Here is a 72,089-nt window from a genome sequence, read left to right as displayed (position 1 = left end):
TAATAACTCATCAACAAGGTGGTTGACCTGTACCACCGAAGATGAGTTATGAGTTATGACTTGCTATATTTTATATTTATATATATATATATATATATGCCGTCTATTCTACAATCGATGATAGAATAATATTCTGCAATAATCTCGTACTACTCGGAATAAAGATCTGGTACTGCTTCTGCATAACACTACCGTACTTCTTTTTCGTAAAGTCAGTACTGCTCTTATGTACTTGCGTAGTAATTCACTAATAGATTCTAAACCGTTAATTGGAATTGCGCAAATGATATACCGCTGGAAAGCTACAGAAAATTCTCAACTTTTTTATATTGTAACTTGCTTCACTTTTTTATTTTTTCATTATGAATTTTCAAAAACAAAAATTATCACAAGCTGGATGAAAAGTGTCTTGAACAAAATTCTTTAACCACTTATCGGAATATAGCAAATGATATACCGTTGAAAAGCTACTGAAATTTACAAACATTTTCATGTTTTAAGTTTTTTCAAATTTTGCACAGTTTTGGAACAGTTTTGAAAATACGAAAAAAACTGTTTTATTAAAAGATGATCATGGATCATTTTTGGATATCGAACTGATGCAAATGATATGGCGTTGGAAATGTACTGAAATCCCATATTTTTCGTGTATTAATGTTTTTCAAATTTTACATAATTTTTGAGCAGTTTTGCAAATACCGAGATTCATTCAAAATAGACGAACAGTAATTATATATTAATTTTTTAACCACTTCTCAGAATAGCGCAAATGATATACCGTTGGAAAGCTACTGAAATTTAAAAACGTTTTTTGTAAGATTTTCAAATTGTGCATAGTTTTGAAACAGTTTTGAAAATACTAAATTTTAGATCTATTAAAATATGATCACTGATGTTCTTTGGACATCGGAATGATGCAAATGATATGGCATTGGAAAGGTATTGAAATTTAGCAATTTTTTGTGTTTTAACATTTTTCTAATTCTTCACGGTTTTTGAACAATATTCAAAATACCAAGATTTTTCCTGTTACAAGGAAATATAGTATTGTACTTCTGTGGAATATGAGTTTCGTACTGCCCGACAATAAAGAAGTTTTTGTACTGCTCAAAATGATTAAATTGTACTGCCCATAATTTTTTCCGGAGAACTCAAATTCCCTCGACATGTACGTTGTACTTCTGTGTATATGAGTTTCGTACTGCCCGTTAATAATAATAATAATTGTACTGCTCGAAATAAATAAATTGTACTGCTTGGATTTTTTAAAAAAGAAAACAACTTTGCCTTGTACTTCTGTGGAATACGAGTTTCGTACTGCTCTGCAATAATTTTTTTTATTACTCAAAATGATTAAATTGTATTGCTCGTAAATTATTTTACATAACTCAGCTTCCTTCGACATGTATCTTGTAATTCTTGGGGATATCAGTTTCGTACTTCTTGATCTTATAGGGTTTGTACTTCTCAAGTACACAATTTTTATTAAGGCTAGTTTTGCATTTTTCGCACTGCTCGGCAAAATAAGGTATTGCACTGCTTGGATGTAGTGATTTTCTGTGTTGCTCTGCACTGCTGCTTTAAGATATTTTATACTGCTACTTTTCACTACAGAGAACCTTTTTGCACTTCCCTAAGCTTGCTAATTCCACAGCTCCAAGTAGCAGCTACAAAAGATGAGTACCAGATTAGCATAAAGGACACCCTGTACTGCTACTTCAAACTACTCGGTACTTCTCTCAGTGTAACTATGGTACTGCCTCCCTAGCAGGAATAATTCTCAGCAGGTACTTCCTCGCTCGCATGATGTACTGCTCTGTACTTCTACCTAAATATTGTATGTACTTACCATTACTGCTACCTTTGTACTTCCCGTAATTCTCCACTCAGCAGGTCAAAATTTCATTCAATCTCCTCGCCGCCCGCCGGAGTAAAAAGAATGCCACAGAATGCCATGATGAAGAGAAGTACATTTTTACCTGGCACCTCTCGCTGGAGAAGGAGCTCGTGCTTGTGCTCGACGTTGGAACCCGTAATAACCCCGCACCCGTAGAAGGTGGTTAACTGGGGCGTCGCCGCCGGTCGAGATCTCGTCGATCTCGCGCCGCTTGCTGCTCTGTCCTCGCCGGAGGAGGGGAACCAGGGGCAGCCTCACCGGGGCAAGAAGGTGGTTAACCGGGGAGGGAGGTGCGCGCGGCGGGGTGGGCTGGCTCGCCGAGGGAGGGAGAGGTGCGCGGCGAGGGTGGGATGGCTCGCCAGGGAGGGAGAGGTGCGCGGCGGGGGTGGGATGGCTCACTGGGGAGGGAGGTGCACGCGGCAAGGGTGGGATGGTTCGCCTGGGAGGGAGAGGTGCGCGCGGCGGGGGTGGGATGGTTCGCCGGGAGGGAGAGGACGGGATCGGGGGTGGGAAGGTGTAACATCCCGGATGTTATTTACCTAATATGTAATCCAACTCTTGCCGTTTCCGGCGCTAAGTTATTTTATTTCCTAGGGTTCGGGTTTTTGTCTCCGTGTGTTATTGTCATTGTCATGCATCTCATATCATGTCATTATGTGCATTGCATTTGCATACGTGTTCGTCTCATGCATCCGAGCATTTTCCCCGTTGTCTGTTTTGCATTCCGGCGCTCCTATCTCCTCCGGTGGTCCTTTCTACCTTCCTTTCGTGTGTGGGGATTAAACATTTCCGGATTGTACCGAGACTTGCCAAGTGGCATTGGTTTACTACCGGTAGACCGCCTGTCATGTTTCGTACCATTTGTACTTCGTTTGATACTCCAACGGTTAACCGAGGGACCGAGAAGGCCTCGTGTGTGTTGCAGCCCAACACCCCTCCAATTTGGCCCAAAACCCACCAAAACCCTCTCCATCATCTAGAGCGTTCGATCACGATCGCGTGGCTGAAAAATCGCACATCATTTGGACACTCCTAGCTCCCTCTATGCCTATTTAAAGGTCCCCTCTGAAATTCACGGGTCTCCCCTCCCCCCTAAACCCTAGATCCACTCCTCCGCGTGGCCGGACACGTCCGCCGGCCGCCGAACACGTCTGTCGCTCGCCCGGACCAACCACACGCCGCCACGCGTCCCAGCCGGCGCCCCACTTCGCCACGAACCGCGCCGGCCCTCCCCGACGCCGACCGGGCCCGAGGCTCCTCGCGCCGCGCCGCCCTTCTTCCCCAGCCCCGGCGCCCGAGCCACCGCACCACAGCCGACCTTCGCCCGCTCCGGCCGCCGCAGTCATCACCGCCCTACAGTCCGGCCACCGCCGTCCCTCGACGCCGGCCACCTGGGAGACGCCAAGTCCACCGGGAGCAACGCCCTGCCGCCGCACCCCCCTTCTTCCCCAGATCCGGCGCCCCCTCCTCTCCTTCGGTCGCCGGCGAGCTATCTCCGGCCGCTACAGGGATCCCGACGAACCTCGGGTCGCGTGCACCCCGGATCTGGATCTGAGATTTAAATCTCGAGGTTGACTTCTTAGTCCCTAACCCTAATTATTTTACCACCTTCATCATGTCGTATCTTTGCATCCGTAGATCCGTTTTGGTCGTGTAGCATATCAAAATGTTCGTCTCAGAGAGCACATCATTTCATCTCATTGCATCATTTTCATTTGATCTCATCTTGATGCCCGAAATGCTGTTGGAAGAGTGCTATTTGAGTTAATTGTCAGATATGCTGCATCAAATAGCTATTTGTCATTTTCGCCATGATTATTGTGTGCATGATATGCTCCTGAGTATTTTTGTGATGTGTGTGGTGACTAGCACAAGCTTGCAAAGTAGTGCATCCGTTAATGCTGATTTCAGGGACTTAGAGATTTCACTAAGTCCTTGATTTGTTTTTATCAAAATGCCATATGTTCATATTGTTTCCTAGTGATCCGTGCCTCCTTGGAGGATGATCAGTAAGGATGATTTGTTAATATTGTGGTGCTCTATCCATCCATGTAGTTGTTTGCAATTATGGAGCATCCTAGCTTGAGTTAATCGAGCTCTACTTTTGCTATTTCGTGAATCCTGGCAGATTCTCTACTTGTTAGCGATTTTGCCGAGGATGTTATTGTTGATCCGTGCATGCTATATTATTGTTCTTGCCATGTCTAGCTTATATAATATGTATTCTTGATGGGTGTATGCTTAGATTGTCATGCCTTGCTCTGTAGTGAGTGCATCGAGCTCGTAAACATGCCTACTTGTTAACAGATTTGCATGCTCCAGTTTTTCTCTAAGTCTGAGATCTGATTATGTTTTTGCCATGTCCACATGCTTGCAATTGTATTTTCTGATCCCTTTTGGCTCAAGGTCACTGAGGGACTTTTGTTAATCTATTTGAGTAGCTCCATGCCATGCTTTACTTTGCCATGTTAAGTTCATGTAGCATCTAGTTTTCATGCTCCAAAGTGTGCTACCTACTCTGAAATTCTAGGCTTGTGTTAATTTCACTAAGTCTGAAATCTGTTTACCGTTTGCATTTTTGCCATGCTTGTTTGAACCTGTTAATGGATGAATTGGCCGTAGCTCAGTGTTCCTCTTTTGCCAAGCATTATGAATGGATCCCTGCCATGTATTTTGTTGCCATGTTTGCATGCTGTAGCATAATTATCTTGATGCATTTATATGGCTACTTGTTGTTTATCGCAGACCGGTGCCATATTTGTTTTGCTTGCCATTTCCAAACCGTGTCTCCGATTCCGGTGTTCTTTATATCGATTTCAAGCGAAATCACCTCAGCTTTCCAGTGGCACACTTGGATTTCTAAGTTGAGGCCAGGTTCAATCATTCCTTGTCAAATCTTGCATATGCATCACATACCGCATCCCGCATAGCATACCATGTTTGCATCATGTTGTTCGAGCTTTTGCACGTGGTTGATTGTGTTCCTTTTGCTTGTTTGTCTTGTTTGGGTAGAGCCGGGAGACGAGTTTTCTAATGAGGAGCCCGTTGAGTTTGCTTTCGAGGATCCAGTCAACTCTGACAACTTTGCAGGCAAGATGATCATACCCTCGAAATCACTTCTATCTTTGCTTTGCTAGATGCTCGCTCTTTTGCTATGCCCATGCTACGATGCCTACCACTTGCTTATCATGCCTCCCAAATTTCCATGTCAAACCTCTAACCCACCATGTCCTAGCAAACTGTTGATTGGCTATGTTACCGCTTTGCTCAGCCCCTCTTATAGCGTTGCTAGTTGCAGATGAAGATTGGAGATCGTTCCTTGTTGGAACATTATTTTTCTTGTTGGGATATCATTATATTATCTTGTTATCTTAATGCATCTATATACTTGGTAAAGGGTGGAAGGCTCGGCCTTTTGCCTAGTGTTTTGTTCCACTCTTGCCGCCCTAGTTTCCGTCATATCGGTGTTATGTTCCCGGATTTTGCGTTCCTTACGCGGTTGGGTAATAATGGGAACCCCTTGACAAATCGCCTTGAATAAAACTCCTCCAGCAATGCCCAACCTTGGTTTTACCATTTGCCACCTAGCCTCTTTTTCCCTTGGGTTTCCGGAGCCCAAGGGTCATCTTATTTAAACCCCCCCGGGTCAGTGCTCCTCTGAGTGTTGGTCCGAACTGGGCAGCCTGCGGGGCCACCTCAGGGAAACTCGAGGTTTGGTTTTACTCGTAGCTTGACCTATTTGAGTGTGCCCTGAGAATGAGATATGTACAGCTCCTATCGGGATTTGTCGGCACATTCAGGCGGTGTTGCTGGATTTGTTTTAACTTGTCGAAGTTGTCTTGTAGAACCGAGATACCGAGTCTGATCGGAATGTCACGGGAGAAGGTATATCCTTCGTTGACCGTGAGAGCTTGTCATGGGCTAAGTTGGGACTCCCCTGCAGGGATTTGAACTTTCGAAAGCCGTGCCCGCGGTTATGGGCAGATGGGAATTTGTTAATGTCCGGTTGTAGATAACTTGAACCTTAACTTAATTAAAATGAATCAACTGTGTGTGTTACCGTGATGGTCTCTTCTCGGCGGAGTCCGGGAAGTGAACATGGTGTTGGAGTAATGTTTGCCGTAGGTTGTTCCCTAGTTCTTCGTTCGAGCTTTGCCTTCTTTTCTCGCTCTCTTTTGCGAACAGGTTAGCCACCATATATGCTAGTCGCTTCCTGCAGCTCCACATATTACCTTGCCTTACCTATAAGCTTAAATAGTCTTGATCGCGACGGTGCGAGATTGCTGAGTCCCCGTGGCTCACAGATTACTTCCAAACCAGATGCAGGGCCCGATGATTCCGTTCCAGATGATGCGCTTGAGCTCAAGTGGGAGTTCGACGAATACTCACACCGTTACTATGTGTCTTTCCCTGATGATCAGTAGTGGTGCCCAGTTGGGACGATCGGGACCATGTCGCATGTTGGGGTTGATCTTTTATTTTGGTACCGTAGTCAGACCATGAGTGTATTGGATGATGTAATGCTATTTATGTACTTTGTGTGACATGGCGAGTGTAAGCCAACTATGTACCTTTTCCCCTTATTACCTATTTACATGGGTTGTTGTGAAGATTACCTTACTTGCGACATTGCTTTCAATGCGGTTATGGCTCTAAGTCGTGCTTCGACACGTAGGAGATATAGCCGCATCGAGGGCGTTACAAGTTGGTAATCAGAGCCTTCCCCGACCTTAGGAGCCCCATTGCTTGATCGAATTAGCAGCCGTTGTTGAGTCTAGAAAAAATGTTTTGAGTCATTTAGGAATTATATATCGGAGAGTTTAGGAATTCTTTTTACTCCCAGTCGCTTCATCGCTCTGGTGAGGCATCCTGACGTAGAGTTTTGACTCTTCTCTTCTCAAATTTCACTAAAAAAATTTAGGATCACGCGGGTATCTTGGAATCGTTCCGATGGATTTGTGACGGGAACATTGTTCTTGGTGCCTCCTGTCATTTAGGGGTTGTGGCAGTGTCCCGGGGAGTTGAGCTCTGAGGTGTTGTCGTCACAATTTTATCGTTGCAGTTCTGGAATACCTGAGTTTAGTTCGCCGACATCGAAAATCTCTTTTATGTAGTTGTTGGTGAGATAACCTCGACGCCACCCAGTACTAGGGCGGGAGTTCGGGAGTATTGCCATAACTTGTATAACGGATGCTTTTCGAAGGTTGAGGTAGGCAATTTCCGAAGTTTTTCTCTGTTATGTGTTGAAGGATGGATACAGCTGGATGTAGGATTTGCTAGATTTGGGTGAGATATTATGCTTCCCCTGTATCCCCAACACCTGATTGCATAACCGGAAAGGTTCGGGAGTTTCATAGATGGGAATTCTCATAGCTCTAGTTCTTCTTCCATGGATATTTGGTTGAGATTGGGTGATCTTTACCGAGTATTCGTTCTTGCTCCGTACCTTGTTGATTTTATTCCTCTACCTAAATTCTAAGTGGCTTCTCAATTTATGGATATGTGACCATTTCAAGTGGAATGCATTTGTTCTTATGTTCAGATGTGAAGACTATATGTTCCAATTTCAACCCGCTTGATTCAACTTCAATTTTTTTCTGTCAATGTGCTAACGGATGTCACCCTCTTCAGGATGGCTCTCGCTAAGGGCAACAATCAGAATCAGAATCAGGATCCGCCACCACCACCTCCTCCTCCGGAGGCATGGCAAGCTGTGATGGCCGCTACCAATGCAAACACGCAGTTGATCATGCAAATTCTTCAAGAGCGCAACCAAGTGAACCAAGGCAACCAAGGCAACAATCAGAATCATTTTGCTACACTCAACCAGTTCCTTGCTAACCAGCCAAAGACCTTCAGCAATTGTGTTGAGGCAACTGATGCTGACGATTGGCTCGTGGACTTGTGCAAGCATTTCGAGTGCAGTAACGCCAGGACTAAGGACTTTGTCAAGTTCGCTTCCTTCCAACTCAAAGACCAAGCTGCAGAATGGTTTCAGCAGTACAAATATTCCAGAGGAGGCCGTGTGATTACCTGGGATGAATTCCGTCAAGACTTCAAAGCTCATCATATTCCTCAGAGCGTGGTTGAAAGCAAGCGTGAGGAATTCCGCAACCTGAAGCAAGGTTCTATGTCTGTCTATGACTACAACAAGTTGTTTCAGAAGCTCGCCCGCTTTGCTAAGAAGGACGCCCCTGACGAGAAGAGCATGATATACCAGTTCAGGGGTGGTCTCAGAGAAGAAATCCAGCTAGCTCTCGTTCTCTTTGAGCCCAGGAGGTACAATGAGTTTTACAACATGGCATTGAAGCAAGAGGCCGCTCAACTGAAGTGTGATGCGTCCAAGAAGCGAGTCAGAGATTCTACTCCTTCTTCCTCTACTCAAGTGGCCAAGCAGCAGAAGTATTGGCTTCCTCCTCCTCCGTTCCGTCAGCCGTTTCAACAGAAGAGCAAAGGTGGCAGTGGATCTTCCCACCCACCCAACCCTGGCTTTCAGAACAAGACTTCGTCTCAAGCTCCAAGATCGAGTGCTCCATACCACCGTCCGCTGTCAGAGGTCACGTGCAACAAGTGCCAACAGAAGGGTCACTATGCCAACAGATGCTTCAATCAGAGGCGTCTCCCTCCTCCTCCTCCTGTGAGATCGGCAAGTACAGCTGTGGTCAAGCATAACCCCAAGTACACCAAGGTCAACATGATGAATGCAGCTCAGGCAGAGGACTCGTCAGATGTCATCATGGGTAACCTTCCTGTTAACGATGTTCCTGCAAAAGTACTTTTTGATACTGGTGCATCGCATTCTTTCATGTCAAAGCCATTTTTTGCCAAGCATGAATTCGTTTCCTCTCATTTGGGGAAACAAATGGATATCGTTTCTCCTGGCAAACGTTTGAGTGCAAGTCTGGAGGTTCCAGATGTTACTATCACTTTGGGCGACTACAAGTTTCTTTCTTCTCCAATGGTCCTTGGTGACTCGGATATTGATCTTATTCTCGGAATGGATTGGCTTTCTAAGCACAAGGCGCATCTTGATTGTGCTGCCAGGCAGATTCAATTGACTCATTCGTCTGAGGATGTAATTGTCTTTGCCGCTCGTGATGATACCATCCGTCTATTTTCTCTCAATGAGAAGGGTGAACTGGATGCCATCTCTCAAATTCCAGTCGTTTGCGAATATCAAGATGTCTTTCCAGAAGAGCTTCCAGGAATGCCTCCGCACCGGCCAGTTGAATTCGTCATCGATCTTGAGCCTGGCACGGAACCTATTTGCAAACGTCCTTACAAGCTCGGACCTGAAGAGTTGAAGGAGCTGAAGAAGCAACTCGATATTCAAGAGCGAATGGTTCTCATCCGACCTATTTCTTCTCCGTAGGGTTGTGGAGTTCTTTTTGTGAAGAAGGATGGAACGGACCGACTTTGTGTTGACTACCGTCCATTGAACAAGAAGACTAACAAGAACAAGTACCCACTTCCCAACATCAACGAGCTGTTCGAACAACTCAAAGGTGCCCAAGTATTCTCCAAGCTTGATCTCCGTATGGGTTATCACTAGATTCGAATCCGTGAGCAAGATATTCCCAAGACGGCTTTCAGAACAAGCTATGGTTCATATGAATACACTGTCATGTCTTTTGGCCTCGTCAACGCTCCTCTGACTTTCTCTCGCATGATGAACTTCATCTTCAACGCCTACACAAATGACTTCGTTTTGGTCTATCTCGACGACATTCTGGTCTTTTCGAAGAACAAGGAAGATCATGCCAAGCACTTGCATTTGGTGCTCGATAAGCTCAGGGAACATCAGTTCTACGCCAAGTTCTCAAAGTGTGAGTTTTGGCTCGATGAGGTTCTTTATCTTGGGCATATCATCTCTGCCAAGGGCATTGTGGTGAATCCTGAGAAGGTGTCTCCAATTGTGAATTGGGAACCACCTCAGAACGTGAAGCAACTCCGTAGCTTCCTCGGTCTAGCAAGCTACTATCGAAGGTTCATTGAGAACTTTTCAAAGATTACGAAGCCTCTTTCAAACCTTCTCCAGAAGCACGTCAAGTACGTTTGGTCTCCGGAATGTGACATCGCTTTCAACACTTTGAAAGAGAAATTGGTCACTGCTCTAGTTCTGACTCCTCCTGATGAATCCAAACCGTTCGAGGTCTTCTGCGATGCCTCTCTTCAAGGTCTTGGTGCAGTGTTGATGCAAGAGAAGAAATTTGTGGCTTATACCTCTCGCCAGTTGAAGCCCAACGAGAAGAACTACCCCACTTATGACCTCGAGTTGGCGGCAGTTGTGCATGCTCTTTTGACTTGGAGACATCTCTTATTGGGAAGAAAAGTGGACATCTTCACTGACCACAAGAGTCTCAAGTACATCTTCACTCAGCCTAATCTCAACCTCAGGCAGACTCGTTGGGTCGAGATGATTGAAGAGTATAATCCGAGTATCGAGTATACTCCAAGAAAGGCCAATGTGATTGCTGACGCTTTGAGCAGGAAGGCTTACTGCAACAGTCTGATTCTCAAGCCTTATCAACCCGAGCTTTGTGAAGCTTTCCGCAAACTCAATTTGCAAGTTGTTCCTCAAGGTTTCCTCGCCAACCTTCAAGTCTCTCCTACCTTGGAAGATCAGATTCGCGAGGCTCAACTTCTTGATGCTATGGTGAAGAAGGTGAAGATTGGGATTGTCAAGAGCCAACCCAAGTACAAGTGCTACCGCCTTGATGACAAGGATACTCTCTTCTTCGAGGATCGTATTGTTGTGCCCAAAGGTGACCTTCGTAAAGTGATCATGAACGAGGCTCACAATTCACTCCTCTCCATCCACCCTGGGAGTACGAAGATGTATCAGGACCTCAAGCAGGCTTATTGGTGGACTCGAATGAAGCGAGAGATTGCTAAGTTCGTGAATGAATGTGATGTCTGCAGAAGAGTGAAGACAGAACACCAAAGGCCAGCTGGTCTCCTCCAACCTCTTGCCATTCCAGAATGGAAGTTTGACCACATTGAGATGGACTTCGTGACTGGATTTCCAAAGTCCAAGCGTGGCAATGATGCTATATTCGTTGTCATCGACAAACTCACTAAAGTGGCTCACTTTCTGCCTATCAAAGAGTCAATCACTGCAGCTCAATTGGCGGAGCTGTATACCGCTCGGATTGTCTCGCTGCACAGTATTCCACAGGTGATCTCTTCAGACCGTGGCAGCATCTTTACCTCCAAGTTTTGGGAGTCTTTTCAGAAGGCCATGGGCACCAACATCCGCTTCAGCACAGCTTTCCACCCTCAAACCAGCGGTCAAGTCGAGCGTGTCAATCAGATTCTTGAAGATATGCTCAGGGCTTGCGTTATCTCCTTCGGTATGAAGTGGGAGGATTGTCTTCCATATGTCGACTCCTCCTACAACAACAGTTTTCAAGCAAGTTCAGGCAAGGCTTCCATATGCCGAAACCGGTGAGCGTCAACTTCTGGGAAATTACTTGATCACAGAGGCAGAGGAGATGTGCAAAGTCATTCGAGATAACCTCAAAGCAGCGCAATCGTGCCAGAAGAGCTACTATGATAGTAAGCACCGTGATTTGGCCTTCGAGGTTGGAGATCATGTGTACCTCCGTGTCTCTCCAATGAAAGGTACTCGTCGCTTCGGTATCAAAGGGAAGCTTGCCCCTAGATACGTGGGATCTTTCAAGATCGTCAGTAAGAGAGGCAATCTCGCCTATCAACTCGAGCTTCCTTTAAACTTTGCAAATGTGCACGACGTGTTCCATATCTCTCAGCTCCGCAAGTGCTTTAAGACTCCTGACCGCACCGTTAACTTCAAAGACATTGATCTCCAAGAAGATCTCTCTTATCGTGAGCACCCCGTTGCTATTCTTGAAGAGACCGAACGCAAGACTCGCAATAAGTCAATCAAATTCCTCAAAGTCAAGTGGTCACACCATTCCGACCGTGAAGCCACCTGGGAACGCGAGGATCACCTCCGTTCTGAGTACCCGGCGTTTTTCCAGTCCTAGATCTCGGTACGAGATCCTTTCGTAGTGGTGGAGTGTTGTAACACGCCGGATGTTATTTACCTAATATGTAATCCAACTCTTGTCGTTTCCGGTGCTAAGTTATTTTATTTCCTCGGGTTCGGGTTTTTGTCTCCGTGTGTTGTTGTCGTTGTCATGCATCTCATATCATCTCATCATGTGCATTGCATTTGCATACGTGTTCGTCTCATGCATCCGAACATTTTCCCCGTTGTCTGTTTTGCATTCCGGCGCTCCTATCTCCTCCGGTGGTCCTTTCTACCTTCCTTTCGTGTGTGGGGATTAAACATTTCCGGATTGGACCAAGACTTGCCAAGCGGCCTTGGTTTACTACCGGTAGACCGCCTGTCAAGTTCGTACCATTTGGAATTCGTTGGATACTCCAACGGTTAACCGAGGGACCGGGAAGGCCTCGTGTGTGTTGCAGCCCAACACCCCTCCAATTGGGCCCAAAACCCACCAAAACCCTTTCCATCATCTAGAGCGTTCGATCACGATCGCGTGGCCGAAAACCGCACCTCATTTGGACACTCCTAGCTCCCTCTATGCCTATTTAAAGGTCCCCCTCCGAAATTCACGGGTCTCCCCTCCCCCCTAAACCCTAGATCCACTCCACGTGGCCGGACACGTCCGCCGGCCGCCGGACACGTCCGCCGGTCGCCCGGACCAACCACACGCCGCCACGCGTCGCAGCCGGCGCCCCACTTCGCCGCGAACCGCGCCGGCCCGCGAAGCCCGCCGCGGGCCCTCCCGACGCCGACCGGGCCCGAGGCTCCTCGTGCCGCGCCACCCTTCTTCCCCAGCCCCGGCGCCCGAGCCACCGCACCGCCGCCGACCTCCGCCCGCTCCGGCCGCCGCGGTCATCACTGCCCTGCAGTCCGGCCACCGCCGTCCCTCGACGTTGGCCACCTGGAAGACGCCAAGTCCACCGGGAGCAACGCCCTGCCGCCGCGCCCCCCTTCTTCCCCAGATCTGGCGCCCCCTCCTCTCCTCCGGTCGCTGACGAGCTATCTCCGGCCGCTACAGGGATCCCGGCGAACCTCGGGTCGCGTGCACCCCGGATCTAGATCTGAGATTTAAATCTCAGGGTTGACTTCTTCATCCCTAACCCTAATTATTTTGCCATCTTCATCATGTCGTATCTTTGCATCCGTAGATCCGTTTTGGTCGTGTAGCATATCAAAATGTCCGTCTCAGAGAGCACATCATTTCATCTCATTGCATCATTTTCATTTGATCTCATCTTGATGCCCGAAATGCTATTGGAAGAGTGCTATTTGAGTTAATTGTCAGATCTGCTGCATCAAATAGCTATTTGTCATTTTTGCCATGATTATTGTGTGCATGATATGCTCCTGAGCTCTACATGTGTTTTGTTATATGATTTTCCATCTTTACACAGGTACTATCCATGTATTTTTGTGATGTGTGTGGTGACTAGCACAAGCTTGCAAAGTAGTGCATCTGTTAATGCTGATTTCAGGGACTTAGAGATTTCACTAAGTCCTTGATCTGTTTTTATCAAAATGCCATATGTTCATGTTGTTTCCTAGTGATCCGTGCCTCCTTGGAGGATGATCAGTAAGGATGATTTGTTAATATTGTGGTGCTCTATCCATCCATGTAGTTGTTTGCAATTATGGAGCATCCTAGCTTGAGTCAATCAAGCTCTACTTTTGCTATTTCGTGAATCCTGGCAGATTCTCTACTTGTTAGCGATTTTGCCGAGGATGTTATTGTTGATCCGTGCATGCTATATTATTGTTCTTGCCATGTCTAGCTTATATAATATGTATTCTTGATGGGTGTATGCTTAGATTTTCATGCCTTGCTCTGTAGTGAGTGCATCGAGCTCGTAAACATGCCTACTTGTTAACAAATTTGCATGCTCCAGTTTTTCTCTAAGTCTGAGATCTGATTATGTTTTTTTGCCATGTCCACATGCTTGCAATTGTATTTTCTGATCCCTTTTGGCTCAAGGTCACTGAGGGACTTCTGTTAATCTCTTTGATAAGCTCCATGACATGCTTTACTTTGCCATGTTAAGTTCCTGTAGCATCTAGTTTTCATGCTCCAAAGTGTGCTACCTGATCTGAAATTACAGGCTTGTGTTAATTTCACTAAGTCTGAAATCTGTTTACCGTTTGCATTTTTGCCATGCTTGTTTGAACCTGTTAATGGATGAATTGGCCGTAGCTCAGTGTTCCTCTTTTGCCAAGCATTATGAATGGATCCCTGCCATGTATTTTTTTGCCATGTTTGCATGCTGTAGCATAATTATCTTGATGCATTTATATGGCTACTTGTTTTTTATCGCAGACCGGTGTCATATTTGTTTTGCTTGCCATTTCCAAACCGTGTCTCCGATTCCGGTGTTCTTTATATCGATTCCAAGCGAAATCACCTCACATTTCCAGTGGCACACTTGGATTTCCATGTTGAGGCCGGGTTCAATCATTCCTTGTCAAATCTTGCATATGCATCACATACCGCATCCCGCATAGCATACCATGTTTGCATCATGTTGTTCGAGCTTTTGCACGTGGTTGATTGTGTTCCTTTTGCTTGTTTGTCTTGTTTGGGTAGAGCCGGGAGACGAGTTTTCTAACAAGGAGCCCGTTGAGTTTGCTTTCGAGGATCCAGTCAACTCTGACAACTTTGCAGGCAAGATGATCATACCCTCGAAATCACTTCTATGTTTGTTTTGCTAGATGCTCGCTCTTTTGCTATGCCCATGCTACGATGCCTACCACTTGCTTATCATGCCTCCCAAATTGCCATGTCAAACCTCTAACCCACCATGTCCTAGCAAACTGTTGATTGGCTATGTTACCGCTTTGCTCAGCCCCTCTTATAGCGTTGCTAGTTGCAGGTGAAGATTGGAGATCATTCCTTGTTGGAACATTATTTTTCTTGTTGGGATATCATTATATTATCTTGTTATCTTAATGCATCTATATACTTAGTAAAGGGTGGAAGGCTCGGTCTTTTGCCTAGTGTTTTGTTTCACTCTTGCCGCCCTAGTTTCCGTCATATCGGTGTTATGTTCCCGGATTTTGCGTTCCTTACGCGGTTGGGTAATAATGGGAACCCCTTGACAAATCGCCTTGAATAAAATTCCTCCAGCAATGCCCAACCTTGGTTTTACCATTTGCCACCTAGCCTCTTTTTCCCTTGGGTTTCCGGAGCCCAATGGTCATCTTATTTAAACCCCCCCCCCTCCGGGCCAGTGCTCCTCTGAGTGTTGGTCCGAACTGGGCAGCCTGCGGGGCCACCTCGGGGAAACTCGAGGTTTGGTTTTACTCGTAGCTTGACCTATCTGAGTGTGCCCTGAGAACGAGATATGTACAGCTCCTATCGGGATTTGTCGACACATTCGGGCGGTGTTGCTGGATTTGTTTTAACTTGTCGAAGTTGTCTTGTAGAACCGGGATACCGTGTCTGATCGGAATGTCTCGGGAGAAGGTATATCCTTCGTTGATCGTGAGAGCTTGTCATGGGCTAAGTTGGGACTCCCCTGCAGGGATTTGAACTTTCGAAAGCCGTGCCCGCGGTTCTGGGAAGATGGGAATTTGTTAATGCCCAGTTGTAGATAACTTGAACCTTAACTTAATTAAAATGAATCAACTGTGTGTGTTACCGTGATGGTCTCTTCTCGGCGGAGTCCGGAAAGTGAACACGGTGTTGGAGTAATGTTTGTCGTAGGTTGTTCTCTAGTTCTTCGTTCGAACTTTGCCTTCTATTCTCGCTCTCTTTTGCGAACAGGTTAGCCACCATATATGCTAGTCGCTTCCTGCAGCTCCACATATTACCTTGCCTTACCTATAAGCTTAAATAGTCTTGATCGCGAGGGTGCGAGATTGCTGAGTCCCCGTGGCTCACAGATTACTTCCAAACCAGATGCAGGGCCCGATGATTCCGTTCCAGATGATGCGCTTGAGCTTAAGTGGGAGTTCGACGAAGACTCATGCCGTTACTATGTGTCTTTCCCTGATGATCAGTAGTGGTGCCCAGTTGGGACGATCGGGACCATGTCGCATGTTGGGGTTGATCTTTTATTTTGGTACCGTAGTCGGACCATGAGTGTATTGGATGATGTAATGCTATTTATGTACTTTGTGTGACGTGGCGAGTGTAAGCCAACTATGTACTTTTTCCCCTTATTACCTATTTACATGGGTTGTTGTGAAGATTACCTTACTTGCGACATTGTTTTCAATGCGATTATGCCTCTAAGTCATGCTTCGACACGTAGAAGATATAGCCGCATCGAGAACGTTACAGGAGGTGGCGGCGGGATCGGGGGATCTGTTTTCGGGATCCGGGCAGGTGTTGCCTGGTCGGGTCGGTCTCCGATTCAAAACTACCTTATATAGGGGCTTGCCTATTGTAGAATATTATTCTACAATCAGTTGTAGAACAGACCCACCGTTATATAACATTCACTCCACCGACTAAGTGAGCTTGTTATACTTGGGTGGAAATTAACGTAGATGATAAAACCCAACGGTGCGGCGCCTGTTTCGCACAACTCCGCGGGGCTTTTCCACATTGCCGGTTGATTTCACTCATGCACTAGGTTCAAGCACACGCACAACTGCAAACATAAAACCCAACGGCGATTACTTTGCCAGAGCGTTAGTCCCTAGAATTGTCATAAAAGTATACATGAAACTGATTCGATTTTGCCAAAGCATGAAGATCTTTCAAAAGTCAATATGTAACTTCACATATACACAATTCAACCCCACCACCAGCTAGCCACATAAACACACTTAAAACTCAGAAGTGTTTTAATTAAAGAGAATTTTTATGAATATTTTTTTATCTTGCTATTATTTATGAGCTATATAGGAAAGAAACGAAATCACTGTCCAAAACCCATTTTTTTTAAATGGCAGGATTCCTGCATTCATTAAAAAGAAAAGAGTTGCTCAGTTAATTAGGGAAAACTAGGCGAAAATAAGATTGGCGGGTTTATTAAAAAAATCGAGCAAAAACCATCACAACCGCTGGGCGGCACACACAAGATACCCCACGCATACCTCTTCAAAGAGAGCCTCGTCGAGACACGCATGTGTCATCATCATCACTCCTCCCCTATTGTGTCATCGACATCCCTAAACCCTAAGCAAATGACTCCAACTTCGCCGTAGACGATCATCGACTCAACCCATGATGTTCAGGCCGAGTGAAGATGAAGGACAATTCGTGCCAAACCCAGCCACCTGCAACCAGACGGCGCAACTCTGACTCTAGCAATGAACTACGAAGGACAAAACTAATCATGGCTAGCACCACGAAAGATCGCGAAACGGGCCACCACCAGCAGCCAGTCATCGTACAACATAGGGCCTCGCCAACGTAGCTTCGACTTCATAGCAGCAAACAAACCAAGGCAATCCCGCGGACATGTCAGAAAAGAGCCGAGTACCATAACCATTGTTGCGTCTCCGACATCGCTCCCACCATCATCATTGCCATAGAAGCCTAGACGCCACAACCGCCGCTGACCTTGGGTCCCGCTTGCCGATGCCGAGCTCCGAGTTGAAGCCTCCAAGAGGGAGAGCAACACCAAGGCACTGCCATCGTCTGGCACAAGATCAAGGGTTTCCCCCGGAGAGGCTGAGATGGCCGCATCCGTGCGTGAGGGGTGCAACAGCAAAGCAGTGATGCCTACAGGAAGGTCTACGATGGCCACAACTGCTACCATTGCTGGTCACGGCACAAGGCCGAGACAGGGTCTTCTTCCAAGCTCCCACACCACCTCGACCGCACATCATCTCACACCGACGATGGCAAGCCCCCCAATAACCACCACCATGGAAGCTGCCATCGATGAAGAGGCGCCGAGATCCACCGCAGGCCCCACACCTCATGGGGTTCATTGGCAGCCATAGTTCAACACGAGGGCCCATCAACCACCACTACGAGCACCATCGAACATGCCACTTCTTAGCCACCCGCACCTCCCAGAGGCCGCCGGTGGCCCACCCGCCACGTAGGCCAGCAGATCCATCGTCACCCGACCAGGATCAACACCACCGGACGCGGCACGGAACACTACACCGAACCGAGCACCATGCCGGCAAGGCACGGAGGAGCACCTCCCAGGCCAAGGACCACCATGGTCCTTGGTCGCAGCCGCGTGCGCCCGCCGAAGAAGGCAGACCAGCCACCACCACGAAGCCACCTCCCTGCGCCGCCCCGGGCCTCCAAGCCGCGCCCAAGCTCCAGATCTGCGCTGCACGGAGATCACTTGCGCCCATGAGTAGGTTGAATAAAAAGACATTGCACGGCAGTCACACTCTTTTGAACAGAACCACATGAATAGGTTGAAATGGAAGGGCATGAAACAGAAGTTGACGGCTAATAACGGTCCAAAGGATGGACAAATTATGTTCAGACACATTGTTGACAATCTATTACTCATACTTATAATTGACAAAGAGGATGAACCAAATTTATTAATATATAGTTTGCCCTTCTAAGGGGATTTTGGCGGACTAAACTTTTTCCTGGTTGTATATTACCGGTAGAAACTGGCCTAACCAAAAAAAAGGTAACTTTGCAGACCATAACAGCATTTGACTCAATACACTAGTTAGACAACGTAATTCGACAGGGAACAAATTAAGTGAATCAGGTTTTCAGAGAGAGCACACCAGTTAGTGATTAAAAGGCAGAATGTCCACAAGCTTAACAAGAACTGTAAGGGTACTGAACAAGTAGAAATTTGAAAATTCGATCAGCAATCCAGCATTCAAACCCTCTGACAGGGCAAACATGGCACCCATGGTTTTCACATCCAAATATTACATGATGTCCTACCTGAGAAAGTGGCAGCAGCCTAACGCTCCCTGAGATGGAAAGCGGCCTAATTTTCTTGTCGTTACCGCAAGATCTGATGATGGGCTTGGTGAGGTGGAAAGCAGTCTCGTTGACAAGTGAATCAGATTTTCGAGAGCACCGGAGTTAGTGATTACCAAGAAAAACCGGAAGTGTACTGAACAAGTAGCTGTTTGAAAATAAAATACCAGTTCCGGCCTTAATACAGTCTACAGAGGAGAGGTTTCGAACAATCTGATAAAAATGAACAACTTGTGTAGGACTTTTTTTAATTTGTCACCGGCCGAGATTCCCCACAAAATGGCTGAGATTTACAACAGGGACAAACAAGCAGATAGAAAGGGGATCAAGACAGCCAGCGTAGGGAGAGCGTGGCAACCTAGCTAAAGGTCAACGGAAGAAAGCTAGGCAGCAGCGCTATCCTGATGCTGGGGGCAAGGCGAACGCGTCTGGCACGAACATCCTCGCTACACATCTGGACGAGTAACCCTGTTCATGTGCTTCCAAACGTTCCAGTAGCAGAGAAGGTCAAATGTTTTGTGCTTCCCCGTCACAGCAGTAAACAAAAGTCTACATCAATCTAGTCAGGACCGCAGCATCTCGAGACATGGGAACTTTGGCGCGCTTGATTCTAGACTACAATCTCTTGTCTGCATCTCACTGAGTACTGTGGCACCAAATGAAGCTACATGATTATACATTCCTAATGCCTCCCATATCTAATACTTTTGTGATCATGTGTGACTTTAAACAGAATAAATCAGGCAAATTGTCTTGACTCTTGAGGAATACTACTAACTTATCTTTCTTTGGTCCGCCTCTGGATAAGCCGACCACAAACCATGGTGGACGAGACATATTCTGCCTAGTTAGTTGATTACTATGAACCACTATGGATGAGCGCCATATATATGCACACATGCTGAATGACAGCTAGGAAGAAATAAAGACGATAATAACTCAATGACAAGGTGGTTGATTTGTACCACCAAAGATGGATTATGACTTGCAATATACTCCCTCCGTTTTTATTTACTCCGCATATTAGTTTTGGTCAAAGTCAAACTTTATAAATTTTGACAAAGTTTGTAGACAAAAATATTAACATATACAATAAGAAATCAACACTATTAGATTCATTATCAAATGTACTTCCACATAGTATACATTTGTTATGGTAAATATTTATATTTTCTTCTATAAACATGGTCAAACTTTAGGAAGCTTGACTTCAGTCAACTCTAATATGCGAAGTAAATAAAAACGGAGGGAGTATATTTTTCTTTCAATTGCATCCACTCCTCTAACTAAGTGAGCTTGCTATACTTGGCCGGATACCAGTATAAAAGAATTCTCTAGAGTTACATCCACTCCTCCGACTAAGTGAGCTTGCTATACTTGACTGGATGAAAAGTATTACACGAACCGGTTCCATTTTGCCAAAGCAGGTTGTCTCAAGATTTTTCAAAAGACAATATATGAATTTACATATACACAGTTCAACGCCACCACCTGCCCCACAAATACACTTTGAAAAAAACTGAAAAAAAGTTATTATAGAGAATTTAACAAAAATATTCCATCTTGCTATCAGTTATGAGTTATAGAGTAAAGAAATGAAATCACTGTCAAATACCCATTTTTTTCAATAATAGATCACCTACAATTTGGCTTTCACGTGGCAATTAACTTTCTAAGGGAGACCTCCATGATTATGGTGAATAAAAAAAGTATACTACAAGGCAGTCATACTCTTTTGAACTGAGCCACATGAATAGGTTGAAACGGCAGATAATGAAACAGGAGTTGACGGCTAATAAGGATCCAAAGTTTGGGTACATTGTTGGCCATCTATTAGTCATGCCTATGATTAAATGGCAGAATCGTCAAGAGTACCAAAATGATAGATCCACTCTGGCTGTAACACAATCTACATAGGAGAGATTTCGATCAGCAATCCCAGCACGCAAAGTCTCGAAAAGAGCAACATGGTACCAAACGATTATGTTCTCTTTCATATTATAGGAACTCGTAGCTGAACCCTTTTTGAATTAATGAAGTTTTTTCGAAATTTGGGAATAATTTTTGAAATTCACCGACATTTCTTGTTTTTTGTGACATTTTTACAAAATTCATGAACATTATATGAATTCAAGAAATTTGGATCAAAATGATGAAAAAATTTTGAATACATGAACATTGTTCAAAATCATGAACATTTTTGGAATGTGCTAACATTTTATGATTTCTTAAACATTGTTTTAAAAAACAATTTTCTAAATTTCAGAACTTTTTTTACATCCCAAACTATTAAGGCAGAAAAAATTAAAATGGAAAAGAAAAGAAAAAATGGAATAAAAAACAGGGTGCTCGCACATGGGCCAGCCCAAAAGGGCGCGCTTGCTGCCGGGGGAGAGCGAGGGGTGCGCGTTGCGTCTCGTCCCAGCCGAACAACGCAAGTGCTATGTCTCGCATTTAGCGAGATGATAGCAGCTCTCCCTGAATTCGCTCACCTCGCGTCGTATCGGGCCGCCCAATCATGCTCACATAGTACGTAAAAAGAGCAGAGGAAATGGGAGAAGCAGGGACCAATCCCTGGTCTCCAGGGAGAACGCTAGCGCACTCCGCCCAAATTCCATTCGTGGTAAGAACTAGGGGCGCGTCCTACATGAGGCTATTCGGGCCGTTTTTGTTGGGTTTATTTTACCTTTTTTGCTTTATTTTGTTTCTTTTTTTTCTCCGTTTTTCTTTCATTCTTTTGCATTTTGTTTCTTAGTTTTTTTTCTTTTGTTTAATTTTTTTCTATTATTGGTTTTCTTTGTTCTTATGGTTATTATACTAATTTTTTTGTATATGTCAACAACATTTTTCTAACACACGTCTAACATTTTCTCAATACAAATTATATATTTTTGTAATACATGGTCAACATTTTTCCTATACATGGTTTTAACATTTTTCAAATACAAGATTAATACTTTTTTAATCATGGTCAACATTTTTTCTCTCATTTTTATCATTTTTTTAATGCTTAATTAACAGTTTTCAAATAAAATATTAATTTTCTGAATACATTGTCAACATTATTTCTATATACATGATCAAAAAATACATAATTTTTTTATACATGGTCAACAATTTTTCTATACACATTTAAAAAAATGCTTGATTACATTTTTTAAATACTTGTTCATCATTTTTAATGCTTGATTAACATTTTTATATAGAGATCAAAATAATTTATCATTTTTCTAATACATGGTCATCATTTTTCCTATACACATTTAGCATTTCCCAAATGCTGGATTAACATTTTTCAAATATGATTTCAACATTTTTTTCGAAATGATTGATGAACAGTTTTTATATTCGTGATGAAATCAATTCATCATTTGTTTAATATGCGGTCAATATTTTTTCTATACACATTTAACATTTTCCAAATGCTTGATTAACAGTTTCTAACACTTGTTCGATATTTTTTTTCTAATACTTGATTAACATGGATGGAAAGTCTTTTTGTAAGGTTTTCCACAAAGGTTGCGTGTTATAAAAAGTATGGACAGTGTGTTGTTTGCTAGGGTGGTGCTACTATGCTCCCAATTCACAAGGTAACTTTGATTAATTGAAGAATCGGATGTTTCGATAAAAAGTCGGGAAAGAGAACTATTCAAAACTTCTCACTAGGCTCATGCTATAAAAAATAGAGATCAAATTTTAAGAATTGAATGATATAAGTCGCATAACACCTGAGGTGAATAGAGATCATAATTGTAGTTTTGAAGACTCAGACTTGACAAAATAAACTTATATATGTAGCAACTATTTTTTAAATGGTCGTCGGGGAGAGATTCCCCATATGAATTAACAAGTTGCTGAGCTTTACAACAGTGACAGACAAAGCAGACAGAGAGACGGATCACGGCAGCAGAAAGCATGGGGGGGGGGGGGGGGGGGGGGACACATCTCAAGGAACAACCGCAGGTTAGGGCGTTGCTCGCGGAATGCTACCGGTGCTTCCAAATGATCCGGTGGCAGAGAAGGGAAAATAGTATGTGCTCCCCCTTGCGTCAGTAAGCCAAAAATGCTGCATCAGTCTAGTCAGGCCCGTAGCATCTCTCGGACAATGGGACTTTGACACCCTTGATTCTAGAATCTCTTCCCCACACCATTTTCGCTGAGCATTGCAGCCCATTACGTAACCACAAGCTTAAATATTCCTAATGCTTCCCATGTCTAATATATTCTGTAATGGTGTGCAACTTGAATGGAGTAAAATGAGGCAAATTGACTTGACTACACCCATAGGGGCTTGCTCAATTGAGATAAACAGCCCATACATATAACTTCCTTCATTCTGCCTCTTGACAACTACAATAAACCATGGTGGATGAGAGATATTCTGGTTAGCTAGTTGATAACTGTAAACCACTGTGGCTGAGAGCTAGTAGTCTATATATGCATGCACACCAGACGAGGGATAGGAAGAAATAAAGACGATAATAACTCATCAACATGGTGGTTGATGTGTGCCATCAAATTGGGGTGAACCCTGACCAACCGGCAACCGGTTCCAAAACAATTTTGTAATGTTAGTGGGTGGATGAGGGGACGGGGTAAATTAAAATTATGTGTATTGTACACCAAATAAAAGTAGTATACCGACATGGAAGGAAAGACAATGGATCGTTTCCTCATGTCTTAAAAATAAAATTTAGTTTGTATCCCAGCTATTTTGTGCTTTGCCAAATTATCCTTTGTCAAGATCACCCCACGGTTAAGATCTTTTTTTTAAGGATGAATACCCCCGGCCTCTGCATCAATCGATGCATGCAGCCATATTATTAAATAAAAACATAACAACATCATAAGATCCAAAAAAGCTCATAAACTGAGCGGTAGTCAAAAACCAATAAATCTGACAAGCGCCACACGGCCCACACCTGGTGATATAGAACTAAAAAAGTGCCACATCCGGCGATAGGATAATAAGCTGTGATGCCTACACACTTAGCCTATTAGCTCGCCACCCAAATCGGCTGAAGATATCCCGTGCTACCGTCTCCCAACGGCAATAACCAAAGGCTCCCTGATGTCCGCAGTAAGGACCACATATGGATCCAAACTGTAGCTCTATAGATAACCTGCAAAAAATTGGTGAATTGTGCTCCATTAAAAATCATATCATTTCTAGTGTTCCATATAGCCCAAAATAATGCACATACTCCTATCCGAATATGTTTAGCTAAATGTACGTCCACTCCATTAAGCCACGTCTCAAATAACGTGTGTATGCTCCTTGGAGGTTGAATGTTAAAGGCTATATGAATTGATCGCCATAATAATTGTGCAAGATGACATTCGGGAAAGAGGTATTTAATCGTTTCATTTTGATCACAAGAACAGCACCTAGAATTACCAACCCAATTCATTTTTGCCAAGTTTTTTTTTTGGTTAGAATAACCTCTTTATGGACAAACCACATAAATATTTTAATACGAAGCGGAACTTTAATCTTTCAAATGTGCAACGACCTCCACAATGGCCCGATATCAATTACGTCCGAATACATGGATTTCACTAAGAAGATTCCATCCCCCACACTTAAGATAGCGTATGAAAAATAATCTTCCAAGTATACTTCATGAGGAAAGCAACCCCAGAGTTTGATAAAATTGGGATGCATGGATTTTATGGAGAACACCACAATAGTGCAACTCCCAGAGGAATACATCAGATTCCTGCAAAATCAGTTGATCGGCATCGAACAACGTATTAAATGTAGCCAAGCAGTCCACTTCTCCACAATCAGAGCCCAACAAAACTAAATATTCAGCGAACTTGTCCCTATATTAAAGTAACTGACCTTGCATGATTTTTATTTTTCACATAGAAGGCGGGATCACTGTGATTCACTAAGAGAGGGAAAAATAAAAGTTTTACAGAATACGTACAAGAAAAGGTAAAACCCAAAACAATGAAAAGGACTATGTGGGAGCGGCCATGGCCAACCTCATTTGATCAAGATTATCCTTAACCAAGTAAGCAACCTCGATCATGGACAAAGATGCTTGTTGAAAAATACAATGGTTCCACTCCTTCCAAACATTCCAAATAACATAGATGAGGACCTTGCTAAAAACCTTTCTCTTGGTCACCTCCATGTGAGCAATATGCATGTACCCATCTTCAAGGGGCGAGAATTCAGGAGCCAGGTTGGTGACAAGCGAGCACCATCCCGCAACAATGCCCCAAACACCACGAAGAAAAAAACAACCGCATGCTAGATGCTCGTAGTCTCATGTTCCATAAGAGCATCTTCAATAGAAATTGTAGATGGAAAAATAATTATATTTGCATCTTCAAGGCCCCAAAACGCTGCTCCAACAATAGATCCGCAGAGAAGAATATTTGTCCATCTGTAATGGAGATGTAGATGCAAAAAAAAAAAAATCTCCACCTCTCGAAGATGTAAACTATAAAACCTCGCGGTGCAAATTTGCATCTCCACCTTCAGGAGATGTAAAAATGTTGGTCGCGCGCCAACCGCCAACCGCCGTTTCTTTCCCTTCCGCGCGACCAGGCGCCAGCCGCCCGACTCCGCCGCCGCCCGACCCCGTGCCGCCGCCCCCCGCCCGACGGCCGACGAGCATACAAGCAATCGGGAGCACTTTATCAGGAGCACTTTATTAGAAATCTTCAAGGTTTGGTCAAATGCAGTGACATCGTCAGACGAGTTCAGCAATGTACTGGACTGCTTGAGACTAACAGAGGCAACTAAAATTAGGCATCCTTCGCTTAGCACCACGAGACAAAATTGAAACCCCAATGACTTTTGCATACAAGTTCTTCGAAGGAAAAAAAAAGGGTCTAACAAACATGAAAAGAAGCTGACAGCTCGTGCCACCGGTTGAATCGATACTTTGCTAAACTGATTCAACAGAGAAGCAGCAAGTTAAGAAGTTTTTCAAAAGATTCCACACAACTAGTGATTAACACTGAAGCCATGGAATGCTCACAAATTTAACGAAGGAAACCGGAAGGTAGGGAACAAGAACCAGTTCGGAGATGCTATGCTAGACCTTGGCCATAATATAATCCACAAAGGGTGCTCATAATAAAAGGATGGATAATGTGGTGTGTTTTAGGGTGGTGCGACTATGCGCTCAGTTCACAACGTAACTTGGATCGGTTGCAGAACTGGATGTTTTGATAAAAGTTAGGCAAGAGAACTATTTGAAACTGCTTGCTAGGCTCATGCTATGGAAAATCAGATATCGTCTATTGGATGTCATAAGCTGCCTAACTGCTAAGGTGAATAGAGATCGTAATTGTAGCATATGTGCTTGGTTTGCAGGTAAAAATTACTAGGCAATGCATTGGAGATCAAAACTTGACTAACAAGTTGTGGCAAACATAATTTAGTGGTCACCAGGATGAGATTCCCCACCTGAATTTATATTTAAAATGGCCAGAAATGGAGTAGTTTTACAACAGCGACATACAAGCAGAAAAAAAGCGATCTGCTAATATGCCGCTGTTGTAAAACTGCCATTTTTGCGACATACAAGCAGATAGGTAGAGAGGGGTCAAGACAGCAGTCTAGCTGAGAGCGTGGCAACCTAAGCTAAACGCCAATGGAAGAAAGCCACGAATCAGCGCAATCTTGCTCAGAAGAAGTAGAACGCACTAGGCACACGCACCCTCCTGGCATATCTGATTAGGGCGTCGCTCGTGCAACACAGGCCATGTGCTTCCCCTCACATCAGTAAGCCAAGATTCTTCATCAATCTAGTCAGGCCCGTATCATCTCTTAGACAAGGACAAAAGCCCACGCTTGATTCTACAACGTGTTGTTCACACTATTCTCGCTGAGCATTGCAGCACCAATGCACCATATGTAGCCACAAGCTTATATATTCCTAATGCTTCCCATATCTAATATATTTTGTGATGGTGTACCACTTTCAATAGAATACATGTAGGCAATTTGTCTTGACTACTGAGGAATGCTATATCCATACCGGCTAACTCTGTTGAGATATAAATAGCCCATACATATAACTACCTTTGGTCCGCCTCCTGTCCACTACAATAAACCATGGTGGATGAGATATTCTGCTCAGGTAGTTGAACTATAAACCACACTGGATGAGAGCTATATATATGCATGCACAGCAGATGACAGCTAGGAAGAAATAAAGACGATAATAACTCATCGGCAAGGTGGTTGACTTGCTATATACTCCCACCGTTTCACAATACATGCCTTTCATTTGTCAAAATATAGATGTATCTAGACATGTTTTAGTATATAGGTACATTCATTTTTGAATAAATGGAAGTCAAAGTATTTTAAAACAGAGGAAGTATTTTTTTTTCCTTTCAAATAGTAAGCATTCAGGGATTTTTAGCTGGAGGTATACACACATTCCTCTAACTAAGGGCCAGTTCTTTTCACCTCTGGTTTATGAAGAAGCCACTGTGGAAATAAGCCCCAGACAAGCCGTTGTGGAAATAAGCCCAGTGAGAATAAGCCATCCAGTTCTTTTTAGCCTCTGTGCGTTTAGCTTATTTTCTATATACCCAATAAAAAGTCTGTAATACCCCCTAAATTTTTTTTGTTGAAATAATAATTGGGTTATTTTGTATTGTTTAGCTGCACATACGAACATAAAATTTATTTTGAAACATCGCTAAATTGTAACAAGTCCACATAAGGAAGATCATTGTCGCACATACGGAAAAAACTCGTCTGTAGTACTTGAGAAGAAAGAAAGATATTCTAAATATTACATGGTTCTCCCAACAAAAGTATACACAATAAAGCTATTCATCAAGGAAAGACACTCGCAGCAATAGCATCTCGTACACTTCCCATATTGCCTTCATCATAGGGTGCAAAGTGATGAGAAGCGCTCTCCTCGTGAACATAGGATCCATTCTCAACCATATCAAAATGCTCATCAGGTAGTTTGCTCTCACGGATGTAGTTATGAAGACAAGTACATGTAGTAATTATCATTGTTTGTGTTTCAACTTTGTAACGCCTAATGCCAAGAAGGATTCGCCATTTCATCTTGAGAACACCAAAAGTTCTTTCGATGACGTTTCGTAGTGAGGAATGTAGATGATTAAAGGTCTCATTTCTCCCTCGTGGAGGTACTTGTTGGAAATCAGGTACATGGTACCGTTGTCCTTTGTATGGTGCTAGATAGCCATCTCTGTTTGGATAGCCTGAGTCAACAAGATAGTATTTTCCTATACAGGGAACAAAAATACAATGAAGAGCGGTAATTTAAAGCAAAAGGCTAGTGTAAAAAAATGCATGTACGAGTAATTACCATTCGGAGGGTGTGGGAAACTGGGATATTCAGCTCGTGCATCAGCCCATACACGGGTGTCATGAACAGATCCAGGCCATCCAGCAACAACAAAAATGAACCTCATATCAAAATCACATATTGCCATGACATTCTGAGTGGTGACACCTTTTCTGTTCCGATATTTGGGCTGCTCTTTTTCCGGCACAATACAAGGTATGTGTGTTCCATCTATGGCCCCAATGGCATCCTTGAAGTGAGGCCAAAATCTTGGTTTTTTAAGAGAGTCGTGAACTTGGGTGAAAGTTTCATCTTTGGGTCGTAGGTAATCACCAGCCATACGATATACACACCTTAAAACCTCTTTAAACTTTTTGTTAATTGTAGACCGACTGTGTTCAAATCAATCCGCAATATTGTCGGTGGTCTGGCATGTCCCCAAAGTCCATAAAAATAGTGTTAACGCTTCTTTACTTGACATGTTGCAAGTTGACTTTAAACCGTATTTCTCAACTAGCATGTCATGCGATGGGTAAAACACTGACCTCCGCATCCTAAACATTGAGTAGAATGCTTTTGGATTCATCTCTTTCTCTTGCACCCATTGCAACCCCGTCATCATTGGTGCTCTTCTAGGTGCATAGGGCACCCTCTCTTTGTTTTGAAGATAATGTGCCATTGCAAGAATGCAGAAATCTAATTCTTCATCTTCATCCTCAACAGAGATATCCATCTGTCATATAAAGAACACAATATAGATGCATTATAATTTGGTACACAATAAAACAAAATAATTTGAGCCGTCAAACATGATACATGGCTTTAAAAATGAGTAGAAAAAAGATCCATGATGCATACGAATTGATGACAAACAATCCACTTTCCCTATATTACAATCTGAGTGCAAACAAGAGGTTCCAAACAAAACATAGGTTCACGACAGTACAAGTCGATAGCAAGTAATTTTGTTCAAAGAAAATAACATCACAGAAGTTCTAATCTTTTTTCATAAAGAGATCCCATGTCCTCTTGATCCATTCAAGCCTCACACTAGCAGTCTCATCCTTGAGGGCACTGAACACATCACGATGTTCCTTCTTTGTAAACAGTTGTAGAGCATAGAAATACACATCACTTCCAGGACGACCTCCATCGTTCACCACCATGGTCGTCATCTCTTTTATCTCATCTCTCACATGATCCACATTTGTTTGAGATGTCGCCGAATTGCGGCTAATCTCCCTCCTCTCCCAAAGGTCAACCATACGGTTAAATACCATTTGATCATCACTATCTTTTGCCGCCTTTTGGACCATCTTGGGACTCGGTGAATAAGGACATGATCTCTTCTTTCGACCTTTAGATGAAACATTGGTGGGTGTAACTTGGTTAACATCTAACTCACATCCCGAGCCGTCCTCATTACCCTCCTCAATGTTGATTTGAGAAGCATCAACTTGAGACGAGGGAGTTGCGACCCTTGCATATGCATTCGTCACACTATGGTCATCAAATATAAAACTCATTCTTTGCTCATCAACTAATGGAGCATATCGGAACTTGGCGGCAATCTCATTCCTCTGCAGAAAAATCACACAAATAAATTAATTAAGAAATTGGATGGCAAAGTAACAAGTAAAAGTAATATGAATGCTTCAATACCTGTATCTCATTCGCCCACCATTCATCGGTAGCCGCAATGCTCCTAGTAACAGGATCTATTCCAATGCCAGATGCCTTTTGGTTCAACGTCTTCCAACAATTGTACTCTTTTTTAAGTAAATCCCACCTATTCTTGAATTGCTTGCGAACAAAATTTCTGTTTGTCCGCTCATTGAACTTCCTTATCATATTTTCATACCCAATTGGGCTCAAATGTCCATCAGAACGGTTATTTGCATTCACTTCTTCAACACAAATGTCAAGGAAAATTTTATGGGCAACAGGATCCCAATTTGCTTTCCCAGATCTACCTTTATCCATCTATCATAAAATGAATGTTACAATTTTTATCAAATAGCGCATACCCCATACCCCCATACCACATAACACGTAGCAGAAATAAAATCCCACTATGTATTTAATAAAAAAATTAGCTCACTGCCACAACACCAAATTCATACATGACAAAGTATTTTTGGTCATACAAATACACGTGCATAGCAATCAGTGTATAATTAGAAGTGCTACTCGTACTACGAGCAATCGATTAGCAACACCAAGATAATACTCGCACATCGCTGGACGATCTTCGCTTTGATCTTTATAGTGCTAGTACTAACGTACACATAGATCACTCGGCCGATTGCCACAGGAGCGTATCTATAGGAGCAATCCTACCCGGTGATAATTGTTCAAACCTACACAGACACATACACATGTATTGCACCGGACCCAGATACGCTCATAACATCATGCATCACATGCAGATCAGGAAAGAAGTCCGGAGCAGAAAGATAAGAGGACAGACGGTGCTTACCTTGGTAAGAGCTTGGACGGGGACGATCGGACTGCAGCTTGCCGTGAAGATGGGAGTAGCTAGTGTGCAGGACGGAAGTGCAGCAGGACGGGAAGCAGCAGAGGGACGGGCGGAGGCCAGCGATTGCGACGTTGGGAGCAACGTTGGTTAACCTCCCTGCATGGCGTCAGGAAGGACGACGGCGGCGGCGGCTAGCTGGACAAGAGGCGGTGGCAAGAAACCTAGCAGACGCCCGAAGCGGATGATGCGTCGGGAGAGATGGCTTCGATGCCTGGAGTTATATCTTTCGTGGGTGGCATTTCTCTCGTAAATACTGCCAACGCGGAGGGCATAGCGATGTACCGCTTCAATTTTTAAAGGGCTGCGCTCGGGAAGCTGCTCTCTCTCGGCTTCTCCCAAACATGAAGGGACCGGCTGTGGCCGGAAATTAAGCCGAATACAAAAAAACGAGTTCTTTTCAGCTTGTGCTTATTTTCCACCATAAGTCGTCCATAAGCCAGAAAAGAACTGAGCCTAAGTGAGCTTGCTACACTTGGCTGCATATCAACATAGAAGATTTCTCTGGAGTTGCATCCACTCCGGCTAAGTGATCAGCTTGATATACTTAGCTGGATATTAATATTAATATACTTTCTCCGTTTCTAAATATTTGTCTTTTTAAATATTTCAAATGAACTACCATGTACGGATGTATATAAACATATTTTAAAGTGTAAATTCATTTATTTTTCTCCGTATGTAGTCACTTATTGAAATCTCTAGAAAGACAAATATTTAGGAACGGAGGGAGTATAAGATAACGGCTACGCTAAATATCAGTGAAGTCTCAGTCAATAACAATCGTGTGTACGTGTACGTTGGCTCGAACCAGCTCTTTTCTTTGTCGCTGCACGGGCCGGTGGAGATGAGAGAGCCTTTCTTTTTTTTTTCTGGGCCTTGTTCCCTTTGCTGTGCAGCCCAAGTTTCCCAAGTGTGTTTTTTTAGTTATTTTTGTCAGCCTACAAGAAAAGTACTTTATTTTGTTTCTTTTTCTCGCCCTACACAAGTGAGTTTTGCCTGTCGGAGAGGAAGTCACAGTGGCTTCTCTTTTTCCCAAAATAATTTTTCATTCTCATTTTTCTTTTTTTCTTTACCTTTTTCTTTTTTTATTGTTTACTTTTCATTTACTTTTTATAAGTCTTTAACTTTTCTTTTATTTATTTTTCCTTATTAGGCTTATCCCGTTTCATTTTTTTGTTTTGTTTATTTAATTTAATTTTCCCTTTTGTCCTTGCTTATTAATGTTGTGTTTTATTCTATTTGATTTTAGCATATTTTCCAAATTTCGAGCAGCCCTATTTTAGCAACGAAATTTCCTACCAACTTTTTGTTAATCATTTTTAGTTGCACATCCATCAGATGCTTTGTAAGTAAATGTTGGTTGCGATAGTTGAAATTTTATTACCTGGATTGCTAAAATTTAGTCGATTGAGTTTAACCGAAGTCCCAGTACACATATATGGCCGTTAGATCACTGTTTCCGTAAGATTCATGCAACACTGCTTGTCTAGTGTTACCCCGACTTGTTTAGCGCCCGCTTCTTCTTTCTTTACTTTTCTTGTGTTCGGAATTGATGCGCGATGTGCTGGTTGTGAGAGGCGTTTTTCATTGTTTTTGTTGGACTTTTCAATTGCCATGTACACACCATATCTACCGCGGAGTACTTGTCTAAGGGGAGGGGGTCTTCGTCCCTCGGGGTTCTTCAGTTGCATTTTTTTCTTTTGTTTTCCCCTCTTTTATGCCAGGTTTCTATTTGTGAATTTATTTATGTATGCATTTAGATTTTTTATGCTTCCATAAGGTAGGAAATGCTTTTTCTTCGATGACTGGGGATTTTTGAACCATGTAGACATAAATGTTAGTGGGTATGTTGGTTGTTAGCGGGTTTTTAAACCATGACTTCTGTTTTGTATAGGACCGGCATTTTCATATTATTTTTCTTGTTTATGTGTAAAAGAATATTAGCATATATTTTTTTTTGCACCCGGCCGCAAGTGCATGTCTTCTAACCCGACCACAACTGGACTTTTTTGTTATGTTAAAGGGGGCGCCGGGAGAGGGGGCGGGCCAGTTGCAAGCCCGACAACAGCCCCGCAACTGCATGTCCCCAACATGGTTGCAACTCTTCTTTTGTTTTGTTAGAGGGGGCGGGCCAGTTGCAATCCCGACAACAGCCCCGCAACTGCATGTCCCCCAATATGGTTGCAACTCGACTTTTGTTTTGTCGGAGGGGGTGTCGGGAGAGGGGGCGAGCCAGTTGCAAGCCCGACAACAGCACCGCAACTGCAAGTGTCGCGCCCGACTGCAACTGCATGTCCCCCAACATGGTTGCAACTCTACTTTTGTTTTGTAAGAGGGGGCGCCGGGAGAGGAGGCGGACCAGTTGCAAGCTCGACAACAGCCCCACAACTGCATGCCCCCTAACATGGTTGCAACTTGATTTTTGTTTTGTTGAAGGGGACGCCGGGAGAGGGGCCGGCCACTTGCAATCCCAACAACAGCCCCGCAACTGTAAGTGCCGCACCCGACTGCAACTGCATGTCCCCCAATATGGTTGCAACTCGACTTTTGTTTTGTCGGAGGGGGCGCCGAGAAAGGGGGTGGGCCAGTTGCAAGCCCGACAATAGCCCCGCAACTGTAAGTGCCGCATTCGACCGCAACTGCATGTCTTTTAACTCGACCACAACTGGACTTTTTTGTTCTATCAGAGGGGATGTCGGGAGAGGGGGCATGTCAGTTGCAAGCTCGACAACAACCCCGCAACTGCAAGCGCCGCACCCGACCGCAACTGCATGTCCCCCAATATGATTGCAACTGGACCTTTGTTTTGTTGGAGGGGGCGGCGGGAGAGGGAATGGGCCAGTTGCATGTCCGACACTAGGAATGCAACTGCAAGTGTCGCACCTAGGTCTACAATTGCAAATGTCATCTCGGCCTGCATGTTGCCCTGATGCCTACTGATTAAGACTTATTTAAATCTCAATCGACTGGACCGTATCCACACCTCATTATTTACTTTCTTTTTCTTATTTAATATCTTTTCTTTTTATTTTTCTATTTCTCTAAAAAGAGGTGTTTTGATTTTTTTTAACGTGACACACCTATCCAGTTGCACCTCTGCATCGCATGTGTAACTGTAACTGAATATGATTGGCTCTCTTATTTTGTTAGTAGTACCATTTTCAATTTGTGGATGATAACAAAACTACAAATAGATGAGACCCAATCTAAGAAAAAATGCAAGGAAAAACCATCATTAAATAATGCTAAACATTTTTCTAATTTCATGATGAATATTTTTAAACAATATTGTACATTTTCTAATGGCACTCTAATTTTTTTAAATACATGATTAATATTTGTGAAAATGCATGAACGTATTTCTTAAAAAAATCACGACTAATGCTTACATTTTCTAGAAACAAAAATAGTATAAATAAGAATGGAAGGAGAAAAAAGAAAAGTAAAACCTGACAAAATTGATAGTAACCGCATGTTAATTTTTTTTGCACGAACAACAAACTAATACATCCGCCCGGTGCACCACACGTAGTCAATGGAGCAGCAGCACCGAACAAAAATACTGCCCAATCTCTGGCCCAACTCAGCTCAAAAACACACAAAGCAAAGACAAACAGGGCGGCCCAAAAAGCAACCAAAGGTGACATGGTATAGGCTGAACAATAAAGCAAAAAAGCAACAAAAAAACAGGTGACGTCAGCCGACTGAGACTTCGTGAAGTCTCAGTCGACTGAGACCTAGACAAACCCATAAGATAAAAGTAGGACTCCAGTAGTGCGCGGCGTCTGTTTCACGCGTCTCCGCTGGGCCTTTCCATGTTACCGGCTGATTTCACGTATGCACTAGGTTCAAGCACACGCACAACCACAAACGTAACATCCAACGGCAATTATTTTGTCAGAATGTTCATACACTAGCTAGAATTGTTTTGAAAGTATACAGGAAACTGATTCCATTTTGCCAAAACATGGTGTCTCAAGGTCTTACAGAAGTCAATATCGTCACATATACACAATTTAACCCCACCATCAGCCAAATAAACACACTTTAAAAAATCAGAATTTTTTATATTAAAGAGAATTTTTACTATTATTTTTTATCTTGATATTAGTTATGAGTTGTATACAGGAAAGAAATGGAACCAGTGACGAAAACCAATTATTTTCATCAATAACAAGGGAGACCACCATGAGTATGGTGAATAAAAAAGACACTGCATGACAGTCATACTCTTTTGAACAGAGCCACATGAACATAGGTTGAAACAGCAGATCACGAAATAGAAGTTGACAGCTATGTTCAGACAGATTGTTGACAATCTACGATTGACTAAAAGAGGATCAACCAAATTTATTAATACATGGTTTGCCCTTGTGAGGCAATCTTTTAGCTGACTTAACTTTTTTTTCTGGTGATATATATAGCGCCAATAGAAACACGCCTAACAGAAAAAGGTAAGTTTACAGACTGTAACAGCATTTGACTTGATACACTAGTGAGGCAACGCAATTCAGCAGGGAAAAGGCAAGTGAATCAGGTTTTCAGAGAGCACAGTAGTTAGTGATTAAAAGACAGAATGGCCACAAGTTTAACAACCGTAAGGGTACTGAACAAGTAGCAGTTTGAAAATTCGATCAGCAATCCAACATTCAATGTCTGACAGAGCAACATGGTACCTACGGTCTTGAGTTCTCTTTCATACCCAAATATTACAGGAACTCCTAGCTGAGGAAATGGCAGCGACCTAAAGCTCCCCGAGATAAATCTGCTTGTCGCTGCCGCAAGATCCAATGATGGGCTCGGTAGGGTGGAAAGCGGTCTCATTGACGGAACCGTTGTGCCCAGGAAGCTTGTACAGGATCCGCCTCGATGTCGTGTCCCAGATGTAGACCATGCGATCAGCGCTCCCAGCAGTGACCTTGCGATTGTCAGGTGACCAGCTGCACTTCAACAGCGTCTTCTCAAAGTTGTGCTGATGCCCTGTAAAGGTCTTGATGTTGCGGTTCTCTGGTGCGTAAGGGCGCAGATCCCAGATCTTGAGCTCATTGTCCATCGCATTGGTGAGGAGGTACGACCCATCAGGACTAAGCTGCATCCCAGTTATCATGTCCTGATGTCCTTTGAGAGATTCTGTGACTTCATTCTTGCGAAGATCCCACCACTTGACGTCGTTGTCCAGACCACCCGTGAAAACCTTATCTGCGGCCTCTGAAAAGCTCACGGCGGTAATCTGGAACTTGTCTGGAAGTGTTTGGATAGCCCCTCTCTGACGCAGGTCCCAGAGCTTTGCTGTACCGTCGTCCGATCCACTCACAACAAGAGGTGGCCACTTACGTGACGGGCAACATGAGTTGACAAAGGATGAGTGCTCAGCCATCTTCTTAACCTGCTTACCAGTTTCAACATCCCAGACCCTCAAAGTCTTGTCAGGGCTTGCAGAGATTATCTGGCTCCCATCAGTGGTCCAGTGAAGATCAAGGATAGCATTCTTGTGCCCTCTCAGTACCATGTAGTTCTTACACTCACCATGGACATACCACAGGAAGATATCCTTGTCATGGGAGCCCGATGCTATCACAGTTCCAGCAGGGTTGAACTTCATGCAGTAGACAGCGCTCTGGTGGCCTGTGAGTAGCATTATCGGCGCCTCCAGACTGGATGAGCGTTGCTTCCCACCAGGCCCAAGGCCAAAAGCCTGGTTAGGATGTTGCTGCACGTTGCCCAGCTCCATTCCTGGCCGTGGGGCTGCAAGAGCCAAAGAATTGTTGCCTGGAGCGGAGTACATCTTCAAGTCTGTAGTGAAATTTACGTTCCTGTCACAAAGAAAAATATAAGATGACTGCAAGAAAATGAACAGAACAGAACAGACCTAGTCCACAGTAGAGTCTAGAGTCCAAACATATGCACACAAACATCTCTTCAGAAACAAAAATCATACATTATCCAGGTTTTCAATTTACAGACACATACAAGCACAAGTAGTACCACAGATGATATTTGCTAGATATAATTTTGGCAATGAGATTTAAGTAGAGCTGTGGTGATGTAACCCAGGTCAATATACACAAAATAAGGTTTACTGGTGGTACCCAGTGCCAGTAATCGAGCAGTAATTTAAAATGCTAGTAAGTTAGTTCACTGGGAGAACCGTGCAAAATTAAGCAGCAGTAGCAGAATATGTTTGGAGTAGCATCAACAGTTTTACAAATCAAATAGGCCACACAAGGGGCTGATCTAGGAACCTTGACAGGGATACCCGGAACAGGAGACTCAATCATGTGTGGCATACAGCCTACACACATGGAATTGCAGAGTAGAAGCACTGTTGGAGGCCACCAGGTTGGATTTGTTTTCCTAGAGATGCTCATGCATGGGTCCATCAGATGTGTGCAATGGTGGTCACCGGACTAGTAGTTGAACAATTTCTGGAGCGTTGGCTAGCAAGCTCCAGCCAAGTGATGCGTTCAGTTTATGAGGTCGGGGGTGTTCTTGCGTTAGAACTGTGGAAACAGAACCGCACCAAGGCTGACGCATGTGCACCATGGGGTGTTCCTTTTTCTCAATTCCCCAAGCAGCCTGGCGCTGCTCCATGACCTTGACCTTTTATACCATGATGAACAAAAGCATCTACCTCAGAAATCTCCAGTACATAGACCACGGGGAGAACAAGTCCATGCATGACAAAATCGCAAAAATCAGAGTGTTAGCACCAACAATTTCGAGTTCCCTGTGCTACAAAGCTGCCCCGGAATTGCTCAGACGGGCAATCCCGCGGACTGGTGATAGGGCCCATCCAAACCGAAAGCTATATGCTACCACAACCTATCATGAACACGGTCCAAACGAAGTCAATTCTACACTGCATCTGAAGAACTGCTCTGTGTTCTCTCAGATTTCCTCCACAGCCTCTCCTGTCTCGCGCGCACGCGGAAACCCAGAAAAACACGAGAAAAGCAGTAGAATCTCTGCCCTACCGGGAGGCAAGGAAGTAGCGAAGGTCGTAGGGGGCGATACCTGAGCGGAAGCCCTAGGCTGGGGCTAGCCAGGCGGGAGGAAGCGGAGCGCTGCTGCTGCTGCTGCTGCTGTTGCTCGGGGACGGCGAGGTCGGAGCGGGCGCCGCGGGCAGGCGGCGGGAGGCGGGGGAGGGGGTTTCGCCGATCCGGCCGGAGGGGCGAGAGGTGGGAGGAGACGAGGCCGGCGGCGCGGTAGGGTGGGGTGGGTGCGTGGAGGATTCTGGCGGCGTCGTGTGGCCTTTGGGGTAGGCTCGGGCCGCGGTATTGGGCTTCGCGGTTGATGGGCTCGATATAGGCTGTGCCGTTACATGCTCTGGCCCGTATACTAACAAGAAGGCCTGTCCTTCTCAAAAAAAAAACACAGCTTGTTTGGCATCCAGCATTTGAGTCGGAATCGTGCAAATCATTTGCGAATTCCTACACCAACATGTTTGGCTGTCCTGGATTTGGGTGTCGGAAATCATTTCACAATTACAGATGATTGAAACCGTGTGTAAATCAAATCTTGTCCAAAAACCTGTCATTTCTCAAATCCGCTTGTGCCTGACGCCCTTTCATATTGCCCCTGACTCCCCCTCATCTCACTCCAGCCGCCCAGGGAACCCATCGCCTCTCGCTCTGCCGCCCGGTGAACCCACCGCCCCGTAACACCCTCCTCAAACCGTATTCCATCCGCCATCAGGACCTCCACGACTGCACGCCAAGGGCATCGCCGCTAGTGAGGGTGACCACGCGAAGAAGCCGACGCTTATTAGCTACAGGGAGGTGGGTGTCATGCTTACACAGCTGTGTTTGGTGCATCGGCATCATATCGACACCATCTTCTACCACAGTTCTCTCCACTTGTCTCGGCAGCAGATCCGGGTTGAGAAGAGGCCGATTCCTTCCATGAACTAGGTGTTGGTGGAGAAGCTTGTGTAGCCCAGCAAGACCGCCACCCATCATGAGACCATCAAGCGGTTATGGAGAAACCTCCATATTATATTTACTTTGGACTAAACCTAAGCTAGCTGCATAGTTTGTGTCGGGCTCATGATCTTTCGAATCTTTGCATGTGCATTAAGATTACAATCAGCTTTTCTGAGTTATGCTTCTAGTTGAGGTGCCTGTCCAGGGGCTACTTACATGTTATGAGTGTAGAGCACACGTACGTCACAAAAAAGCAAATTTTAAGAATTTTTGTTGGACATGAAGTTGTGAAAAATGATTAATCAATACTCAAAAGCCATGGCATTGTCAAAAGTTAATTATATACTCCTACTACAAGCCCTAGGGATGAGATTGAGTAAAGAGAGTAGTTTTTGAGCTCCCGGGTGCCCCTACACCCTCTATGAACTGTAAATTAAAAATAGAAAAAAATCAAAAAAATCTGAAACTTTACAACACCAACTATGATTAAACTTTGTAGGTGCTTGCAAGTTTTTATGCCAAAAAATATTCGAGGAGCTCTATACGAGAAAAAGATTTCAATGCTTGAAGTTTTGAGCACTTTTAGCACTAAAATATGAAACTCGTTGTATTCGAAGAGCTGTACATGATATTTTGTTATGAGAACTTGCAATGACCTACAAAGTTTGATCATATTTGATGTCTCAAAGTTTCAATTTTTTGGATTTTTTCTATTTTGTGAATTTACTGTTCATAGAGAGTGTAAGGGCACCCGGGAACTATCACGCCTTTCTTGTTGAGTAAATTAGAGTTACTAGTCGTCAACCCGTGCAATTGCACGGGCTAGGGTGCTAATTGTTATGTTTTTTTATCAGTCTTTACTAACAATTGCAATAACATAATATTTTGAGAACATGTCCTACTGGAATGATGGAAATGATGATGTCACCAAACCTACACACTTGAAGCCGAATCAGTCCGCTTCAAGAATAATATTACATGAACCATGTTGCCACATGGAATTTTTCATAAGCAAATGGGTTTCCTTATTAAACAATGTCTTGATGAGAAACAGCAATATAACTTCTTAATAGTAGGACAACGGTAGTGCTTGTATCCGTCCCCGTAATTTCTCGAGACACGCCATTTGTTCACTTGGCATTGCATGATGCGTCAGTATTGTTGCACCTGGACTCTTTGCCGCCGCTAAAGAACTCCTGCATTGCGTTGTCATCACACACCAGCCCGACAAACTTATCACCTCCCGTCATCACATTATGATAGTATGCATAAAATGATAGTAGTGATATAGTGATTGAACAACCATCTAATCTTGATTCACAGGCCCATCTAATTGTTTAGTTACACCCAGAATAACCTTTTATAGTGATTTTCATGTGACATTGTCTCCTGTTTCATTCATGTGTAATTAGTGATGAAAATAATGAGACATATCGAATTGCTCGGAAAAAAGACTAAAATAACAAAATGTAGTATAAATCCATTGTGTTGTACATTCTTTTATGCTGAAACTAATGTGCCAGAACTGCGTTCTACTTACTTCGTGCAATATCTAAGCAATAAAGGGATAAGTCAAGAAAAGAGATAAATCAAACTCGATGATAAATTGGTAGATATTTTCACCTCTTCCCTAGATGCGGGTTAGAAGACCAAATAGTTAATTGATCAGAAGCACGTCACGCCATCCAAAGGAAATACTAAATGATCAAACTACTAATTAAATTTAAGGCTCTTCACTCTTCTATCTAGAATTTGTCTAGTGGTTAACATACATCAAGCATCTTTGGCGAGTTCGACTGAACAAAATTTTGGGCTGAATGAAATCTTAATGTTCATCTATCTATCTTGTGTGCTGACATTGTAGGGTCATTAATCTGAACATGTTAAATTTGTGTCCTTTTATACAGAGTCACCTTCCATGTTGGCTCCTCGGCAATCATTGTGTTGAACTATTATATCTTGTAGTGGGTGTAGCAGTCACTATTTTATATCACAATCAGTAAGTATGATTTCCTGTTTAATAACTTCATGGCATGCTAAGTTTAAATGGTCTAGCATTTACTTTTTGAGTCTTGATCCCATGGTTAATTGTACTAATAACTCAGAGTGTTATCATTATTTTAATGGAAAGGACAACACTTCATAATTTTAGTAAGTAAAACAAAACAAAGCAGTACATCAATTGTGTTCTTGTATGTCACCTACTACTGAAGAAATGGAAATTGCACAATCTACTGTTCTCAATATTTAAAACTTCCAAAGCTAAAAGACGAAATTTTCAAAAGGAAGCTTCTCTAACCTGGTGTAAGCAATGATGCTGCTTGTCAAGAGAGAGAAATCTCATCAGTGATCCCATGCTAAAAATGAGCTTAATTTTGGACCAACCATCCTACTGCTTCTTTCTGGGCCGTGCACCACATGATATGTAGATAGATCAACATTATGAACATCCATTTGGTGCCTATGAGACACCTCACAACTGATCAAACAACAACTTGCAGCTGGGCGTCTAACTGAAGAACAGACTCTTGTCCATCTAGGTGAAAGCCAAGGCATGGACAGAATAATCCTGGAAGCAAAACAATCATACAATTTAGAAACCCGATAGAAAATAGATTATAATATTCAGGGGATAGACTATGAGGAGAAGAACAAATCTGGCAAACAAACCTGAAAATGGGACGTGTACCCATGAACCATTTAGGAATAGAATCTGGAAAAAAGAAATCAGATCCAAGTATATAGTATGATAAAGCTAACTGATCTGGCTGATCGTTCCTTGTAAATAGTCAATATCCTAATTCATCAAGTAGTGTTGGCAAGTAGAAAACAAAAAACTAACCACGTGCTGCAGGACCTATAAATTTCTAGTTCAATTTTTTTTCAGTACTTATAGAGTCGCAAACATAGATAATCTTCTTGTAGGTATATATAGTAGATGTACACCACTTAAATATATAATGTCTCCTGCGGGGTGCAGAATATCTGAAAAAAGAAAAAATATGAATCAAGCGTATAAATATCTAAAGATTGAGCAATCAGAAGAAATTTATGGTCCTACGAAAAGGAGAATACATACGTATCAATGTGATATTGTATAGCTCTTGCCGTTGTGCTGTTTGTGTGCCTGAAGTTTTGCAGCTCGACTCACGCCACATATTAGCAGACCGCTCCAAGGTGCCGAGGAGCAGCAACACCACCAGCTCTCCCTGTCGAGGAACAGTACCGCCGGGCCTTTGAGCACTGGAGCACCCTATAACTGGTCGATGACCACCACCGTGATATTGTTAACTAACCACGTGCTGCAACAACTATAAATTTCTAGTGTAGTCACAAATATAGTAATCTTCTTGTAGTTATACATAGTACATGTACACCACTTAAATATATAATGTCTCCTGCGGGGTCAGAATATCTGAAAAAAGAAAGTATGAATCAAACGTATAAATATCTAGAGATTGAGCGATCAGAAGAAATTAATGGTCATATGGAAAGGAGAATATATGCGTACCAATGTTATATTATATAGCTCTTGCCATTGCGCTGTTTATGTGCCTGAAATCTTGCAGCTCGCCTCATGCCTGCTATTAGCAGACCACTCAAAGGTGCCGTGAAGTCTTGCAGCTCGCCTCACACCTCCTATTAGCAGACCGCTCAAACGTGCCGAGGAGCAGCAGCACCATCAGCTCTCCATGTCGAGGAGCAGTACCGCGGGCCTTCGAGGCCTGGAGCAACCTATAACCGGTCGACGACCACCGTGCAAAATAAAACATGACAAAAACACCTCAACTCGGATGCAAACAATATATACACACATGTTTCTTTTATTACATTATATTAATATTTCTTCAATGCACGCATGCTATGCCTAATCAAGAAAGATCGTGTGCAGACTGGAGATTCAACATATACCTATACCAAGAGTTATTCATACGGACACCAGGATTGTTGTTGCATACTGGCATGGCGCCATACACATGCCAGCGATGAGAAGCAACAGAGCAGTCGGTATTGGACTCGGCACCGCCAGTATTGGACTCGCAATAAACCCAGTCTGGTGGATGAACAATTTTCTTTCGCATGAGCCAAGATGCATCGGTAGATAACTATACGTGATCAGCTGTGCCACTGTAATAGTAAGAATGGTTCAAGTAAATATGCATGTGACAAATCAGCATAGAGAAATCAGCACGTGTGATAAGAGAGAGAGAGAGTAACTAATCCATCAGATCTTGGTCAAACTCGACAGGGACTAAAAATTTGAACGAAATTGCATATGAAGCCAGGAGCTATCATGGACTGTTGTCTCCTTTGCTCCAAATCACACAAATAAAAAATACCTGTACATGTAGTGTCATGAAAACAACTCAGAATTATACGGTTTTCGATGGAGTACCATACCTTGTGATGGGTGGATCAAATGGAGAGCCAGCGATGTAGGCTTCAAACTGGAAGGCGTCGTTCCTTGGTCATGCTCTAGCCGGAGGAGGGAAAAACGATCAAGTACCATCGATCGGAGGTCTTGGACAGTAGAAACCATGGAAGGAAACAGAGGTTGCTAGGTTAGATCTAAACCTGTACCATTACAATTTGAGAGATTTGGGTCTCTGGAGAGATATACGCGAGAGTTTTATCCCTTTTGGAGAGTTATTGGTCAGAGACGGTTAGAGTTGGGTCGTGGGAGTGACATGCGTACGTGACAATTTTGGAGAGATTGGGAAATTCTGGTCGTGAGGGTATCCATGATTTTTTTTATTGGGAGATATCCGGGAGATTCTTTTTTCTTTTTTGAGAGATACATAAGAGATTGGATATGAACCATAGTTTTGGCCGTGAGGGACATGCGTACGTGACAATTTTGGAGAGATTGGGAAATTCTGGTCGTGAGGGTATCCATGATTTTTTTTATTGGGAGATATCCGGGAGATTCTTTTTTTCTTTTTTGAGAGATATCAATGAGTTTTTTTTTCTTTTTTGAGAGATACATGAGAGATTGGATCTGAACCGTAATAACTCGGTCCCACCAGATTAACGGCTCATAAAATCTAATTAATGTGGGAATTTCTAGGAAGTCAAGAATTAGTATAGGTATTGATGATTGATTGATTGATTGATTGATTGATTGATTGATTTGAAGATAGATAGATAGATAGATAGATAGATATAGATATAGATATAGATAGATAGATAGATAGATAGATATTCTTGTGGCTTTGGTTCTGCTATTTTGTTTATCTCTCATTACTATTTAGAATGTAACATTACTGAGCCGCACTAAAGAAGGGATAGTAAAAATGCAGGTGCAAGTTATCAGTGAAAAGTTATGGGAGTCACACCTTGTTTACCCATGTGAGATATGAATGCTTGTGTTTCTGCAAAGTTAACAACTGAAAGAGTGAGATCATGGTAGCTTATTGTACACGGTACGATAGACTCCTACTCTATCTTGCACGACAAACCTTGTCAATTTTCACTTGATTTTGAAGCCTCCCTCGATCATGATTGTGGATGAATCATACATGTGCTATGCTTGACAGTCATGCAGCCTGTCATATGGACTTCTACAAGACTACAACTATACTAGTTGCACCATTTTCAGAAAGAATTGAAAAGAGAATCATCCATGTAGTTGTGACACCGAGATTCAGTAATTAGGCCACGATTAAGCTGGGCATGCTATAACCTATATGACTAGGCAAATGCAACTCACCAATAGGCAATAGATCACAATCATGCCTATGTTAGAAAATGTATGAGCCGCTGTAGTCGCCATCATTTCTTACAAGTTGTAGTTCCTTCAAAACCATTATGACCATGAATTTTTTACATGTACGACGTCAGACTATTTCTTATCATATTTTGCAGCCAAACAAAGTAGCCGCTTGCGACATGCGCAAAGGTCATCAAGTTTTGGGATTTACTCAGTCTTGTCTTTGCAAAGGACAATGCTACTGGAGTGCAGCGGAACTACCCGCAGAGGATGTCAACAATGGCAGACAACATTGACTTTGCTGCCACGTCTTCTACTCAAAATGTTGATTTGGTGAAGGCCAAAAAAGGATAAGGCATCAAACAATGAAAATATTCATCGAGGCTGTTAGTAATGCAAAGGTATATTTTTTATGTAACCTTGAATGTGTTGGTTGTGAACCTTGGATGTATTATAATCATTTGATGTTGTTGTGACCTTTTCTATAAAGATATAGTTTCTTATGTAACCTTGAATGTGTTGGTTGTGAACCTTGGTCGTATTATAATCATTTGATGTTGTTGTGACCTTTTTTGTAATGCAATGATTGAAATTTTTGGAGAGTGGATTTTTGGAACCCGGGTGTATTGGAGGACCTTATTTTAAATACTTTGAAAATCGCATTTAAGGTTTCAAAAATTTCTGAACAAATTTCTACGTGATCATATGGATGTATATTACGCATCTGTAAAGTTTGGTGATGAAAAAAGTAAATATGCGACCTATACAAAAAAGAAAAAATGGTGATTTCCAAATAGTGAATAATGCATGCACTGTTCATCTTTCCAAAATCGCGATTTTGTCATTTTTGTGTAACTCACATGGTTACTTATTTCAGCATCAAAATTTACACATGTGTAACATACATTCATATAAAATGTTGATTTGTTTTCAGAATTTTCTGAAACTTCAAAATAGCATTTTGGCACAATTCAAAAAATAGGGCTCCAATGCACCCAGGTTCCAAAGTGACTTTTTGGTACAATGCTATATTATTGCTGATTTTAGTGTTGGTTAATGATTACACCTCATAATGGTAGCCAAACATGGCGTGTAGTTCATTTCAGTTGATGAATGCTAGTGTCAGCCAAACATGAAATTTGGAATTGGAATCAAACAAAATGAAATCATAACATGGATTTTATTTCATTTATATCAACTGAAATGAAATCTAGGGAGCCAAATGAGCTGAAAAAGAAATGTCTTTCACAAAAGGAAAAAAATTAACGAACAAGAAGCATCTGAAATTGAATTCATTGTGGTTTGTGCATCAGTCGGTTGCATTTTTAGAAGAAAAAGGCAAGTGGTTATGTCCAATGGTGGAGGTATGTGGTATACGGGGGCTGTTGCCCCCTTCATGTCAGTTTTACCCACCCTTTAGATTAAGATCCGATGGATCCTAGTTTGTCTTGCAGCTCCAGCCACCAGCAATGTTGCTCTTCTTCCTCTGTCCGCCGCCACCCGAAATGAATTAAAAGAACATCACATAGCTAGAAGTCTTACAAGATTACGATGACGGAGACAGTTGATGACGCAAAGTGTAACACCCCAAGACCGTTCCTTGCTTATTTGTATTCTCCAACATTGTCATTTGTGGAATTATCATGATGAACGTGGACGTATGTATGTCACTTTGCCGGAGGATCAGTAGAGGGTCCTAGTCGGTAGATCTAGGATTGATAGCAGGATGTTTTCTCGTTTGGTTTCGTCCATAGCTGGACCCTGTATTACACTTGGATGATTGTATTATGACTTGATATATTCTATGTTGTAGCTTGTGGCGAGTGTAAACCTTTATCTAGTACTCTCATCTATTCAGTATGTTGTATGTATTTGAGAAACCACCTTGCTATGCGATCCAAAATGAGGTTCTGCCGTGATCTTGACTTCATCACAAGATTGCGATAGAGCTTCATATTGGGCGTGACAGAAAGCTTAGCGAGGAAGTCTGCACGTCCCTTGTTGTTGGCCTTAGAAAATTGCTTCACTGCCACCTCCGTGCTCCGGCTATGCACTCCGAGTGCCTTGGCATGGTACACCATGCCAAATCCTCCATATCCCAGCCTCAATTCATCATCGAAATTCTTGGTCCCATCCCTAAGCTCCTTGTACTTGAACTGTCTCAGCGCCCTTGGGATGCTTCTCATGTATAGGACTAAAAAAGCATAGAAGTGAGAGGGGGTGGTTTGGAATATATTGACCACCTTTCTTCATCGGTTCATACTTTTGGATGAGTTGGTTGAAGCATGAGTTCAATATAGTATTAGAGCGGTTAATTAGTCCAACGACGCCGATCCTAGGTTTCTCCATCATTTCCGCAGCATCGCCTCGAGGAAGATTAATCTCCTCTCCCCGAGGGTGCGGCAACCGATCAATGAACGATTATATCGGTTCATATATTAGATTAGATGAATTCTGAATTTTCAGTAGATTGAATCGTATTAGATTGATTTCTTTGCAGTTAGCCAAATGAAATGATATTAGATTGATCCCAACTGATGAAGAAAATCCAGCAGATTATGTGTGGTTGGACAGAAGTAGAAATGGATATCCAGAGATAGAAATGGATCAAGTTTTTATTTATTTAGTATGGGATTTTGAAAACACAAACTACAGAAAAACCATAAAAAAAATGGAAGTTCACGTTCAAAATAGATATGTGAAACACAGAATAATACAATGCTCGGTGTTTAGTTTTTGTATGTTGTATGAATAGGCAAATCCTAGAAGTATAGTCAAGCCAAGGATAAAACACATGTAAAGTGAGAATATTGTTATTGTTTAACTTATGTCATGTATCTTGTTCTGCATAGTTGTGCATAGGGATGCAAAAAAGAGGTTTGAGTGTATTGTAAAAAAAAAATGTATTTTTCTGCGTTTTTCCTTTGAAACCCAAATTAAAGGAAAATTTCCTCCATTTTTTTCTGTGTACACTTCTTTTGAATAAAATGGATGAATAGTGTCACCCAACAAATATTTCTATTCATATGGTTTTTCTTCACTTTTCATATTAACCAAATAGGCCCTAATGCAATGTAATTTCCCCTCTTTTTTATTATGGCGATTTTTATGTGATTAATTAGAGATGTGGATATTTGTTCCGCACAACAGGACACCGGAAAGAACACAGAGGACTCACAAAAGCACCCACTTGAAAAATGGGTTTCTATTAGAATATTGTTTAACTGTAAAAATAAGCTCGCAACAACCTGTCAATTTTGGTTCCAATAAACTATCATTTTTAGGTATACTTTGGAATTTTTCTTAGAGCACCTACAACTGTCCCCTCAAATTCTCCGCAAACGTCAAGACGGACAACCTGAATAGGAGACAGAAGGAAAAAAAGTCATCCAAGCGAACCCTCCATTTGGTCCTCATATGTCAGTGCAGTCCACCAGTGTTACATAGGATTCAATCTAACCTCATATCCAGCCCAAATATAGGGAGGATATGTGGATGCCCGGGAATGTCCGTCAATGTTACATAGGATTTTGGCCCACCCTGGATCATCTTTTCTTTTTTTTCTTTCTCTCTCCATCTGCACCAAGTAGATGCATGTGAGCGGACATATAGGGGGGAAAGTAAAAGGCATGGTTGCGCGCACAGATAAATAGAGGCTCAAAACAAACACGCCCCGGACACTGACTGGATGCGTCTGTGGACATTTGAGTGGCCAAAATTGCCCATTGAAATGAAATAGCAGAAATCCGTACAGAAAAAAAAGTTCTCTATTGATGTAACCGCTGCGCTACTTTACGACCGGTTGATGGTATCTCTGCCATTCGTCATTTTTAACCATCTAATCTATATCTAACGTATGATAGGCAAGTCGTGGTATTTTTTGTAAAAGGACCTCTCATGTTTGAAAAAAAACTTAATCTCTTCAGACCAGCCCATCCTACCTCACCTCATCCAAACAAATAAGATGAATGATTCCGGGCAAAACCTAAAATATTTTTAGTGATATATATCAAAATATGGTGTTTGCTTCAAATTTGGGAACATGTTATTGGTATTCGCGGAACTTTTATAATAGATCCGATCATCTTCGGAAAAAACAATATTTGATCCATTGCAATGCGCAGGCATTTTGCTGGTTGTAGAAAATGTTACGGGCGTATAGGCAAAACAGAGAAAAAAAAACTTCAATTACAAAGTAGTACTGTTGGCGGTAGGTTCCGCGCGCGCGATCCAAATTTTCGCTGCTCGTCTACCGTGGTCCAGCGGGGCCCTGCTTCAGTGGGGGTAAAAAGGGAATCGTATGCTGGAAGCCGGAGGCAGTCAGTCGTCTTCAACCTCAGCTCGAGAATCCAATCCGCCGCGGGAGTCGGAGTTCCCTCTCGACCCTGTTCAACAGGTACGGCGCTCCAGCTGAATGCCGCATTTTAATCCGTCCTTTCAGCGTTCACTGGTATGGTATCGGTGGTTTTTGGTGGTCGAAATCTCATTTACGGGCTTGTATTGGTAGGGAGCAGGCTACCGATCTCTGAGCCGGTGGCGAGGGAGGCGGGCATGGATGCCGGCGATGGGAACGAGTCCGGGAGCTAGTTAGGTACATTTGAAAATTAGGTACACCACTATATACTTTTTCAATAAGAATACAGTACAGCACTATATATAGTTGAAAATTTTCTAGTCAGAGCACATAGATCAAAGTTTTGCTTATGTTAGTGGAGTTAGCAAAATGAATCCACAAGCTCTTGGCTGGACCAAAAGGCATTGTTGTTTCAACTAAGCTGAATTGATCAGTCCTTAGCAGGAGCATTGTTGTTTCAGTTAAGCTTAATGGTGTGTGGACCCACCAATACCCCTGTCATATGCTCAAAATGAACCTGATTATGCTGTAGCAGGATGGCGAAAAAATAGGCCCATTATGATAATGTAGTTCACCATAACTGGATATGTCAGTTTGATTTCATTGTGGGCACTGGGCAATATAACCAGGCATGTAACTAGCACGATCTGTGTGTTACAATGTAAATGGTTTCCTTATGTGACGACGTTTTCATCTGTGATTACTAAATGGAACATTGCCAATGCAAAATTATGCACCACTATATATAGAGTGGAAGATTTTCTAGTCATAACACATAGATCTGTATGCCGTGTTAGGGTTGATTGTCATCCCCCGGACAGCACACCATGTCCTAACAGGATCGGGGCCCTCGAGAAATCCATCAAATCTTATGCAGAGAACAGAGGAGATCATGTTCTCAACCCAGCGTTGGGTACAACTTTTGATTCTCTTGGCGAGGCATATTACTTTTACAATCTGTATTCGTGGGAACATGGATTTGGCATCAAGTACGGCAAGAGTCGGCTTAGTGCAAAGAGGACCAAGACCATGCAGGAAATTGTTTGTGGGTGTTCGGTAAGTAGAACAGAGAGTTCAGGAACTGTGCGTAACATTTGTTTCAATAAAAGTAGGTATTGTATTTCATGTAACTAAAAATAAGTAGTCGTGCTTGGTTTATGCAGGGGGAACCAGGTGCCGAAAACACAAGTTCATGCCGGTGTGGATGTCCTGCGATGATCCGTTTGCTGCGTACAGATAACAACGGCTGGTACATCAAAGAGCACAGGATGACACACAACCACTCTTTGACTCCAAGGTGCGGACAGAAGGTACTCTGGCCATCCCACAAACATATAGATCTGTACACAAAGGACTTGATACGTCAGCTGAGGGAGGACAACACGAACATCGGCAAAGTCAATGGCATTATAGGAAGTCTCTCTGGAACCATGGAGAATGTGTCATCTACTAATTGTATGTTTAGGAACCTGTGTAGTCAAATTGGCATAGATCAAGCAGATGATGAAGTTAGGAAGACAATTGAAGTCTTCGCGGACATAGGAGCAAAGAATCCGGAGTTCATGTTCGGGGTACAAGAAGATGCCGAGAATCGGATAAAGAACCTCATGTGGACCAACAGGGGGAACCAAATGCAGTACAAGTACTTCGGAGATGTTATCACGTTCGACACCACTTACAGGACTAACTTGTACGACATGCCATTTGGACTATTCATTGGCGTGAATGAGCACTTTCAGAGCATCATCTTGGCTGGAGTGTTGGTTAGAGACGAGCAGGTAGAGAGCTTCGAATGGGTTTTCTCTGAATTCATAAGAATGATGGGTGGTGAAGCACCAAAGACAATTCTGACAGGTGAATATCAGTTTTAATTTGTGTGTCTCCCTTGAAGATCATCTACAGTCATCTCAATAAATTAGTTATTTGTATTGTTTCAGATCAGAATCAAGCGATGGAGGTGGCCATAAAGAATGTGATGCCAAAGACAGCCCACCAATGGTGCAAATGGCACATCATGAAGAAAGCAGAAGAGTGCCTTGGACCCCTATACAGAAAACGGAATGGGTTCCGAGCAGAGTTCCATAAGGTCTTCATCAACGTAGTGACAATAGATGAGTTTGAGACAGCATGGGCGGTGTTGATCGACAAGTACAACTTAAGGTCACATCCATACATGGCACAACTTTACGAAACCAGGAAGAAATGGGCAAAGCCATATTTCAAGGGGGTGTTTTGTGCCAAGATGACGAGTACTCAAAGGAGCGAGACTGCCAACAGTATGCTGAAGAAATGTGTACCACCTGCATGTCTGATGCATATGTTCGTGAAGCAATACATGCGCTTGCAGTTTGACCGGGACGCAGATGAAGCCTATGAAGAGAAACGGACCCTGATTGTAAGCAATTATATTTCTCATAAGATATAACTCCAATTCGTTGTCTCTGAACACAAACATTACAACTTCCTGCAAGGATGATATTTGAAATAAGTGATCTGATATTTCCACAGGGTGGCGTCGTGCTGAGGCGTAACTTACCTATGGAGCGACATGCTAGCAAGATATATACTCATGCGATGTTCAAACAGTTTGGCCAAATCCTTTATCAAGCAGGATCTTACCGTCTGGAGGTGATCGAGAAGAACAAGGTGTACAGGACAACGCTCATTGAAGCAGAGGGAGGGGGAAAATGTATCAGGGTAGCCTATGAGGTTAAGATGATAGATAATGGAGCTGAATTTGACTGCGAATGTGGTCAATTTGAGCACATGGGTTTGCTATGCTGCCATGTGCTGAGGGTTAGAAGAACAACTTTTATCATAAATATTCATTTCCTGCATCATGTTTTCAGAATGTGCGCAAGATATTCATCATAAACATGTGCACCATTCGGCAATGCAGGTGATGGATTATTTAGACATCCTGGAGATACCCAAGAAGCACATTGTGAAGAGGTGGACAAGAAACGAGCGAGATGTCCTGCCTATGGAAGCAAGCCAAGAAGCTGCTAGTGCAGAGGCCTATGATGGGTCGATGGGGTTATTCAAGGAAAATGTGCCACCATACGGAGAAGCAAGAGATTGCCTAGGGCTTAAGGATCGGCTAAGGCTAATGACAAATGAAAGACTAGGCGATTGCTCTGTGCACAACAATGATAGTGTCGATAACACAAGACCAGCTAATCGGATTAGCTGCTCCTTGTAAGAAACCTAAACCCGGAAGGCCAACAGCATTAGAGGAATCACCGTAGGAGGAGCTGAGCAAAGGAACTTGCCCTTAGAGGCATGACTTGCCAAAGCAGGGAACACTTGCTCTGAGCCCTCCCGTCCATAAAATTAGTGGTGGTTTGTAGCTTGAGTATATGTCGGTTAGAGTTGACTTTAGAATCTCTTTTGTGAAACGGTTGCTGGAGTTAACAGGTGATAATTGAATCAGTGCAGGTGCTGATTTATTGACATTTAGATGCTGTACCTGGCAAACTAATATTAGGGGCTGCTGAAATGAGTGCAAAATTTATGTGGCCTATGCGGTACTACTAGCAAAACATGATATTTGCTGATTTAGATATGAGGATGAGAAATTGATTGCCTTCTGGTGATTCTGTAGCTAAAGGGGAAAATGGTCCAATCCATTATTTTCTACTCATTTCAGCTGTGCGCAACATGCTGAACTTACATGCATACTAGTACATGCCATACATTCAGAAGGCTTCAGTTTATAGTTACAGTACATAGAATGAGCAAATAGTAGAATTGATGGGAGACATTGTTGTATGTATTAAAAAAATAGTTCAAGCAATGTTTGCCTGCTACATTGAAGTTTATCTTGAGCACAATAATAATGATTCCCAGGTAAACAAACGACTGCGACGGAGACAAGGCATAACCGTCTAAGAGCATTACTAGTAGAACCCTCAAACCCTCAAATCCTTAAAGCAGTTTTAAGGGTTGAGAAGTGCCACTTTTTGACACTTTTAAGGGTTGAAAAACAGGGGCAAATACTAGAACCCTCAAACCCAACCCTTAAACTGCTTTAAGGATTAGATTTGAGGGTTCTAGTCTTTGCCTCGACCCCAACCTTTAAATCTATCATTTGACATCTCACAATTTATGACAACAAGAACACAATCAACTTCCAAACAAACTACCAAATGACAATCATTGATGCATGGTTTAATAGTTTACATCACAAAATCATCATCTTCCTCCTCTCATCGGCACCATCACCAAAAAGTTGCACCTCGGCGCCATCTCCTAGACCACAAGCGGGCTCCATCAAGCATCTCCATCGGCACCGGTGGAGTCATACACACCGCCATCACCACAACTACTCATCGGAGTGTCACCTCGAAAAGTAGACGACGCAACACGGAACATCCTCTTCCTCTCCGCGATGTCCTCCTTGTAGTCCTTCCACCATTGCAATTGGTCTTCATCCATGTCCTTCTTGGACATCATCATGTGCTCTTTCTCTTCCACCATGAGTTCTTTCCATACCTTTGCCTCTTTGAGCTTGATCATCCTCTCCTCCAACTCGGCCTTGCGCTTTGCTTCTTCACGCTTTGCTTCAACTTGTGCAAGCTTGACCTCTTTCTTCTTCTCGGTGATAAGAAGCTTCGTCTCCAATGTCTTCGTTGTCAATTCCTCTCTTGCCTTCATCATGTGGTCCATCTTCTCCCTTAGGCTTGACGCCTCTTCTTCCATCTTCACCCTTAGCTTGCCCTTCTTGGTTCCCTCGGGCTTGCCCAAGTTCCTCTCCTCCTCATCTTCACTATCATCCATCCTTAGCATTGCCGACTTCTTGGGTGCGGTCTCTTGATCCCTCAACTTCCACTTGTCAAAGGTTTGAAGAATTGACCAAACATGCTTAAATGGGAATGGCTTGCCCTTGGAAGCGGCCATCTCCTTGTACCTCATGCCGGCAATTGTCTCCTATCAACCACACATAAATCACATAAGAACCCACCAATAGCATAGTGCACACACATAATCAAAATAGTGAAGAAATATGTACTCACATAGTCACTCTCCACGGTTCCACTAGGTGGTGCATCCCTCACTTGGTCCATGGCCGCACTCCAATGAGCACAAGCGGGCTTGATCAACTCCCACCGGCCTTGAAGCGACCGGAAAGTGCGATGGATGAACCCACTATTCTTCGGCTTGGTCCTACAATAGACGTCCTCGATCCTTTGCCAATAACGTTTACCGGTTTGATCGGTGCCGGTGGTTGCATCCATTCCCACAGCTGCCCAAGCACGAACCAAGAGGACATCTTCCGCCTCGGTGTAGTTTGTCGACCGCGCATGTGGGCGGGAAGCGGCGGTGAATGCCTCCTCCCCTATCTCGGCCACCTCCTCCTCGTCATCCCCTTCATCCTCCTCATCTTCCTCCTTTTCCTCCAAGTCGTCACCAACCCTAAAGGGGTCTAGAGGCGGAGCTCCGAGGTCCACCTCCGCGTTTTGGAGGAGGTCCATGAACGAGGATGGGGTTGCCATTTCCTCGAACACCTCGTGCGCGGCGGGAGGAGGTTCGGCGACGACGGCCTCCGCGGGCTTCTTCCGCGGCTTGGTCATGGCCGGGGACGAGCCGACGACCTTGGAGGCCGCCCCTCGCGGCCCATGAGAGGCCGCCTTCAGCCGGCTCTTCTTGGTGGCCGGGGCGGGCGGCGGGGAGGCGGCGATGGCGGGCGCCGGGCGGTGACGGTGGCCGGGGCGGCAGGAGGAGGTGCGAGGCCCGCCCGCCGCCGTTTGGCCCCGACGTGGGTCGCCGCCACCACGTCGGCCACGGTCGGGTGGGCGGGGGCGGGGGCAGGGGCGGGCACTGGGGCGGGCGAGGCGGGCGGGACGGGTGGGGCGGGCGGGGGCGCGGCGGCGGCGGGGCCCTCCATGGCCGGCGCGGCACAAGGCGGCGGGAGGAGGAGGCCGGGAGGAGGAGGCAGTTGGCTCCCGCGCGAGAGAGGAGGAGGAGTGCGGGTTGGGGGGAGATTTTCCTCTCAACCCCTACTTCTTCAGGTTGCAAAGTGGTTTGAGGGTTGAACCTCTAAATTTTTTTACGGGTTGAGGGTTTAGAGGTTCTAGTCTACGGCGTTTTTTCGGCGAAAACTGTAAAAAAACGGTTATTTTTAGGGGTTTGAGGGTTTGAGGGCTCTACTAGTAATGTTCTAAGAAAGAGGACAGGACGTCGAAAGTGCCTTTCTGCTCCCGAGCTTATTTGAGCTCGGTGAACAGTAAAATCGAAAAAAAATAAAAAAAATTCCAATTTTTTTTTTGGGAGAAACATTGACCAAAGTTTTAAGTGCTTGCAAAAAATCATCATGAAATCACATTCCTGTAAAGCATGGCAAAAAAAACAAATTCAGTGCTCCAAAATGCCTTTGAAAGTAGCTTTTTCAGAGTACTGATTTTGTTTTTTTTGCCACGCCTTCTAGAAATATGATTTCATGGCGAATTTTTGCAAGCACTTAGAACTTTTGTCAATGTTTCTCCTAAAAAAATTTGGATTTTTTTAAATTTTTTGATTTAGTTTTGATTTTACTGTTCACCCGAGCTCATTTGAGCTCGGGTGCAGAAACTCCGCGTCCACAGGACGTGCACATCAACGTGTAACATCACAGTTAAGATACATTTTTGTTTTCTTTTTCACAGTCTGAATCACAGATTCACGATACTGATAATCTCACGATTTTGAAGGAATAGACAGCGAGCACCATCATATCTAGTTGACCAAAGAAGCCACTTATCCTTGTTGGTGAGTCCAATATTCAGACCAAAGGTATCTGAATTTGATGTAGTTACTGCCAAAACAGTATTCTCTCTGTGAACTAATATAAAAGCGTTTACATCACTAAAGTAATGATCTAAACGCTCTTACATTAATTTATGGAGGGAGTACAAAGCAAGCACTGATAACATGGATTAATTTAACCTTCTCACAAACAATTCAGTATGAATTCAAATTGTCTGGTTGGCACTAACTCGAGGTCAACAGCCAACCGAATCTTAATTCATCTTAATAAAACTTTTTGTATCTCCTATGATAAAAAAATCACCTCAATAAGAAGTTATTGTAAACATTAGTAATTTTTTACTCCCATAAAACTTTTTGTATCTCCTATTTCGTTTTTCTTTCCTTAACTTTTCCTACTTTGTGAGGCAGATCAGTAAGCAAACTATTTCATTTCCTTTCTTCATCGCCAAGATAAGCATATCCCAGAGAAACTTGGGTTCACCAAACCACGTGAGTGGGAGCTTTAAAACAAGTGGACTTCCAAACCGTGTGATCCCGAGCCAAGAGAACCCCAAAACCATGTGGCAACCGGTCCCAAGAGAACTAGGATTTCTAGTGGGGATATATAACTTTCAAAATTAGCACATTAATCCATGGCTCTTGTCAGATCAGGTTGTTTTGGAGAGAACTAGATTGTTGTGAACGGGTTTGATAAATGAAAAGAAATTGTCTCTGCAGAATATAAACTTCAAACAAACTACACACTACTAGAGAAAACCCTAGTAGTAGCGCGGGTTTAATGCCCATTAATAATAAGGCGCTACAGCTATTACTTAGCAGTAGCGCGTGCGAACACGCGCTACTGCTAAGACACATAGCCGCAGCATTCGTTCTCTCCCGCGCTGCTACTAATCTAGCTAGTAGCAGCATGTTTACTATCCATCGCTACTAGTATTCTTTTTTTTTATTTTGAGTGTATTTATACGCCGTTATATAAATTTTGGTATAATACCAATTATGAGGTTTATATCATTATGTCTATAACAGTGTGTCAAATGAAGGTGGATTAGGTTCAAGTGGAGGCAATATGTGGTGCATGTCAAAGGTATTATTACTAATCCAAACTTGATCTAGTTTGAACTAGTAGTACTTTCGATATGCATCATATGTTGCCTCCACTTGAATCTAATCCGCCAGCACAAGCTATTTAATCATCATCATAGTCATTACCACCAACAGTAGTTATTTAATCATCATAGTCATAGTGTAGCACATCATCATCTTCAAACTCATTCTAGCTAGCTAATCACCACCAACACTAGCTGCGTTAGCTATCTAATCACCACCAACACTAGCTAACAATAATCATCATAGTCATTACCACCAACACTAGCTATTTAATCATCATAGTCATAGTGTAGCACATCATCATCTTCAAACTCATTTCTAGCTAGCTAATCACTCCTGCTGCTCTCTCTTAGGTAAAATAACATAAAACATGTGTAGCACTTCTACTTCATCAAGTTGGGGCATGCAGATGACCCTATCTCCTAATCGTGGGCTGCGCTTCTGATTGCTGCCCCCTAGTATTCTCTGCGATCGTTCATAATTTTGGTCCAGTCTTTCACTATTAAGCATTCTTCGCTATTAGAAATCCTGAATGCACTAAAATGCATTGTAGGATATCTTGGCCGTAAGCTAACAATTCTCATGCGACTTTTAGTCTCGATTCAATAAGGCACAACATTCATCGGGAGTCCCTATTAAAGAACATCGTATAGTAACATACTTAGCAATGAACTTTAGATTAAAAAATAATGTATGCAAAAGATGCACTGAGAACAAATAGTAAAAATCTTACCATCTTTCTTAAATAGATGTGACCATAGTTCAGTACGAACATTATTGGTCGCACGTTTTGAGCACTAAGATTTTTAAGTCCAGAAAAATAATTTGTCTTGACAGTATGAAGATCCTCAAGCCATGAAAAATAATGACTTATCTCCTCGCAGTTTAGTTCAGCCCCGGGACAGTAGTAGGTCCTGTCTACCAAGCGCTGGACATGTTTGCTTGAACGGAAATAAGCTGTCAATAGAAATTAGTTGTCAACTATTTTTGAATAAACAATATCAAAGGCATAAATATGGTTGAGAAACTCACATAATGGTATAACTGGAGGCGTCTGCACATCGACCCAGATGTCGATATTACCTTCAATATCATCTTCCGGACGAATATCAAAAGTGATAACCATATCAGGCTCAAATGCATAAGTCTTGCATAGTGATTGCCAAGTTTTGCATCCAAAATAGGTGTAGGTGTCTGCGTTGTATAATTTTGCGTGGAAAATACAACCATGCTCGGTCTTCAAGTAAACTCTCTTTACCTCTATAGTAGTTTTCATACGACTGAAACCTATCTTATCCAAGACAAAAACTCTTGCATGGCAGGGGATACGTTAGTAGAACAGTAAAAAAAATTAAATTATAAGTTGAAGCAAATAAAGCAGATGTCATGCTTAATTACGAAAAAAGACTTGTCATTGTGACTTACTGTATCCACTTCGAAGTTCTTGTCCAGCTTGATGCTGAAGCACCTATCATCATCTAGGAAGATTCTGTCGCACAGGTCGCGCTCGTCTTCGCAGTATTTGCAAATACCGAAATCCTTTTTGTCTTCAGACATTTCCTATGTTCATAGTTGAAACATTAATTGAAAATCGAACGAAGACAACTACCAGGATACTCAGCACACAAATCCAGGGCACTCGATATTTCCTACATATTCTGCACAAGTCATGCCAAAATTCACGGAAAAATCCGGCATGGCCTTTGCTAAAAATAGGACATATTGAGCGCCTGAAATTTGCCGGAACAGAAATGAATCAACACTCCGACAAAACATAGGCCACTCGGAGGTGTAACCTACAAACATGACCGGCCACTTGGGCAAGCACATATCCTATTTGAGCAACACAAGATATACATTTCAAAATATCTTATAGGACTAATATTGACATGAGCATTCAATAAGCAAAACCAAATCATAAAATAAATAAGTATTCAAATTAGCATGATTCAATAAGCAAAAGTAAATCATCTCATGCGTCCGTACATCATCGAATAGTATCATACATATAACATCACTAATACAACAAAAACCCAAAGAGAAGAAACCATCACAGGATCATAGCTCCAGTGAGATCCCTCGAGAACCTACCAGGTATTGGAGAACCTGTACTCCAACACAAACAAGTAGCGACGGACGTGCGCGTCCTCCTTGCTGACACGGTGACGTACCACCTCCGCGGGGTCCTCAAGCCTCTGCACCGTCACTGGCCCACGCGACCGCCACCAAAGAAGGTTCGGGTCAACGATGGGCTGGCTCCTCACCAAGCTGCGCCCCCGGTAGGTAGCGCCTCCCAGTACCAGCCCGGCGGAGCCCAATCCCGGACATGACCCATCTGGTCAAGCAGGTGTCCTCCGCCGAGCCGACGACGAGGATGCAGGATAGGCATCATCGATGTCGATGCGAGAAAAATTGCTTTAACTAAAAAAATAACAACAAATGTGACATGTTCAACTAGTTCTATTAATTCAACTAGTTCTTACTAAAAATAAACTTACTATAAAAACTAGTACCTAATTAGTACCTAGTTCTTACTAACTAATTAGTACCTAGGAACTACTGCCCTAATTACCATCTAATTTGATGAACCTATGGGTGGGAAGTGGTAGCGGATATTCCAATTATCCAACTTAAAAGTGAAATAAGTGGTCAAATTTTACTCGTTTTATTATGCATTACAATAGTGTTTATTCATCATTTAAGAAAACATCCGAGCCGAATCCGTTTCCGATAATATCCGCATCCGATTCATTTCCACCCATAGATGAACCCTAACTAGTTTGATGCAACTAAAATTTGAAGAACCCTAGGCAGAGGTAGGGGAGGGGGAGGAGCAGGCGTGCTCACCTCGGGTGCCTGCGGCGAGGGAGGGGCAGGCGGCATCGAGGTCGGGGTCGGGGCTCGGGCGCGCGGCGTGTGGCGGGCGGCGTCGAGGTCGGGGGCGGCGTCGAGGTCGGGGGCAACGTCGAATCCAGGGTCGGGGCGGCGTCGAGGGTGTGCGGAGAGCAACGGGAGAGCGCGCGGCAGCCGACGGGCGACGGCGGCGGCGACATCGGAGGAGTTGGATTTGGGGGAAGTGGCCGTGGGGAAGAACGAACCGCGCGGTTAAGTCAGAAGTAGCAGTAGCGCATTCCAGGAAGTGCGCTACTGCTAAGCTAGCTACAGCGCGTTCCTCGATACATGCTACTGCTATTCCTTTCTTTTTTCCCCCCTTTTTCATTTATTTTTCTTTACATTTTATTTTTTTTCCTTTCACCTTTTTTTATTTCTTTCATTTTCATTTACTTTTTTATTTGCTTTCCATTTAATTTTATTTCCTTTAGCAGTAGCGCATTCCATCGTAAACGCGCTGCTACAAAGCAAGTAGCGGTAGCGCGGTTCTATGTAGATCGCTACTACTATGTGTAGCCTATCGGCTAAGCCGTGGGAATTTTAGTAGTAGCGCTTTTATCTTCAGGCGCGCTACTGCTAAAACTGTATCTGTAGCGCCGTTTACACCAGCGTTCTTTTTTAACACGCGCTACTGCTAAAGTTTTGTGTATAAGGTTTTTCCTAGTAGCGACAGTATGCCAATTTAATTTTAAATATTTATGTATGCTACAAACAACGTGATTTCTGGTACCAACTATAGGGCACCATGTTTTTGCAATTAGCCAGAGTGCATAAGAGAAATAATAGCCAAACTACTTGTTCACAACTCATAAATTCTACATTACTATTTAGTTACACCTAAACACGATAGCCATGTACTCTGGAAATCTCTTCCAAGTTACTTGTTAGACTTATACACTTCAAAACACTCTACCAAATATTTTTTGAGATATTTAAGCATACTATGACAAACTACACATATAAATGCGCCATAATACAGACAAATATAAACTAATTATACAATAATGTAATGTGTTTTCCTTAGATTTATGGTGAACCAAAACTCAACTGGTATAATAAAACATTCTTTGTTACACATACACTTTCGTATTAGTACAACCACATATTTTTTAATCATGAGGCCATGGGTTATCCTCCTTTTGAAAAAACATGTATTTTAATCATAGATACTATGTATCGAAATATGTATGTCATCAACATGATTAAATTATTAATTCTACTAGGTATGATTGAAATATGGCATTTAAGATAAACATTAAATCATGTATAAATAAAATATGATACGTTAAATGACATTATTAGTTAATAATGAATTAAAAAAGTTTAGTATAAATTGGTGAAACGGTTAACATTTTCTTAACCACAATGGTTAGTTTTACTTTGTCATTAATTGCAACTAGTAAGCGTGCACTTGCAACACACGTGAAATCATAGAAATAAATTTTCTTTCAGTCTATGTGAAAGATAATTATTTAAATAAACGGAACAAAAATATAATAAATTATTTATATAGAAAAATCCATAAATAATAAAGATAATTCATGTCTTCGCCGCATCGGTTTCTTTTATAGCGGTATGACATAATAGTATTTGGGTCATTTTGTGACATGGTGATATGATATTAAAAATAGATATATAAATAGTGTCAATTTGTCAAAATTGATGCCAAAAACAAATTAATTGAATTTCAATTTTCTAAAGATTGTGGTTTATAATTGAAATGAATGTTGATATCTTTGATGGGTTAACTAATGTTAGATATTCTTGAAAATGTTTTTCTCTATTCAAGTTCATATGTTTTGTTCGTAGATATTCTCTATTTTTCATATAAAGGTTGACTTCGATGACCCAGCCAGAACCTAACATAAAAGGATGGATTGATATTGAATGAATTTAAAATTAAAGAACTAAGCATAAGAATGCAAATTAGATTATCATATACTCAGGGCCGGCTCTATGTTTTCCGGGGCCCTTGGCCAAGTTGAAAAAAGGGTCCTTGACTGATCGTTAACTTCATGATCATCGTTTGAATTATGATCATCATCTTGTCCGGGTTCAGATTCTCGTCTTTGATTATCAACAGTACTCAACACTGGAAAAAACATTTTTATAGCACCTTTTTGTGACTCAATGAATTGATTCTCTAGTTTTTTTGTTTCCTTTTCGCAGCACCGGACTTAGGTTTCGTCATTGTAACACCTAAATCCTAAAGCTGCAAAAAAATCAATAGATCAATACGACTAGAAAGATGATGAAACTGAAAAGATAAATACATTTACGCCAAGAAAGCAAGAAAATCAACCGTACCAAGAAAATCAAGACGGGGATCACGGAATCAAGGATTAAAGGGCCACCTGATTGCAGTAGCCAGCGGCCGGCCGGCCGGGCGTCCGTGCGAGTCTTCGAGAGACAGAGAGAGCAGCAGGCGGAGGCGGACGAGCCCCCGAGGCGACCAGGACCAGACGTAGATGCCGAGATGCGATTCAGTCGATCGAATCAATCGATGTAGTATGCCAGGCTCGTGCCTTTTCCTCTCCCGTAGTTGGGCTGGGCCTGTACTGATTCATTTTTTCCAGCCAAATAGATGTATATATAGTCTTATATGTATCTGATGATGCCCCCCCCCCCCCTAGACCGGGGCCCTTGGCCCAGGCCAAGGTGGCCTACCCCCAGAGCCGGCCCTGCATATACTTAATATGTTGATACAAAATACCCAAGCAAATTATATAATTATATATATACTTGGTAATATATTGATCCTTATTTTTCATAGAAAAGTACCAACTTTTGTTTTCAAATTGTCCTGACTAAATCCAGTCGAACAAAATGAAATGGCATATCTACATTCTCAAGACACCCTTTGACGAGGACAATGTACCATGAATATGACCACGTTGTTGTGGGAATAAATAATCATATCCGTGGTCTCAACTAGTCCTACATTGCTGGTCAACAAAAGTCCAAGGTGGTTAGCAAAATTCCAAAATAGTCGACAAGGTCCAAGGGAGTTCACGAAAGTGCAAGCAAATTGTCATGATCAACAAATCAAAGAGAAGCGAACCTAAAATGGAGTAAGTCAACAAAGAAGGCACGAAGCAAATGATCTCAAATCTAAAAGAGGCCCAACTAGCTAAGGCCCATTCATGGAAGGATGAGAGGGAGTGACTCACAATGAGCTATGGACACACTTGTCATTGACTATTCTTCATGGACTTATGGATCGGGCTTTATCATTCTACTTGTATGTTGTTGGGATTGCACAATGTATTGCTCATGTGCAAAGGCACGTATATATGATGTACAAGAGGTGGGCCATGACCTCGGCTATACAAGGAACTAGGAGGTGGGCCCAATACACAGATATGCACAACACATATACTCAACACCCCCCCCCCCCCCCCCCCCCGCAGTCGAAGCGGCACCGCTGCTGACGCAAAGACTGGACCGAAACTCCTCAAATGACGCCGTAGGCAAGCCCTTGGTCATGATATCTGCAAATTGTTGGGAAGTAGGGACGTGTAGAACACGAATATGGCCAAGGGCCACCTGTTCCCGAACAAAGTGGATATCTAACTCAATATGCTTGGTTCGACGATGATGGACCGGGTTGGCGGAGAGGTAGACAGCCGAGACGTTGTCACAGTAGACCACCGTAGTACGATCCACAGGACAAGAGAGCTCCTGGAGCAACTGGCGAAGCCACGAACACTCGGCGACGACGTTGGCCACCGCACGATACTCAGCCTCAGCACTGGAGCGAGAGACCGTAGGCTGCCGCTTGGACGACCATGATATGAGTGATGGTCCAAGGAAGACACAATAGCCTGAGGTGGAGCGACGAGTGTCAGGGCAGCCCGCCCAGTCTGCATCGGTATAGGCGGTGAGGGCGGTGTCGGCGGAGGCGAAGAGCGTGATGCCGAGCTCCATAGTGCCGCAGACGTAGCGAAGAATCCGCTTGACAGCGGCCCAGTGAACATCCCGAGGAGCATGCATATGAAGACACACCTGCTGTACGGCGTACTGAATCTCCGGTCGAGTCAGAGTGAGATACTGGAGAGCACCAACGATGGACCGGTAGAATGCAGCATCCGAAGTGGGAGAACCATCCGAGGTAGAGAGCTTGGCCTTCGTATCAACAGGCGTAGCGGCGGGCTTGCAGTTAAGCATGCCAGCGCGATCCAGGAGCTCATGGGCGTACTTCCGCTGATGAAGAAAGAAGCCATCCGGACGTCGCACCACCTCAACACCGAGGAAGTAGTGCAAAGGACCCAAGTCCTTGATGGCGAACTCAGCGCGAAGACGATCAGTGAGCTGGCTGAGGAGGCCAGCTGTACATGCCTGTCAGGATGATGTCGTCGACATAGAGCAGCAAGTAGGCCGTGTCAGAGCCGTGATGATAGACGAAGAGTGACGCGTCCGAGCGGGTGGAACGGAACCCAAGCTGGTGTAGGAACGCCGCGATGCGCTGGTACCAAGCGCGCGGAGCCTGTTTGAGTCCGTACAAGGACCGCAAAAGCAGGCACACGTGGTCGGGAAGTGCCGGGTCAACAAATCTGGTGGGCTGCTGGCAGAAGACCTGCTCCTCGAGGTGACCATGGAGGAAGGCGTTGGAGACGTCCATCTGGTGCACTGGCGAAGCACGGGAGACCGCAAGATGGAGAACCGTGCGTATCGTGCCGGGCTTGACGACCGGAGCGAAGGTGTCGGTGAAGTCGATGCCAGCACGTTGCCGGAAGCCACGAACGACCCAGCGCGCTTTGTAGCGATCAAGGGTACCATTAGGACGGAGCTTGTGTTTAAAGACCCACTTCCCGGTAATCACGTTGGCGTGCCGGGGACGGGGAACAAGCTGCCACGTCCGGTTGCGCAACAGGGCGTCAAACTCCTCCTGCATCGCAGCCATGCATCCAGAGCGGGTCACGAAGAGCAGCTCAAACGGAGGACGGCAACGGCGACGGATCAGAGGTGGACGCCACATGGACGTAGTCATCCGAGGCATAGCGTGAGCTCGGGCGAAAAACGCCCGCACGTGCGTGGGTGACCGGACCAGCCACAGGCGCCGGGGGGGCCGCAGGCATCGCGGGCGCCGAGGGGGCCGCGGGGGCCGAGGGGGCCGAGGGCGCCGAGGGGACCGCGAGGGCCGCGGGAGCCAACGTCGGGAGTGCCGGGGGCGCCGGTGCCACGATTGTAGGAGGCGCCGCATGCGGGGGGCGCGCCTCAAAGCCAGGGGCGGGTCAAGAGAGGCGCGCGAGTGCCCTGGGAGAGGCGTCGAGGAGCCCGCGTCACCGGTGGCGGGAGGAATAGCCGGGGCTACCTGGTGAAACGGAAACACATGCTCATCAAAGTAAACGTGCCGGGAAGTGAACACACGGTGGGAGACAGGATCGTAGCACCGATATCCCTTGGAGTTGGAGGGGTAGCCGATGAAAATGCAAGCGACAGAACGAGGTGCGAGTTTGTGAGGAGCGGAGTCGACAATGCTAGGATAGCAAAGGCACCCGAAAATACGCAAGCCATCATAAGAAGGGGGCGTACCGAAGAGAAGATGGTGAGGTGCATAGTTCCACTGTGGGCGGCAAGGGCGAAGGTTAAGGAGAAGAGAAGCAGTGGCGAGTGCGTCCGGCCAGAAACGAGGCGGCACATTAGCATGGAACAGGAGCGTGCGAACGCAGTCGTTTAGAGTGCGAAGGATACGTTCGGCTCGACCGTTCTGCTGGGAAGTATACGGGCATATGAGACGAAAAACTGTGTCGTGGTGCGACAGAAAAGTGCGGAAAGCAAGATTGTCGAACTCTTTTCCATTGTCAGTCTGAAGAGCAAGGATGGGACGCCCAAACTGCGTGCTGACATAGGAGTAAAAATCCGTCAAAGTGGGGAGTGCATCCGACTTTCTGCGCAAAGGAAAATTCCACACATAATGAGAATAATCATCAAGGATAACCAGATAATATAAATAGCCCGAATTACTAGGAACCGGAGAGGTCCACACATCGCTATGAATCAACTGAAAAGGAAAAGAAGCTATGGTGGTGGAGTCATTAAACGGGAGGCGAACATGTTTACCGACACGACAGGCATGACAGGTGTGATCCTCTATCTTATGACAACTAAAACCAAAACTCCTAAGAATATGACGAAGTGTAACGGGATTGGGATGACCCAAACGAGCATGCCAGAGATCGACGCCGGCGGAGAGAGCAACTGGTACGGTGGTGGAGGTGGACGGCGAATGCACCGGATAGAGCTCGTCGAGGCTGTCACATCGGTGAAGTACCATCCTGATTTGAGCATCCTTGACACAAAATCTAAACTCGTCAAATTCAACAATAACAGGATTTTCACCAGTTAAACGACGAACGGAAACAAGGTTCTTAATAAGATGAGGTGACACAAGTATGTTAGACAAAGTAATAGGCATGGAAGTAGAAGGAAAAGAAGTGTGCCCGACATGTGTGATAGGGAGTGTGGAACCATCGCCGACAATGATGCGGTGATCGGTGGTGACGGAAGTGAAGGAGGCAAGATTACCAGGATGAGCAAACATGTAAGCCGTAGCCCGGTGTCCATGTACCAATCATCACCTCCGGTGTAGTTGTTCAGCGTAGGAGTGGCATGCAGCCCGGTGAGGAGCACCGGGTCCCAGGGCGCCGGCGGCAAGCGAGGGGGACGGACACGCCATGGGGAGGCCGTAGTCGCCGCTCAGCTGGGGCGGTGGGTACTCTCCATACAGTTGCGGAGCCGCGAAGTACGCATGATGCACGGAAGGAGCGGGAGGCTGCTGGCCTGCTGACGACCCCCACCAATACCCGGAAGACTCGTATGCAGGCGGAACCCCGTACGTGGTTGCGGGCGGAGCCCCGTATGCCCTGTATGTAAGATACCCGTGTGTGGGAACGGGCACGTCGTAGGTGGCGGCCGCCCCGTATGGCGGCGGGGCCATGCTGTAGGGCACCGGCGGCGGGATGGCAGAAACGGTGGTGGACAGGCCGACGGATGCCATCGCTGGTCCGACGGCGGCAGTCGGCGTGGTTGGGCGGCAGCAGACGCCGAATACTTCCGGCGACGAACGACGATGACGAATGAAGCAAAACGCTGGATTCCGATCAACCCCTCGGTGCAAAGCCAGCCTCAATTAGCTGATCGATTTTTCTTGGACGTGTACTAGTACTAGTACTTCCGGCTGCAACAATCACGTGATACACGCACGGAGTCAACTAGCCAATCGATCGTTGCCTTGATCGATTCCAGCACCAATAGATACGCACGACCACTTGATTGTTTGATGGCCGCAGGCGAGCGATGCTGGCGAGCGGATCGGGTGAGGCAGCGATTGGGCGGGTAGCACGCAAGACCGTCGAGCGGATCGGGTGAGGCAGCGATTGGGCGGGTAGCACGCAAGACCGTCGAGCGGATTAGGCGAGGCTGGCGGCGCTGGGTAGCGCGCGGCTGAGAGGAGCGGCGGCCGGCGCGGACGCGCGGGCGGCGGCGGCACAGGGGAGGTGCGCGGCGGCGGCGGCGGCGGCGGAAGGTTAGGGTTAGAATCTAAAAACTGATACCATGTATATTGTTGGGATTGCACAATGTATTGCTCATGTGCAAAGGCACATATATATGATGTACACGAGGTGGGCCATAACCTCAGCTATACAAGGAACTAGAAGGTGGACCCAATACACAGATATGCACAACACATATACTCAACACTACGCTCCTACCTACCACCGCCATAGGTAGCCTTATCAAAGTGTATGTCCACAACCAGTTGATTGCTATGGGAAGGGGGTAGATCTTCAAGGAATTTACAGTCTTCGTTGGCATAGGTGATCACCGTGGTCTTTCGCGAATAAATTACTCAGGTTCATTGTGACGGTGCCATGAACCAAGAGAGGCCACTGTCTTGCAGAGCTGATCACTCGGATCTGCTAAGTTAGGTTATTATGTGATATTGCTTTTGTTGGTTAATTTTTGGTGGAGTTGTAATCTTGCCTTGACATTATGGTGGAATTTTGTGGTTCGGTGACCTGCACTTCTAGGGAATGATCCCCGACCCAAGTACTTTCATTGCTCATGACTTACCATCTTTCTGGATAGGCACTCATAAACCTTTATTGGTAATCAAGCTCTTGCAGGTGAACGAGTTGCAGTACTAATACAGTCCAATTGCAGTCTCTATATTGAAATTTTGTCGTTATTTCGATTTGGAACGTTTGATACCACAGGGAAGATGTCTCCAAGAGATTTTATTATAATTCTTAATTGTATGAGTTACGTACTTTGTAATTTTTTGGATTTTGATCTAGAACATTGTACATGTAGTAGTTGGTGTTGGTTGCCAACGACGACTAGGCCGATGGTTCTAGCGCAGAGTTAGTTTATCGACCTCACCTCCAACGGGAATTCTAGAGTAGTTTTAGTTGTTTTTAGAGATGTTTTGCATTGTAAAATTTAGTTAAAATCTATAAATGATTCATTGTTTTTAAGAGATAGAGTTGAACGGGTGGCGTCCGAACGTATGTTCGCGGGCATGATGTCGCTAGTGTCTTTTCTTTAAAGGGATCATTTCTAAAATTTTGCATAGGAAAGATATAACTACTAGGGATAAGCTTAGTAGTGGCGTGGGGTAAAAGGCTAGTAGTAGCGCGGGTGGCCGTGCTACTACTAGCACGCTACAGCTAACTAAAAAGTATAAAGCGGGGTTGTTTCCCACGCTACTATTACTTCTGTTTGTTGAAAATATGCCCTAGAGGCAATAATATTGTATCATTATATTTTCATATTCATAGTTAAGAGTTTATATTCCATGCTATAACTGCTATGAGCCTGGAATATGCGATTCAGTGAAAACTCATATGCACGCGTGGAATGATAAACTGTAACAATAGGTTCTCGGTCTCGCCTCTCAAAGACTGTCTCAAGTGTTGTTGGTGATCATGTTTTCCGGATCTTAGGATATCGTTAAGTGTAACGATAGTCCTAAAACAATATTGAGGGTATGACATTTGAAGAACGATCATATTGAGTCGACCCAAACCTATCTATAATACTTTGTGATTATATCGTCTGAAATCATCTGTTATAACACGGAGTGTTAGCATGTGTTTTAGTTCCTCAAACCATGAGAGTGTCTCGGTCACTTCCTACCAGACGGTGATCTTTGGGATTTCTCAAATGTCATCTGTAACAAGGTGATCATAACGATAACTTTCAGGATCACCGAAAAGTTTGACAAGTGACCGTACAGCTCGAGAGTGGGATTTTCTCCTCCGACGATGGAGAGATATTCTTAGGGCCCTCTTGATGTGACGACATCCATCATCGTCTGGCCAGACACAGGTGGCTACGTCACGGGGATGCCGGAACACATCAACGAGAAACAAGAACAAAACAGGTAATGGGAGCAACGGTATAGTGAGCATGGTGATGACTCGGGAGGATACTGATGCACACCGGGTTTTGTAAAGTATCGTGAAGCAAAGGGAACATCACATGATAACCAAAGGTTCACTCTGTTGGGGAACGTAGCATAAATTCAAAATTTTCCTACGTGTCACCAAGATCTATCTATGGAGTTCATCTAGCAACGAGTGATTGGATTGCATCTACATACCTTTGTAGATCACGCGCGGAAGCATTCAAAGAATGGGGATGAGGAAGGCGTACTCGACGTGATCCAAATCACCGGAGATCCTAGCGCCGAACGGACGGCACCTCCGCGTTCAACACACGTACGGTCAGCGTGACGTCTCCTTCTTCTTGATCCAGCAAGGAGGAAGGAGAGGTTGAGGAAGATGGCTCCAGCAGCAGCACGACGGCGTGGTGGTGATGGAGCTGCAGTACTCCGGCAGGGCTTCGCTAAGCACTATGGAGGAGGAGGATGTGTTGGAGAGGGAGAGGGAGGCACCAAAGGCGTAGGTTGAGAGGCCCTCCTTTCCCCACTATATATAGGGAGTCCAAGGGGGGGGGCGGCCCTAGGAGATCCAATCTCCTAGGGGGGCGCCGGCCAAGGGAGGAGTCCCTCCTCCCCAAGGCACCTAGGGGGTGCCTTCCCCTTCCGGGACTCTTCCCTTCTTGAACCCTAGGCGCATGGGCCTCTTGGGGCTGGTGCCCTTGGCCCATATAGGCCAAGGCGCACCCCCTACAGCCCATGTGCCCCCCCGGGGCAGGTGGCCCCACCGGGTGGGCCCCCGGGACCCTTCCGGTGGTCCCGGTACAATACCGGTGACCCCGAAACTTGTCCCGATGGCCGAAATAGCACTTCCTATATATAATTCTTTACCTCCGGACCATTCCGGAACTCCTCGTGACGTCCGGGATCTCATCCGGGACTCCGAACAACATTCGGGTTACTGGATATACATATCCCTACAACCCTAGCGTCACCGAACCTTAAGTGTGTAGACCCTACGGGTTCGGGAGACATGTAGACATGACTGAGATCGCTCTCCGGTCAATAACCAACAGCGGGATCTGGATACCCATGTTGGCTCCCACATGTTCCACGATGATCTCATCGGATGAGCCATGATGTCAAGGACTTAGTCAATCCCGTATACAATTCCCTTTGTCTAGCGGTACGATACTTGCCCGAGATTCGATCGTCGGTATCCCGATACCTTGTTCAATCTCGTTACCGGCAAGTCTCTTTACTCGTTCCGTAACACATCATCCCGTGATAAACTCCTTGATCACATTGTGCACATTATGATGATGTCCTACCAAGTGGGCCCAGAGATACCTCTCCGTTTACACGGAGTGACAAATCCCAGTCTTGATTCGTGCCAACCCAACGGACACTTTCGGAGATACCTGTAGTGTACCTTTATAGCCACCCAGTTACGTTGTGACGTTTGGCACACCCAAAGGACTCCTACGGTATCCGGGAGTTGCAAAATCTCATGGTCTAAGGAAATGATACTTGACATTAGAAAAGCTTTAGCATACGAACTACATGATCTTGTGCTAGGCTTAGGATTGGGTCTTGTTCATCACATCATTCTCCTAATGATGTGATCCCGTTATCAATGACATCCAATGTCCATGGTCAGGAAACCGTAACCATCTATTGATCAACGAGCTAGTCAACTAGAGGCTTACTAGGGACATGGTGTTGTCTACGTATCCACACACGTATCTGAGTTTCCTATCAATATAATTCTAGCATGGATAATAAACGATTTATCATGAACAAGGAAATATAATAATAATCAATTTATTATTGCCTCTAGGGCATATTTCCAACAGTCTCCCACTTGCACTAGAGTCAATAATCTAGTTCACATTGTCATGTGATTAACACTCATAGGTCACATCGCCATGTGACCAACATCCAAAGAGTTTACTAGTGTCACTAAACTAGTTCACATCATCTTGTGATTAAGACTCAATGAGTTCTGGGTTTGATCATGTTTTGCTTGTGAGAGAGGTTTTAGTCAACGGGTCTGCAACATTCAGATCCGTATGTACTTCACAAATTTCTATGTCATCTTGTAGATGCAACTACTACGCTACATTTGGAGCTATTCCAAATAACTGTTCTACTATACGAATCCAGTTTACTACTCAGAATAATCTGGATTAGTGTCAAAGTTTGCATCGGCGTAACCCTTTACGACGAACTCTTTTACCACCTCCATAATCGAGAAAATTCCTTAGTCCACTAGTTGCTAAGGATAACTTTGACCGCTGTCTTGTGATCCATTCTTGGATCACTCTTGTAACCCTTGACTGACTCATGGCAAGGCACATTTTAGGTGCGGTACACAGCATAGCATACTGTAGTGCCTATGTCTTAAGCATAGGGGACGACCTTCGTCCTTTCTCTCTATTCTGTCGTGGTCGAGCTTTAAGTCTTAACTTCATACCTTACAACTCAGGCAAGAACTCCTTCTTTGACTGATCCATCTTCAACACCTTCAAGATCATGTCAAGGTATGTGCTCATTTGAAAGTACCATTAAGCGTTTTGATCTATCCTTATAGATCTTGATGCTCAATGTTCAAGTAGCTTAATCCAGGCTTTCCATTGAAAAACACTTTCCAAATAACCCTATATGCTCTCCAGAAATTCTACATCATTTCTGATCAACAATATGTCAACATATATATTTATCAGAAATTCTATAGTGCTCCCACTCACTTCTTTGGAAATACAAGTTTCTCATAAACTTTGTATAAACCCAAAATCTTTGATCATCTCATCAAAGCGTACATTCCAACTCCGAGATGCTTACTCCAGTCCTTAGAAGGATTGCTGGAGCTTTGCATACTTATTAGCATCTTTCAGGATTGACAAAACCTTCCGGTTGTATCACATACAATCTTTCCTCAAGAAAATCGTCGAGGAAACAATGTTTTGACATCCTATCTGCAAGATTTCATAAATAATGCAGTAATCGCTAATATAATTCCAACAGACTCTTAGCATCGCTACGAGTGAGAAAGTCTCATCGTAGTCAACTCCTTGAACTTGTCGGAAAACATCTTAACGACAAGTCGAGCTTTCTTAATGGTGATACTTACCATCATTGTTCGTCTTCCTTTTAAAATCCATCTGTACTCAACAGCCTCACGACCATCAAGTAGTTCTTCCAAAGTCTACACTTTGTTTTCATACATGGATCCTATCTCGGATTTTATGGCCTCGAGCCATTCATCGGAATCTGGGCCCACCATCGCTTCTCCATAGCTCGTAGGTTCATTGTTGTCTAGCAACATGACTTCCAAGA

The 72,089-nt window shown here is 43.9% G+C and overlaps 4 protein-coding genes and 1 long non-coding RNA gene across 5 annotated transcripts; 1 reads left to right on the top strand and 4 right to left on the bottom strand.

Moving 5' to 3' along the window:
• Positions 1 to 29,089: 29,089 nt before the first annotated feature.
• LOC147961669 (L10-interacting MYB domain-containing protein-like) lies at positions 29,090 to 30,077 on the bottom strand. Its single transcript, XM_087537731.1, has 2 exons — positions 29,757 to 30,077; positions 29,090 to 29,674 (listed from the first exon to the last, which is right to left on the bottom strand). The coding sequence occupies exons 1-2, from the start codon at positions 30,075 to 30,077 to the stop codon at positions 29,090 to 29,092; spliced, it is 906 nt and encodes a 301-aa protein (XP_087393857.1).
• Positions 30,078 to 35,242: 5,165 nt separating this feature from the next.
• On the bottom strand, positions 35,243 to 37,900 carry LOC125520900 (Transducin/WD40 repeat-like superfamily protein). The gene is made up of 2 exons (XM_048685941.2): positions 37,648 to 37,900; positions 35,243 to 36,446 (listed from the first exon to the last, which is right to left on the bottom strand). Exon 2 carries the CDS (start codon positions 36,416 to 36,418, stop codon positions 35,378 to 35,380), a length of 1,041 nt encoding a protein of 346 aa, XP_048541898.1. The 5' UTR covers positions 36,419 to 36,446; positions 37,648 to 37,900; the 3' UTR covers positions 35,243 to 35,377.
• A 1,514-nt stretch (positions 37,901 to 39,414) lies between these two features.
• Positions 39,415 to 41,962, bottom strand: LOC147961668 (uncharacterized). Its single transcript, XR_015612057.1, has 4 exons — positions 41,635 to 41,962; positions 41,226 to 41,540; positions 40,855 to 41,124; positions 39,415 to 39,751 (listed from the first exon to the last, which is right to left on the bottom strand). It is a non-coding gene; the product is annotated as an uncharacterized LOC147961668 (long non-coding RNA).
• A 7,542-nt stretch (positions 41,963 to 49,504) lies between these two features.
• LOC125521050 (protein FAR1-RELATED SEQUENCE 5-like) lies at positions 49,505 to 52,210 on the top strand. The gene is made up of 5 exons (XM_087535058.1): positions 49,505 to 49,675; positions 49,783 to 50,473; positions 50,557 to 51,014; positions 51,128 to 51,415; positions 51,519 to 52,210. Exons 1-5 carry the CDS (start codon positions 49,649 to 49,651, stop codon positions 51,819 to 51,821), a joined length of 1,767 nt encoding a protein of 588 aa, XP_087391184.1. The 5' UTR covers positions 49,505 to 49,648; the 3' UTR covers positions 51,822 to 52,210.
• A 324-nt stretch (positions 52,211 to 52,534) lies between these two features.
• On the bottom strand, positions 52,535 to 54,114 carry LOC147961667 (uncharacterized). Its single transcript, XM_087535854.1, has 2 exons — positions 53,635 to 54,114; positions 52,535 to 53,548 (listed from the first exon to the last, which is right to left on the bottom strand). The coding sequence occupies exons 1-2, from the start codon at positions 54,112 to 54,114 to the stop codon at positions 52,892 to 52,894; spliced, it is 1,137 nt and encodes a 378-aa protein (XP_087391980.1). The 3' UTR covers positions 52,535 to 52,891.
• Between the last annotated feature and the right edge of the window lie 17,975 nt (positions 54,115 to 72,089).

The sequence above is a fragment of the Triticum urartu genome, chromosome 7A (assembly GCF_056163025.1).
Source record: "Triticum urartu cultivar PI428250 chromosome 7A, HENAU_Tu73, whole genome shotgun sequence".
In the NCBI taxonomy this organism is placed as follows: domain Eukaryota; kingdom Viridiplantae; phylum Streptophyta; class Magnoliopsida; order Poales; family Poaceae; genus Triticum; species Triticum urartu.
The sequence above is the reverse complement of the archived record's forward strand: the minus strand, read 5'-3'. Positions and strand labels throughout refer to the sequence as shown.

Coding starts and splice junctions, on each gene's coding strand:
- LOC147961667 (XM_087535854.1), bottom strand. CDS start 54,114: ATGGCAACCCCATCCTCGTTCATGGACCTCCTCCAAAACGCGGAGGTG. Junction 53,549..53,634: donor GAACCGTGGAGAGTGACTAT/GTGAGTACATAT, acceptor TGTGGTTGATAG/GAGACAATTGCCGGCATGAG.
- LOC125521050 (XM_087535058.1), top strand. CDS start 49,649: ATGCAGGAAATTGTTTGTGGGTGTTCG. Junction 49,676..49,782: donor AAATTGTTTGTGGGTGTTCG/GTAAGTAGAACA, acceptor TGGTTTATGCAG/GGGGAACCAGGTGCCGAAAA. Junction 51,416..51,518: donor TATGCTGCCATGTGCTGAGG/GTTAGAAGAACA, acceptor TCGGCAATGCAG/GTGATGGATTATTTAGACAT.
- LOC147961669 (XM_087537731.1), bottom strand. CDS start 30,077: ATGGATAAAGGTAGATCTGGGAAAGCAAATTGGGATCCTGTTGCCCAT. Junction 29,675..29,756: donor GGTGGGCGAATGAGATACAG/GTATTGAAGCAT, acceptor ATTTTTCTGCAG/AGGAATGAGATTGCCGCCAA.
- LOC125520900 (XM_048685941.2), bottom strand. CDS start 36,418: ATGTACTCCGCTCCAGGCAACAATTCTTTGGCTCTTGCAGCCCCACGG.